Here is a 72,089-nt window from a genome sequence, read left to right as displayed (position 1 = left end):
CAGATTCTACATGTAGAGGCAAAACGTTCTCAGCATCATCTTGTGAATCCTATTCTCGGGAGCAACAAATTTTGCTGTAAAACACATTATCTCATAGCTTTTTAATCCAATGAAAAAGCCATTTCCATGTATCCAAACCTTTTATTATTGGATGTTTTCCAGGTCAGTCAGATAATTAATGCAGTGCTGGATATGCTCTCAACCAACTGGTAGGTTTCCATAATCAAATATATTAATTTAAATCTCCATTGGTCTTTTCATCCTGTCACATAATTTCTTTCAGTTTTCCAAATATTGCTATTTCTCTTTGTTTGTTTCAGAAACAACAAAAATCAATACCAAATACTGGATGTTTTTAAAAAGTTAATTACCTTCTTATTAAGGACAAGATGGATAGTTGTTTCCTATCATTTGCTCAAACAAAAATCCAGGAAAACAAAATATTTTTAATTAAGATTAGGCTACTGTTAAGCATTTATTATATATAAGAATAGATTACCCAAAGCAATATAAACTAATAAGATGGGAGGAGGGTGTATCAGAGTCGGCTTGATGTGCTTCCTTTGTGAACTGGATGCTGAACTGTCTAAATTAGCAACTCAAGAGTGAAAATATTCATAGTTCATCCTAGCAGCCATCTGTTTCAGCTGCAAAGCATGAATTATCAGCCTTATTATATTTGCTGGAAATAGTGGCAACCAGCCTTTTCAGACCTATCTTTGGAAAATTGTTGACCTGTGCCAGGCACATCTTCAGTAAATGGCCATTAACCTACCAACTCCCAAACTCCAATGGCCAAATAGCACTTTAACCTGGTTAATGATTAGGCAAATTCATAATAGCGAACCGTTTTTTTTGTTTTTTGTTTGTTTAAAAAAGCCCTATTCCGAAGCTCTTTGGAACTTTAAGGATCAATGACAAATTTTAAAAGTGATTTGGGAAAGGTGATTATGTAGCCCAGTGTGAACGTATGAATACGGTTATATTCATAACCATAACCATATTGCAAGTTAAGGAATAATTTTGCAATACATTTGGAAGTGATTACAGGTGGTCTTCAACTTACAACCACAATTGAGCCCAAGATTTATGTTGCTAAGTAAGACAGTTGTTAAGTGACTCTTGCCCCATTTTATGACTTTTCTTGCCAGTTAGTAACATGGTTGTTAAGTGAATCTGGCTTCCCCATTGACTTTGCTTGTCAGAAGGTCACAAAAGATGATCACATGACCCCAGAACACTGCAGCTGTCATAAATATGAATCAATTGCCAAGCAGATGAATTTTGATCACATGACAGCCATAGGTGACTAAGTCTGTTTTTTCCTATTGTCGTAACTTCAAACGGCCACTAAACAAATGGCTGTAAGTCGAGGACTGCCTGTATAACAGGAATGGTGGAAAGCCTGGCTTCTAAAAAGAAGATGTGCTGAGCAAAGTTGAGAAAAGGTAGTTTTGGTGACAGCCACGGTTAGTAACCAATGGAATTTGTTTCACACTCTTGCTGCACCCTAAACAGTTCAGAAGTGTAGAATTGCTGTTGTTAAATTAAGACAAAGCAGGTTAAACTCTCAACTCAATTTCAGGAACATGCCGATCTGCTTGGAATAAATCCAGTACAGTTCAGGATTTGGAATCCATGTAGCTCTAGAGCTGTTTTATGCATCTTAGAAGAAAATACAGCTGGAAGAAATCTTGGAGATCTTCTAGTCCAGCCTTCCGCTCAAGCAGGAGAACCTGTACTGTATCAAATAGGTCAGTGTTTCCCAAACTTGACAATTTTAAGGCATGAGGACTTCAACTCCCAGAATTGAATTGTGGAATTCTGGGAGTTGAAGTTCTCATGCCTTAAAATTGTCAAGTTTGGGAAACACTGAAATAGGTCAACGTCTAGTCTCTTCTTAAAAGCCTCCAGTGATGGAGCATCCACGATTTCTGAAGGCAAGGTGTTCCACTGGTTAATTGTCCTCATTATTTAGGAAGTTTCTCTTTAATTCTAGGTTGCTTCTCTCTTTGACCAGTTTCCAACCATTGTTTCTTGTCCTGCCCTCTGGTGCTTTGGAATTTGATGCCCCCTTCTTTGTGGCAGATATTGCAGATCAACTGAATATAGATAGCTTACCTAAACGGTTTTCCTCATACTTTCATTTTCACACTGTGACTTTCCTGGTTCCTGTGGAAGAAATGCTTATCTTAAACCAGAACAGGATAATTTATAATATTCTTGCTGAATAGGAAAGACCCTTCTTCTTAGTATTCAAGTGTGAGACAAAAGATGTCATGTCAGAACCTTACGCAAGTTAGGTCAATAGAGATGACCTACAATTCACATTATTCTTTCTAGAAAATGCCAGTATAATTCAACCATACAATCCAAGCCGGAAGGAGGCAGTATGAAGTGTCAGAAAGGAAGGCACTATTAATTTCATGCTGCATGCAGAAGAAAGAGACTAGTCCCAAGTGAACGTTTGCTCCTTGCATCACTAAAGCAACTGCTCTCTGCTTTGTCTCTTGAGTACTGAGCCTGTTTGACAGGTAATAATAATAATAATAATAATAATAATAATAATAATAATAATAATTACTACAAATACTTGGGTATCCTTCAAGCTGACAACATCAAGCACACTGAAGTCAAGAAAAAGATTAGAGGTGAATACATCAAGAGAGTGAAGAAGATCTTAAAGTCCAAACTCAATGGAGGAAATACCATAAAGGCAATCAACACCTGGGCAATCCCAGTCATTAGGTACACAGCTGGAATAGTGGACTGGACTCAAGCAGAACTAAAAGCAATGGATAGGCAGACCAGAAAAATAATGACAATGAATCATGCCCTTCATCCACGCAGTGACATTGATAGACTTTATCTACCAAGGCAAATAGGTGGGCGTGGAATGCTACAAGTACATCAGATGGTTGAAGAAGAAAAAATGGCTTTGGAAGAATATCTGAAGAACAATGATGAAGATGCACTGAAATTAGTATATCAGGAAGGCTTACTAACTACTGGAGAGACCAAACTGGCCTACAAGAAAGACCAAATGAAGAACAGAATAGAGGCATGGGAAGACAAAGCACTACATGGCCAATACATGAAAAAAATAGCTGGGAAAGCAGATAATAATAAAACCTGGCAATGGCTAAGAGCAGGAAAATTGAAGAAAGAGACCGAGGGACTAATTCTGGCTGCACAAGACCAAGCCTTAAGGACAAATGCATACAAAGTCAAAATTGAGAAGACAGCAACAGACAGTAAGTGCCGCCTATGCAAAGAAGCTGAAGAAACAGTGGACCACTTGGTAAGCTGTTGCAAGAAGATTGCACAAACTGATTACAAGCAGCGGCATGACAAAGTAGCAACAATGGTGCATTGGAAGATCTGCAAAAAATATCATTTGCTTGTAAGCAAAAACTGATGGGATCATAAAATAGAGAAAGTCATAGAAAATGATAAATTAAACTGCTCTGGGACTTCAGAATTCAAACAGACAAGCACCTGCAACATAACACCCCAGACTTAACATTGTCGATAAGAAAGACAAAAAGTCTGGATAGTGGACGTGGCAGTGCCTGGAGATAGCAGAATAGAAGAGAAAGAACTGGAGAAGATAACAAAATACAAAGACCTACAAACAGAAATAGAAAGACTGTGGCAAAAGCAAGCAAGGGTAGTACCAATAGTCATAGGCTCCTTGGGTGCAATCCCAAAACAACTGGAGCACCACTTGAACACCATTGGCATTGACAAATTCGCTATTAGTCAATTGCAAAAGGCGGCCTTACTAGGAACTGCTTCCATCCTGCGACGATATCTGTAATACCATCAAACATCCACATCTGCCTATCCCAGGTCCTGGGTAAGGACTCGATAGGTAGACAAAATGCCAAATCCAGTCTGAACATCTGGCTGACTGTGCGATGATAATAATAATAATAATAATAAACCACTTGAACACCATTGGCATTGACAAATTCGCTATTAGTCAATTGCAAAGGCGGCCTTACTAGAACTGCTTCCATCCTGCTACGATACCTGTAATACCATCAAACATCCACATCTGCCTATCCCAGGTCCTGGGTAAGGGACTCGATAGGTAGACAAAATGCCAAATCCAGTCTGACCATCTGGCTGACTGTGCGATATGATCAATAATAATAATAATAATAATAATATAATAATATAATAATAATAATGAGTTTGGCTTGGACAAATGTGCCACATTTACTATCAAACAAGGAAAAATAGTGAAAACTGAAGGAATCAAGATGCCCCACGAAAATAACATTAAGAGTCTGGATGAGGAAGATACTACAAATACTTGGGTATCCTTCAAGCTGACAACATCAAGCACACTGAAGTCAAGAAAAAGATTAGAGGTAAATACATCAAGAGAGTGAAGAAGATCTTAAAGCCAAACTCAATGGAGGAAATACCATAAAGGCAATCAACACCTGGGCAATCCCAGTCATTAGGTACACAGCTGGAATAGTGGACTGGACTCAAGCAGAACTAAAAGCAATGGATAGGCAGACCAGAAAAATAATGACAATTGAATCATGCCCTTCATCCACGCAGTGACATTGATAGACTTTATCTACCAAGGCAAATAGGTGGGCGTGGAATGCTACAAGTACATCAGATGGTTGAAGAAGAAAAAATGGCTTTGGAAGAATATCTGAAGAACAATGATGAAGATGCACTGAAATTAGTATATCAGGAAGGCTTACTAACTACTGGAGAGACCAAACTGGCCTACAAGAAAGACCAAATGAAGAACAGAATAGAGGCATGGAAGACAAAGCACTACATGGCCAATACATGAAAAAAATAGCTGGGAAAGCAGATAAAATAAAACCTGGCAATGGCTAAGAGCAGGAAAATTGAAGAAAGAGACCGAGGGACTAATTCTGGCTGCACAAGACCAAGCCTTAAGGACAAATGCATACAAAGTCAAAATTGAGAAGACAGCAACAGACAGTAAGTGCCGCCTATGCAAAGAAGCTGAAGAAACAGTGGACCACTTGGTAAGCTGTTGCAAGAAGATTGCACAGACTGATTACAAGCAGCGGCATGACAAAGTAGCAACACTGGTGCATTGGAAGATCTGCAAAAAATATCATTTGCCTGTAAGCAAAAACTGGTGGGATCATAAAATAGAGAAAGTCATAGAAAATGATAAAATTAAACTGCTCTGGGACTTCAGAATTCAAACAGACAAGCACCTGCAACATAACACCCCAGACTTAACAATTGTCGATAAGAAAGACAAAAAAGTCTGGATAGTGGACGTGGCAGTGCCTGGAGATAGCAGAATAGAAGAGAAAGAACTGGAGAAGATAACAAAATACAAAGACCTACAAATAGAAATAGAAAGACTGTGGCAAAAGCAAGCAAGGGTAGTACCAATAGTCATAGGCTCCTTGGGTGCAATCCCAAAACAACTGGAGCACCACTTGAACACCATTGGCATTGACAAATTCGCTATTAGTCAATTGCAAAAGGCGGCCTTACTAGGAACTGCTTCCATCCTGCGACGATATCTGTAATACCATCAAACATCCACATCTGCCTATCCCAGGTCCTGGGTAAGGACTCGATAGGTAGACAAAATGCCAAATCCAGTCTGAACATCTGGCTGACTGTGCGATGATCGATAATAAGTAATAATAAACCACTTGAACACCATTGGCATTGACAAATTCGCTATTAGTCAATTGCAAAAGGCGGCCTTACTAGAACTGCTTCCATCCCTGCGACGATACCTGTAATACCATCAAACATCCACATCTGCCTATCCCAGGTCCTGGGTAAGGACTCGATAGGTAGACAAAATGCCAAATCCAGTCTGAACATCTGGCTGACTGTGCGATGATCCATAATAATCAATAATAATAATAATAATAATAATAATAATAATAATAATAATAATAATGAGTTTGGCTTGGACAAATGTGCCACATTTACTATCAAACAAGGAAAAATAGTGAAAACTGAAGGAATCAAGATGCCCCACGAAAATAACATTAAGGGTCTGGATGAGGAAGAATACTACAAATACTTGGGTATCCTTCAAGCTGACAACATCAAGCACACTGAAGTCAAGAAAAAGATTAGAGGTAAATACATCAAGAGAGTGAAGAAGATCTTAAAGCCAAACTCAATGGAGGAAATACCATAAAGGCAATCAACACCTGGGCAATCCCAGTCATTAGGTACACAGCTGGAATAGTGGACTGGACTCAAGCAGAACTAAAAGCAATGGATAGGCAGACCAGAAAAATAATGACAATGAATCATGCCCTTCATCCACGCAATGACATTGATAGACTTTATCTACCAAGGCAAATAGGTGGGCGTGGAATGCTACAAGTACATCAGATGGTTGAAGAAGAAAAAATGGCTTTGGAAGAATATCTGAAGAACAGTGATGAAGATGCACTGAAATTAGTATATCAGGAAGGCTTACTGACTACTGGAGAGACCAAACTGGCCTACAAGAAAGACCAAATGAAGAACAGAATAGAGGCATGGGAAGACAAAGCACTACATGGCCAATACATGAAAAAAATAGCTGGGAAAGCAGATAATAATAAAACCTGGCAATGGCTAAGAGCAGGAAAATTGAAGAAAGAGACCGAGGGACTAATTCTGGCTGCACAAGACCAAGCCTTAAGGACAAATGCATACAAAGTCAAAATTGAGAAGACAGCAAAAGACAGTAAGTGCCGCCTATGCAAAGAATAGTAAGCTGTTGCAAGAAGATTGGTAAGCTGTTGCAAGAAGATTGCACAGACTGATTACAAGCAGCGGCATGACAAAGTAGCAACAATGGTACATTGGAAGATCTGCAAAAAATATCATTTGCCTGTAAGCAAAAACTGGTGGGATCATAAAATAGAGAAAGTCATAGAAAAATGATAAAATTAAACTGCTCTGGGACTTCAGAATTCAAACAGACAAGCACCTGCAACATAACACCCCAGACTTAACAATTGTCGATAAGAAAGACAAAAAAGTCTGGATAGTGGATGTGGCAGTGCCTGAGATAGCAGAATAGAAGAGAAAGAACTGGAGAAGATAACAAAATACAAAGACCTACAAAGAGAAATAGAAAGACTGTGGCAAAAGCAAGCAAGGGTAGTACCAATAGTCATAGGCTCCTTGGGCGCAATCCCAAAACAACTGGAGCACCACTTGAACACCATTGGCATTGACAAATTTGCTATTAGTCAATTGCAAAAGGCGGCCTTACTAGGAACTGCTTCCATCCTGTGACGATATCTGTAATACCACCAAACATCCACATCTGCCTTTCCCAGGTCCTGGGTAAGGATTCAATAGGTAGACAAAATGCCAAATCCAGTCTGAACATCTGGCTGACTGTGCGATGATCAATAATAATAATAATAAAGTTGGAAGGGACCTTGGAGGTCATCGAGTCCAACCCCTTGCTCAGGCAGGAAACCTACACCATTTCAGACAAATGGCTGTCCAGTCTCTTCTTAAAAACTTCCAGTGTTGAAGCATTCACCGCTTCTGGAGGCAGGTTGTTCCATTGATTAATTGTTCTAACTGTCAGGAAGTTTCTCCTTAGTTCTAAGTTGCTTCTCTCCTTGATCAGTTTCCATCCATTGCTTCTTCTTCAGATGCCTTGGAGAATAGCTTGACTCCCTCTTCTTTGTGGCAGCCCCTGAGATATTGGAACACTGCTATCGTGTCCCCCCTCGTCCTTCTCTTTGTTAAACTAGACACACCCAATTCCAGCAACCGTTCCTTATATGTTTTAGCCTCCAGTCCCCTAATCATCTTTGTTGCTCTTCTCTGCACTCTTTCTAAAGTCTCAGCATCTTTTTTGCATCGTGGTGACCAAAACTGGATGCAATATTCCAAGTGTGGCCTTACCAAGGCATTGTAAAGTGGTATTAATACTTCACGTGATCTTGATTCTATCTCTCTGTTAATGCAGCCCAGCACTGTGTTGGCTTTTTTGGCAGCTGCAGCACACTGCTGGCTCATATTTAAGTGACTGTCCACTAGGACTCCGAGATCCCTCTCACAGTTACTACTATTGAGCAAGGTACCCCCTATACTATACCTGTACATTCAGTTTTTCTTGCCTAAATGTAGAATTTTACTTTTTTCACCATTGTTGTTGAGGGAAACATCAGACCTGGGAATGAGGGGTATGTGCTTCCTGCAAAGAACAAAATAAATTAATAGTCTTTTGTTCCTGATTCATTTTCAGGATGAGAGTCTATTGCTCATTCCCCCCTAATTGTCGAGATCAAGGTAGATGATGTTACGCATGAGTGTTACAAAGAAGTAGTAAAAGAAGAGGATGGGGTCTGGGACAGTGAAATCTAATGAGAGTTCTTTAATACCCAGGTTGTTCGTCCATCGATTTCGATGAAGATCTTGACATGATGGCCCATAATACCCAGGTAAAAAAGTAATGAAATCCTCATTTCTATACCAGATTCTAAATGTATATTATACGAAAAGAGTCATTCTTGATAGATGGAGAAAACTAAAGACTTTAGAAGCAGTGTTCTTCATCTGTTGTTGTTTATGTAATGAAATAAATCTAACAGATGTTTTGGAAACTGTGAAGGATTTGCTGAGATCACGGAGAGCAGTTAGTTAAAATGTACCTGTATTCTTTATGTATATGACGCATATTGTTTGTTAAGAACCGCCAAAATTTGCAGCAAATATTATATAAATGTATGATGCCACAAAGAGTCTGGAACTGAAAATTACAGGTAGTTCTCGACTTACAACAGTTCATTTAGTGATTGCTCAAAGTTACAATGGCACTGAAAAAAGTTACCGTTTTTCACACGATTGTTGCAGCATCTCCGTGGCCCTGTAACAAAAATTCATACATTTGGCAATTTATTTATGATGCTTGCAGTGTCCTGGGGCTACGTGATTACCTTTTGCAACCTTCTATTCTTTACTGCTAATCTAATTACTCTTGATACTCGACTCTGTTTTTGATATTTTGATTCTTAAATTGGTAAAGTTCTCTGACCCCAGTTTGACTATTTGATTTCATCTTCAGTTCCAGACCTTATTTCTTTGCAAGACTTTCTAAATTTCATTCTGTACAGATTTATAAGAGTGTTGTAGTTTGATTCTGTTCCTTTTGTGAATTCCAGAAGGATATTTCAGAGCTCATAGAATAATATAATCCTGAATGAACATCCCCTCAGAGAGAGAATCTCTTCAAACAGAAGATTATGTCCTCTTTGACACATGGTCACCATAACATACGACAGAACATTTGGAAAGGGAAATTCTACTTAGCAATGGCAACAATCTGCATCTAGAGATATCAGTAGTTCTACTAAATGAAGCATAGTGCTAAACATGTCAGGTTTTTGAGCATGTGGAATAATATTAATTCTTTAAAATTAAATGTCAGAAAATATAGACAAAATCAAATATACCATCTCCCCTCCTAAGTATTTATCTGGTCGCATTAAATGCTTCTTTGAAATTTAATTTAACTTCTTGAGGAGTGTTTAAATTGCTTAATAATATTATTTTAAAAGGGGGGTATTCTGGTGGTATAGGCAGTTTTACCTTCTGCTAAATCTCAACATTTGATCGTTTCCTTTCTTCAGGATTATTGTGATCCCAGCTGTTATTCAGCAACCTTTCTAAAAGATTTCAGCCGTCTCTTTTAACTGCATTCCAAACTTAGTTAATTTCTTGCTATCTCACAAACATATGGAGAGATGTTTCCTTTTTGAAGGCAAACAAACAAACAGAATCCTTGCCAGGAGCATTTTATCCCACTACACCAATCAAAAATATTTTTGAAATACTTTCAATTCTGTTGCAATCAATGTAGTATTATTCCTTGCATTTCCTTTTTTTTTTCCTTCCATGTTTTACATAATGCATACATATCCCCAATTCAGTGTAATGTATTGCACGGATATTTTTCACTGTCAACACAACTCTCTCAAGTTCCAGAGGAGTAATGAAGGAGCCTGAAGAAGCAAGCCAAACATCAAAAATGGAAATAGAGATAAAAATAGTTCTAGTTTTGTAGGAGATATTAGAGGCTCTATATACATATCAGAAGATAAAGCTCACTTTCAGCTGAATTTCATATAATATGATGAGATATTTAGCATGACCAGGAAGTCACCATATAACTTTCAAATGATAAGTGTTTTAAGCTCATATATTTATTTGTTTATTGTGGTTTTTTAAATTTGTCAATACCAGGACTTCTATGAATAAGTTGCAACAGGATTTAAAGCAATAACATGATCTGGCAGAAGCTGCCATAATCCAATAAATTGATAAAAAAGAGCAAGAGGAAAATGTATTAAAATAAAAATGTGTTAACACTACTGTTACGGTATATTTCGGGGACTTAAAATAAAACTAGTAAGTTGCTTGAAAAATATGTTAGCTTGTGCTGGGAAGACACTAGGCTACCAGAAGCAGGGGGGCAGGGGGGAAGTGCTTAATTGAGCTGGTTTCAGCCCTTTGAGGTAGGCTAAGTCAGAAAATAGACTACCCAAGGGCTACATTATGGTTGTAGGGTGTAACAGCAGAATCTTGAAAACCTGACAGAAACTCTCTCTCATACTATGCAGAATCAATATGAGATTCTTCTGAGTCTCTTTCTAACCTTTACTTTTTTCTTCAGAGCTGAAATTTCATTTACCACCTTTTTATAGGTGTTCACATTTCTCCATAATTCCACAAAATTGTAACTCCTACTTAACCTCCCTTGACAGAGAGCATTTACCAGATAATTACATAAGTTATACATATGTACTTGGAAACAAAATATCTGAATGGAAGTAATATACTACATTTCTCTCTTAACTCGTAGGATATGGGCAATACTATATTGATCTGCTAGATAATCCCTAAATTAAATATTCTAACCTGCATAGAATGTTTTAGCATGCTTGGGACAAAACTGGGTTTTGATTTCAGTTACAGTACACTGTCCAAAATAAGACCAAAGGTACTGATATTCTCTTGTTAGGAGGAAACACTCCATATGGCACCAATGTGATTAAGGCTGGTAACCTAGGCTACCAGTTCTCTATATTGTTAGAAAGCGTTATGTGAAGACTTTGATGAATCAAAACTATGGTTATCCCATCTATTAGTCTGTCTACTCTTGACCATGGCTTGGAAAGATTGTGATGTGGAATGTCAGAGGAGTAATACCACAAACAAACAGATGGAATATAATAAAGAAAAATATGTTGTGTGTTGAAAGTTGAAAGAATTAATAAATGTGAGTGAAGATGGTCTGATGTTACTGGTTAGATGTAATGAATATTTTCAGGGAAATGAAGAAATAGGTTTAATTTATGAATGAAATAGCAAAAATGTATGTCAGATAGTATGAACTGCTTTCATTTAGACTAGTATGCTTATGAATGAAAGTAGGAATTCATATCTTAGTGATAGTTGTATGCTATGTTCCTGTGACTGATGATAGCAGAAGAAGTGAAAGAATTTAAGTAGATCAGTTGCAGGAAGAGAAAATGTGAGCTCTGTATGAAAAGTATTAGAAAATAAATTAATCTTCTAACAGGATTAATGGAAAGTGAACATAAGGAAGACAATGTATAAAATGATTAGAACAAAAGAAGTATGTTATAAAGTGCCACAAAAGAGTGAGAAGTCTAATATAAAAAGAATGTTTGATGAAAGAATGAAGTAAAAGAGGTAAGGGATAAGGAGAAGATAAATAAAAAATAATGATGAGAGTATAAAACAGTGGTCTCCAATGTTTGCAGCTTGGCAGCCTGGTGGGGGGGACTGGGCCACATGAGTGGCAGGCCAGCATGCACATGCGTGCCCACGCAGCCCTTGCACAAGTGGCAGGCTGGCGCACACACACACACACAGGTCAACTTTCCTGAACATCAGGCCAGCACGCAGGTGTGTGAATGCCCACTAGACTGACACTTGGGCAAATTGAGCTGCATGCACAAGCACGCGTGCACCAGCCAGCCACTCACACAGCCCAGTTCCAAATAGGGCATGACCCGGTAGTGGGCCACAGCCAGGGTTGGGGACCTCTGATATAAAGTTACAAAGAATTATCCCAAGGAAGCAAGGAACAATGAAAACAATTATGAGAAGGATGTTGTATAAACTACTACTGTATGTAGCTTGAACTATGTTTCCTTTTTTGTGGTTAACATTTCTCATTCCTTTTCCCTAGTCTGCATAACAATATTCATCACAAAATGAAGTAATATGATATGTATGAATGCATGTATATACAGTACAATGTTCTTAGAATCAGAAAGCACTTACTTCCAAAAAAGAACATATAGGCTTGCATAAAAATATCCTATTTGGTTATTATTTCTCAAGTATAGCAATAACAGCAATAAAAATGGATTGGGAAAATAATCCACAAAGCAGTAGATGATTCATCTCTAAGCAATTTCAATGGCAGTCTTATTAACTTCATTGTGATTGTCAGTTTAGGATTGTGCGTATTCCTCAACCCTGAATGGAAGCAGTGTATTTAAGCAAACTTTCAAGTGATGTCAAACGGATATGTTAAACCAAAAGTGTCATTTCAGAATAACAGAGTTGGAAGGGACCTTGGAGATCTTCTAGTCCAACCCTTGCTCAAGCAGGAAACCCTATAGCATTTCAGACAAATGGTTGTCTAATCTCCTCTTAAAAACCTCCAGTGCTGGAGCACCCAAACTTCAGGAGGCAAGACATTCTATTGATTAATTGTTATGTCAGAAAATTTCTCCTTAGTTCTAGGTTGGTTGTCTCATTTCAATAATCACTTCATTTACTCACTCATCAAGTTCTATATCAGTGGTTCTCAACCTGTGGGTCGGGACCCCATTTGGGGTTGAACGACCATTTCACGGGGGTCGCCAAACAATGCAGTCTGCCATATTTTTCCCCTTTTCCTTAGCTGTACTACTCCCTTTTATTCTATTGGCTTTTGAAAGCCAATAGAATAGACTCTCTTGAATAGAGTCTAATTCTATTGGCTTTCAAAAGCCCATAGGAATTGTCCAGGCTGTCTCTGCCCTGCTGAGCCCGCCAAAAGTCTCATCCTGCAAACGGTGCTGCACCAGTTGAGTAGTCCTCAACTTACGACCGGTTGAGTAGTCCTCAACTTACGACCGGTTGGGGGTCGCGGCATTAAAAAGGTTGAGAACCACTGTTCTATATGAAGTTGTCCATTTTTCAGATTGTTGGTGGAATAGCTTTTCAATTCCCCTTTTAACCTCCCTTTCTCCTACCCCAATGCTATGTATACCTGCTCAGGACATCTACTGTCCTCTGAAGCACTTATGGAACCTATGCAGGAGAAAATAAAGCAAAGCCTGTTGTGCAAATCCATTGTGTAATATTTGATGTAGTCATCATTTAAATAAATTATTTATGTATTAAATCTTTATAATAAAGCAGGTATTAATGATATGGTGCTTTTTCTTAGGTGAGAAAGAAGGGTATAAAATAGGATGTAATCAGATACCTAAAGCATTTAATACAGATTAACTTTTTTTGAACTTTATAAAAACAAAATATATTTCATATTATTTTATGTCTTTTAAAATCGGAAAATAATAATTTAAGTAAAGCAACTGAATGTATGATCCAGAGAAATTTAGCCCTTTGCAACTGATTCATTTTAAAAGGTACACTTGCTTAACGCTATACCTTGAATGCTCTGTTGAAATCAACAAGCTGTCCAAATGCTGATCAAATTTGATCATCACATAGAAAAAGAGGGGAAAAATGTATTTGCAAAATATAATCTGCTTAAAAATCTATGAAAATGAATAAAAATATAAAGGTGGCTGGGACAGCTTATATTGTTGAAGAACTACTTTACACATCATTGAAATCAATATTAAAATTCATTGATCTGACAAATATTGACCAAGTAAGCTCAAAGTTCATATTTAACCAGGAGAAAAAAAATTTTCTGTAGTCTCAGTAACAAGTTGGTATTCACTGTCTTATCAGATGCTTATAGAGAATGCCGAGCTGTTTTACAAGGATGTTCAGCTTTCAAAGTGACATTAGTTCACTTTTTATTTCTTTTTAATCAAGTGTGCATCCTGCCACAATCACAAGACTCTCAGATGCTCATAAAAATAAGCAAACATAATAAAATGTAATTGTATTTATAAATATTCTTAGTATATTGTGTTTGCTTAACCCCCACAAAAAAATATGTAGTGTCAAGATGCAAAGCCCTCAGAAAAGCTCCATTTTCAACTTTTTCCAGAAGGCAAATTATGTTGGAAATAGACAAACCTGCAATGGGGAGCTATTCCAGAAGAGAGGCTCCATCACTGAAAGACAACAATTCTGGACATCAGCCATCCTAACTACCAGAAATGGGAACAGCCAGCTGCTTCTCCCAGCATGATCAAAATGGCCAGGCCAACTCAAGTGGGAAGTGCAAGAAACCTGCTACAAGCTATAAAAGGTTTAATAGATTAAAATCAGTACTTTCAATTGTATCTGCCAGCTACAGATACAATATATGTCCATCCACTATCACCAGGCCATCTCATTTTGCATCCTGAAGATTCTTGGATGGTCTTTAAAAGTAGCCTATAGAGTTCATTGCAGTAATCTAAATCAGGGTTTGATGAATATTTTTCCTAAATCAGGGTTTGATGAATATTTTTCCTACCACAATCATGGCTGCCAAGTCTGCAGGCCAAAAAGCACAAGTATGTCTTTTTGTCAACAAGGAAGCTGTTAATAGGTTGCCACAGACACCCAGGACACCCATCCTCAATTCCTGCTCTTGGCCCTTGAAGTTTGACTGAAACTAAGGTCTGACTATCTGCCACTCATCCACTCATAGACCATATAATCAGGCAGGCCAGATTTGGTTTTTAGATTGTGATTTTCCAACCCTGATCTAAATGCATGGTGAAAAGACTGTGAGTCGCTATGATTAGATCCTCCTTCCCCCAAATAGCCCACCACTGCCCCACCAATCGAAACTGGGGAAAATCCTCTACCTGCTGATCCACTAAGAGCTGTAAATCCAGCTGAACCTTAAATCATGGGCCTTAAGACAAAATGCAGGACATAGATAAACTGTGATATAGAAACTGCACACATACCTCCTACTGTTCATTTTAAGCCGGTTCTCTCCCATCCAGACTCACACAACCCCTCAGGCACTGGGACAAGACTGCAACAGCATTTCCAATCTGGCTTGGGATGACAGGTAAAGTTAAATATTGTCAGCACATTGATAGTTTCAGCTCTGAACCACCAGATACTTTTCCCAATAGCTTTATGTAGATGTTGAATAACAGGCAAAAAGTTAATGCCTGGTTAATGCTAAACATTTTTCAGTCCAGTTACTTCAATGGGAAAATTAACCCAATAAACAAAATCCTTCCTTTCACATAACAGATCAAGACCAAAATGTTCAAATTAATTTTGTCTGAAGCCTCACAGCTATATCTATAGCAAGGCCAGTGTAATATCAGCAAAACATATCTTTCCATATTGGCAAGCTATTCTGATGTAAATATGCTTATATGCTAATGTGCACCAGTTTCTTCTCCTGTTATTAAAAGATTTATCTGTTCTGAAGTTAGTCCGATGTGAGCTGTTTCATAACCAGCTACTAATTATTACAGTGTTAAAAAAGAAAAGATCTACATTTCACTCCCACTTTCCACTTCTTCACAGCTACTAATGAGATAGAGCTGATTGTCACAACAAAGATAAATGCAAATTAATATATATTCCAAAGGCTCAAAGCTAGCAGTACTTTAAAACTTTCTTCAATGCTGGGAAGATATCCCATAAAACAATGAGCCTATTAAAACCAAATAAAGAGTATTTGAATGTCATGTCACATGAGGATGGCAAATGTTCAACTAACTTTTACCAGGATATTACAGTCAGAGAATCTACAGTTCAATTGATATTCTGGGTGGGGTTTGGGGTGGAGGGTTTTTTGCTCTGTTTTCAGGAGTAATTCAAAAGCATCAAATCTTGTTTGTTTATTTATTTATTTATTTATTTATTTATTAAAATTTATAGATCGCCCCCCTTCCCCAGGACTCCAGGCGGCTAACAATAAAAACATAATATAAATTAACAAAACAAACAATACAATAACATTCATCCAGGGGTCAGATTTTATAAACCCCAGGCCTGCCGGAAAAGCCAGGTCTTAAGCAGCTTGCGGAAAACCAACAGGGTGGGAGTGGTCCTAATCTCCGGGGGGAGCTGGTTCCAAGACGTGGGCGCCATCACAGAGAAAGCCCTCCCCCGCGGCCCTGCCAAATGGCACTGCTTGGCCGACGGGACCTGAAGGAGGCCCAGGGGGATCTAACTGGACGAAGGGAACTATGAGGTAGTAGGCGGTCTCGCAAATATCTCATATTCTCAGACTGTTTATTATATATAAACACATATACTTAAGTAAACATTTGGAATGGAACCTCAGCTGAAGAATTAGTTTTAAAAGGTGTGAGTAATGCTGAATTAATATTATTTGGGAGCTGAGTTAGATAAATTCCAGTAATATACTGATATCCTCAAGCCCTGGATTTTAAAGCTGTACTATTTCTTGTGTTCAAATAATCAGTAAGAAAAAAGGACCAAATCTTCAATAACTTCAAAGCCATCTTTTGAAATAAAACAAAGCCCAATATACTCTAGAATTCAGAACAGAGTTGACTATGCTTTGCAGGTAATGTTCATGTTTAATGGAAAAGCTACAGCATGGTACATTATGTAAAGAAAATTAGATATTTGTGTGTATTTTCGATTAACTTGGAGCTATTTATGTGAAACTATAAATGCAACAGTGGTGGGATTTAGCCAGTTTGCACCAGTTTGACAGAACCAGTAGCTATTTTTTTTGTTGCCCAGGCCCAGAATGGACTTCCGGAAGTGGCATCCACACAGAGAACCGGTAGGTCACATATTTGAATCCCACCACTGAAATGCAACGTATGTGCATTCATTGCACTCAGTTTGCTTCAGCCATTTTCCAGTTTCTTTCCTTCACAGTGGGAAAAGTGACATCCCAGCTTTAATCACTTGCAAGCTTTGTGAGTCCAGTAACTGTCTAAATTTTATTAGGGGACAGTTCTATTTATTGAATGAGCTGATTCTATATAAATGTATTGATTCATTCATTCATTTTTATGTCACTTTTCTGCCAATAGTACTCCTCACAGACTTTAGGCATATAATTAAAAAAAGAATCATCTAAAATGGAAACAGGATACAGAGGAACTAACAGAAAAGCAACACAAGAACAATTTCTTCAACTTAGAGTAGTTTTTATGTTGAGTTGCTACTACCAATTCTGGGAAAGCTAAACCCCAGCAACTTGATCTTCTGCTGCTGTGTCTTCTCTCTGAAAGAATAGTTTTAGTATGATGAAATTAGTAGATGGAGGAACTAAATGGACCTTGGCAGGAAAAAAAAATATTTTTGTAATGACACTTCTGTGTCTGGTAGAAAACTTCAAGCAGTTCAGGAGCACCTCTTTCCCTCCGCTTGAGTAAAGCCTCTTTCCCCCAACTATAATGAAATTAGGAATTTTTAATCATGTGAATTATTAAATACTAAACATTAAGTAGCTATTGATGCATCAGATAAATGCCTTAGGGCAATTTGACAAAGAGTTCTCAACAGTATTCTCTATCAAGTTCTATCATCATATTATAAAGCTGTTTTATCTTAATACTCTGTATTTAAATCTTCGCATTCTAAAATAAAACATAATTATGCTTATAACAATTTATAATAAAACTAATATTCTTAGCTTGCTTTCCACAAGTATAGATAGGTTTTTGGCTTCACTGAACAATTTCCCATCCCTCTCCCTCTCCTCATCAACTTGCCCCAACCTGAGGTAGATTTTGCATTTCCAGGAAGGCAATATATTATCCTTATACTGGTTTTATTACTGTTAACTAGTATATAAAATCAGACTTCATGTTTCAGCTCTTGATAGGATGCTATTATGTTCAGTCTATGTATTTCTCAGTTATCAAGACAATAAAGTTGCTCATATATTTCCCCATTTCAGCTTATTTTCTACTGTGAAAGTATTGTAAGTATCTTAACAAACCCACCAATGAGTTTGTATTATTGTATTTTAATAAATAATGCTAACATTTTCTAAAATTTAAATCTCACTGGAATTCTTTTGTTTCCTGAGCCAACTGCAATCAAATATCCATGGTATATCCTCCTCTGCCTTCATTTTGCTATCCAATGTGAAGATTGTACTATGAATTAATTTTGAGTTGGGTGAGACTAACACTATAGATGTTAAGCACTGAGCGTAAACAGAAGCTTCTTCTAACTTTTTAAAGAGATTTTCTGCATCTGTAGAACCCATTTATTTATTTATTATATTTATCTTGACTTTCCTCCAAGAGTTCAAGGTAGCATAAGTACTTCTGCCTCTAATTTTGTCCCCACAATTTCAATCTGTCAGATAGGTTGGGCTAAGTGAGGCTTGCTCAAAATCACCATATGTTTCCATGGCTAAAAGTGAACATGAACTAGAATCTCCGCCCCCCCAACTCCCTCCCCTGCTGGCCAACAACTTAACCACCCCACCACACTTGAGCAATCAAAGTAAGATGAAGCTGTGTAGTAGCTTTAAAAGAGGGGAGACTTCAAAATGGTGCATTGCTTAAAGCATCATCAAATAACACACAATCCTTATCTCTGGTAGCCATAGTACTTTCCACTCCTATTGGGCCATTGTTGCTTCCTTTGGGTTTCAGAAGCAAATGTATTACCAAATTTCACACTTTGTGTGCAAAGCCTTTCTTTGACAGTGATATTTTGGTAATTGGGCTTCTCCACATGAGAAAACCAAAGAGGAAAGAAGAAAATAGCTGACTCTCAGTTGGGTTAGTTTGCCTGAAGAAGAGATGAAGATATAGATTTTGTCCTTAGAAATCTACTAGTAAAGCTACCTTTAAATCACAAAGTTGTAATCCTTGTAGAAAGGGACTGCTTTAATTAAGAAAAAAAACCAGAATATATATCAGATAGGTCTGAGAAAGAGAGAGAGAGATTCTTGTTTTCATGAGCAGGGCCTGTCTTTTCTACCAGATTTTTTTTTAATACTGAGTGAAAACAGTATCATTCTAGAATTCTCTATCTTGTACTTCTCTTCCATAACAGTTTGCTTTCAATCCAGCTTCTATAATTAAAGAAGGGGCTTACTTGGTAAATAATGTGTATTAGCTATGAAATTCCTGAACAAATCTTTGGAAAAAAATGTTGCTAAGATGGTAAAAATAGCTTAGGTTCCCCTTTGGGCATACATGACTTACTTTACCTAGCCATTCATGTTATGTTGCCAGTTGCAAGAAAGATAATCTTATCATGTTAGATGAAATGTATAGATATTTAACTTTTTTAATAAAATGAATTGTACAAAAAATTCTGATTTGCAATGTTTATGTGGACTGATTTCCTGATCTGGCCTATCTAATGGAGCTGACACAAAAATAATAAAAATGGAACAAAAAATAAATAAGTAAAAGTAAATTTTATAAAAATTCTTTTTGAGATCATAAGACAATATAAATTTCAATCCTTCTAATCATATTTTTACCCATTAACCAAAATTCATTGTATTCTCTTTAACATGTTTTTTCCTGTTTAAAATTTTAACAAAAGTAAAACATTTTAGCAATTGCATGTTCATCATCAATACACAACTATATTTCAAATCCTTTCTTACTTTGCTCAATACCATAAATCTTTTTAGTCATTTAAAATCTTTCAGATAACTATAAATGGAAAAACCATTGACAGCTATATCCTTCTGCTATTAATTACTCTCTTGATTTAATTTTACATTTCCCTTAATAGTTTTCCAATAAAACCCAATATGTTAACCATTTATCTTTGCCAGTTCTCCTCTATGTTTTACTTCTTAAGCTAAGATTCATAAAGGTGTTTTCAAACACAAGTTGAGTTTATATCTATTCCATATTCTCAATATGGCACATCTAGTATTTTTAATTGTTTTTAGTGGATGGATGGATTGCTTGAATATATGATTTATTTTTTACAAACCACCTCGGAATAAGGTAGTATACAAATAGATGTAAGCATTCCCTTTATAAAGGAAGGAGAAATTCTATATTACTACTATATTCTATATTACTACTGTACTATTTCAATTTAGAATATGGCCTCTGATGCTTTCTCCAGAAGTTTTGCAAGATAATGTACTAAAGACAAAATTGTTATCCTTAACATTTACTCTATTCATTTTCATTCTTCAATGCAAAAAGTTAAGTTCTATTAGAATTACAATATGGCATAATGTTTTTGATGATAATCATACTTTCTAAAATTTTCCTTCAAAAACAGCATCCAAAAAAGCCTATTATTGCAGCATCCTAGGGAGTCAAGAATTTGGGGCATCTGCTGTTAAAAGCAACTGTGATGATAAAATCAAATTAAGCTATTCCAGATCCAGAGAGGGCATTATGAATCAGGAAATAAATTTTCAAGAGTGAATTATTAGCAGGGTTTTGCATGCCTAAAATCTTTCTTGATGAAATCCAGCTTTTATGCCAAAGAAAGGAGTTGGATCTTTGAGTTAAATTCAAACCTGGTTGTGTTTCAAGGAGGCTCACTGAAATTAATGCATTTAAATTAGTTATGACTAAATTAAAAGTAATTCCTTTCATGTTGGATAATCTGTACTCAACCTGTTTGGATTCAATCCTATGCAGTTAACACTTTTTCTTTATTTTATCTAATGTATTCTAATTTCCTGATTGTGGTTAAGGAAACATATCATTCAATCAAGGTACATCGCTACAACTTGATTGCTGAAACTCACAAGCTATTTGTTTTGCAAAACCTACAATTCTAGCCCAATCATAATTGCATCACAAAATATCCTGTCCTACCAAGATTTTTTTTTTAAAGAAAACAGCTATTGTATAGGCCTAAGATATAATTTACAGAGCAATCCATTTTGTCTCCAAAGTTCCTCACCCACCCCCACCTCACGATATCTATTTTTATGGAACATGTCAAAGTTCCACTTTGCACGAGGACATCACTAGCTAAAACATGTGCTTTTTCACACACACATAAACAACTTTTTCACACACACAGAAAGTGACCTGGTTGAGCAATATAATGAACCAATAAAAATGTCACAAATTTCACAATCAGAGTATATGTTTTGCCACTGAGATTCATGGCTGCTTTACTAATCAGCAATTCTAAGCATGTTGAATAACTATGAGTAAGGAATGTGGTTTAAAATAGAAGGGAGACTAGCTCAGATAGTTAACCTCATCTCCAAAACTCACTGGAGGGGGGCATGTTTTGAAATACGAGACCTCCTGGCTTCTCTCATATTATTTTTGAAGGGTTTAACTGTTGTTTGCAATGAAACATCTAGCTTTTTTTTTCTTTCAAAGGAATATGAGGACTTTGATCAGCAAAGAAAACTCATCTGTTTTGTCTGTCTTTCTAAAGGCACAAATAGATAGTGTTCAGTGGGGGGGGAGCCAATCCAAATTGGTGAGCTCCTTGCCTCCAGCCTCCACCCTGCTTTTCTTTTTAAGTCTTCAATCTCTATTGTCTGGAGGTTTGTTCAGTTAATCTCCTGTCAATACACGATGAACAATCTGCCTATTGACTGTCTCAGCAGTTTCTAGATCCTCTTCCACCACCCTGTACCAAGATTCCTCACATTTCTTCTGATTGTCCTTTTAGTGGGGAGAGGGATGGAGGGCTGGAAAAGAGGAAAGTTATTTTTCTTCCCATCCCCTAACACAAATTATCACCTGCACCTGAGATCTTCCTTTGCGCCCTTTTTGATCTGGTTCTTTACATGGGTCCATCATTTGGGAATCTAAAACATGCTCTCCACATTATTGCTTCCCCTTGGAAGTTTTTCAAATGACTTTCAGCTGAGCACAGAAGGGATTCTTGTCCTATCATTTCTTGTTTGCTCCAAGGAAAACAAATATTGGTGGAACCTGAATAACCATTTTTAAGGGATCATCCATACATTAATTGAGTTCCTTCTCTAACAGTGATGCTAGTAACACTGCATTGCTCATAAAAAAGGATTTGAGAAGGCTTTTGCCAGAAAAGAACAAGAACCATACAGGAAAAACAAGCCACAGATTTGGTACAAAACAGGAAGCTGGCCATGTTCAATGAACAGACATGATCATTTTAATCCAGCTTGTTTCATTACTGAATCCCTTAGGCACACATAATGTCGAGTTTACAGTATTTCCATTCAACCCCATCTCAAAGCTGCAAAAAGTGTTTCTTCAACTGCTTTGAGCAATTTAGCTTAGCAAAGATTCCCTATTTAAAATTTGCTGAATTTTGTTTTGCCGGCTCAGTATTTGCATTGCTGCTCACTGAATCCTTGTGTCCTGTTTTTAGTTACTTATTTCATATACCTGTCTCCCATTTCCTATATGGAGGCATCTGGCTAGGGTCAGAAAATTCAGGATGGTAACAACAAATATAGAATATCTGCCCCCTTTGTGTTGCAGATAGGTTGCACAAGCCACACATGCAAAAAAGTTGCAAGGCAACAATTACATAGTCATGGCAACTTTTTTGACATATACATACAGATATGTCCCAGTCCCATACAATCTTGTTTCAATACCAGCTGTCCTACACATGATTTAAATAGTATTAAATAGTGTTAAAGACCATGGATTTAAACAACATAAAGGGAGAAGAAGGAAAAACAAAACAAAATTGGTTATGCAATACTCATATAGACAAGACCTGGATGAAGAGAGATGTCTTCAACAGGACACCTATAAGATGGAATAGCAAATGTTTTATGAATTTCAGGATACGTTTTCCAGGGAAGCTCCACTTTTCCTTTCAACTTCAAACCATGTTTGCTTCCTATCATAATCATTGTGACAATGGAAAAACTGGAGGTACGATCCCATTGTTAGTCAAGTCTTTATTCTTTTCAAGTATCAATACTGTTAAGAAAAAAAATAAAAATATGAAGAGTTTTCTTTATATGCACTGTCAATTTTAACAGTTTAAAACACCTTCAGCTTTCTAGCCAGTTTCTATTGAATTGTCTCAGTTTTTATTTGTTTTGGAGAGAGATTAGCCATTGATTAATCTTAAACAGATATTTTTTTAAGAAATTGGGCTTCAAAATGTGACAGATTTTTTTTTCCGAATTATCTCCAGTCAGCTGGCTAAAAGCAAGCATATTTTCCTACATTTCAGTACTCATGCTTTATTCAGTGCCACATTCCCAAGAGATATAAATCCTTGTGGGATTGGTATGGCAGAAATGCGTTCATGTTTCCCTTGGCAAGAGCAAATTATGTTATTTGCTGAAAAGATTTAGCCGTGCACAAACTGACAATTTCCTTTTGTGCAGTGGTTTATGTTTTGAAGTTCTTTGGAACTTTGAACTGGAGCTATTATCTGCAGTTAAATTTTCAGCAAAATGTCTGATATCAAACGCTAGAATAAAATATACTCACTTCACCTCTGCTCATTTTCTTCAGTGAATCTCTTCCAAAAGTTTCCACCAAAGGAAAATTTACTAAAGTAAATTAAAATGCTCTGTATAATTAACTAAAGAATTGCTAATGAAATGGAGCCGCACCAAGGCTGTGTGTGCCTCATCGGTCTCTGTTACACTTCAGAATCTCATTCACACATTCTTAAGATGATGATTAATCAAATGCAAGGTGTTAAATAAGATGCTTTTAATTAACTTGATTTCAAAAGTTTCTCTGAGCCAAAGAAAGGCAAAAGTTGCATTTGCTTTTGTCTGCCTTTCGCTTCCTCTCTTCCCAGTATTGGCATATCAGCACCCATTGTCCTTTGCAATGATGCTAAGTACAGTTTACTAAGGATACTTTAGAATGTATTAGGCCAAAATAGCCTCTATGGCATTGGTTCTTAACCTGTGGGTCGGGACCCCATTTGGGGTCGAACGACCATTTCACGGGGGTCGCCAAACGACGCAGTCCGCCATTTTTTCCCCTTTTCCTTAGCTGTGCTACTCCCTTTTATTCTATTGGCTTTTGAAAGCCAATAGAATAGACTCTCTTGAATAGAGTCTAATTCTATTGGCTTTCAAAAGCCAATAGGAATTGTCCAGGCTGTCTCTGCCCTGCTGAGCCCGCCAAAAGTCCCATTCTGCAAACAGTGCTGCAAGTTGTCTGCAGCGAAGGCGAGCTGTCTGGAAGTTTCCACCCCTCCCTGCTGAGCAACTACTAAAAATGTAAGTAAAAGAGGGCCAGGGGTGGGAGGTGGGAGGCCGGCGGGTGCAGGGAAGGTTGCTGGCGCATGTGGGGCCCGGCGGGTGCCTTACCTCCCTTGGGCTGGGCCAGCTGGTGGCCCAGCTGGTGGTTGGCCTGCGCCATCTCTGCCGCTTGCCAGCTATGCCTCCGCTGGCGCAGGGGGCGGTACCACGCATGCCGGGCGCTCCCGGGCAGGGAAAGTCCTCAACTTACGACCGGTTGGGTAGTCCTCGACTTATGACCGGTTGGGGGTCGCGGCATTAAAAATGTTGAGAACCACTGCTCCATGGCTCCCGAAGGAGGGAGGAAAAGAAAAAGGTGATTTTAACTTTTTTAAAAAAGTAAATGGGAGGCTGAAATGCTTCAGAGCAAAATGCCAGTCTCAAGCATAATCAGAGAATGCTGAGGGACACATATCGCCCCCAGAGGCATTCTTAAGACAATATTTAAAAATGATAGGAGACAATAGCCTAGCGTTCAGTTTGAAAAATGCCACCTCCATAAGCAGGCTGAAGTAACCAAGACCACACCATAAGAACACCATAAGAGGTGGTAGCAAGAAATTGTATCCTGTGCCTTTGTCAAATTAAGCAAATGTCAAGGACACATTCCAAATGTGCCCCCAATGTTGCAAAGCCCTGATGCGGAGACTTGGCAATATCACAATAAATTCACTCTGCAGCTTGCTACTTGCTACTTATCCATTTAAATACCTTGCTATTTACTCCAGTTTCCTATAGATTTGTGGGTATGTGTGGGTTTGCACCTGCCTTCCTAGCAGTTGATTCCTGGCAACTGCCTAAACCTGTTCCTGCTGTTTTCTTGGCAAGATTTCTTGGCAATTGCTTAATTCCTAGGGCTGAGAAAGAGTGACTGGCCCAATGTTACCTGCTGTCTTTGTGCCTAAGTGAGAGTAGAACTCACAGTCTCCTGGTCTCTAGCCTGGTGTTTTAACTACTACTATGTTTCCCTGAAAATAAGCCCTAGCTTGATTTTTTGGGGTGGGCCTAATAAAAGCCCTACCCCAAAAATAAGCCTGGGGGTGGGGGTGGCCAGCACAAGAGACAGCGAGTGGGCAGGGGCCAATGATGTCTGGCAGCAGCCATGGCCCACCAGCCCCTTTATGCAGCACAGGTAAGTCTGAGTGCGAAAGCAGAGGCAGAGGGAGGCAAGCGATCTGGATGTGCTGCATGGCCCCCTGGCTCACAGGAGGCTCATGCAGTGGCACTGGCAGCAGGCAGAGGCAGAGACATGGGGTGGGAGGCAGGCGATCCAGATATGTTGTGCAGCCGCCTGGCTCCAGGCAGGTCTGCGGGAAGCTCATGTGTCGGCACCAGCAGCAGGCGGAGGCAGAGGCATTGGGGGGGAGGCAGGTGATCCTGATGTGCTATGTGGCTACCTGTCCCGGTGTGGCCATGGGCATGCCAAGAGATGGTGGGACAGAGTGGGCAGTGCATCGGGATCATCTGCTCTCCCCCGTGCCTTTGCTGGTGCCATCATGCTAGCCTCCCATGAGCCAGGCAGCTGCGCACCACATTTGGATCACTTGCCTCCTCCCCCCAGTGCCTCTGCCTCTGTCTGGCTGGACCACGCACTTTTCGCCCAGGGGGAGACTGGAAGCTTTGTCTGGTTGCAAAAGGAAAGAGTGTGGCAGGCCAAGGTGGGAGGGGAGGCTTGCACCCCCTGATCCTTTGGTTTTCCCCATCTATTCAGGCTCTCCTCCTCACTGAAGGCACATTCTGCTGGTACTGCCATCACCTCCTGAGCATCTGCCCTGGGAAGTCCTGTAAGCCATTGCAGCCGCGGTTAAGCAGACAATGCAAGGGAGCTGGCGGGCGGCCGCAGAGTCAGATATCTCTTGAAAATAAGCCCTAATGGGTCTTTTGGTCCCAAAAAATAATAAGATCCAGTCTTATTTTCGCGGAAACACAATAGAGCAAAGTGACTATATAAAATCAACAAAGCTTATTTTGTAAAATAAACCTTCTTCCTTATTACAGAGCAAACCAAATCAGGTTCACACCAGTACAAACACTTACCTTTGCTTCTTTACACTTGATTATTATATCATCAGTGACTGGCAGTTGTAAATGATCTAGCTGAAAACCTCTGAGGTGAGAGGAAATGTAACTCAGTCTGTGGCACCAACCACACACATCCCATTTGCACATAAATGCCATTAGTTGACACCAAAACCAAAAAGAAGTGAACATTCAGGGAGAGACATGCATGTGTGAATTAGATAACCTTAATATAGTTTGGGACTGCTTAATACGTTCAAAAGCATAATAAAAGCTCAAACAGCTCACCAACAAGAATAAGCTGCTGGACCCTCAAGGAAATTGCATCAGAAACTGCCTCCACAGGGCCTTTGCCCACCACCCCTATAACTCTTCCCAGGGGATTTCCCATAAATGGGAAAAAAGCAATGTTCTGTTTATTTATCCAATTCTATGACATGACTTAACTTCTTTCTTCTTTTCCTGACTTAGGAAATAACCATTTTGATGATGTCTTTAAGCTTTTGATATTCCAGTGCTGTCCTTTTTGCAGTACGGTTTACAAAGTTGTGCACGAAGCTATGACTGAGTCTGCACTGAGAACTATAAGCTACAGTATATGCTATAAGCTACCCAGAGTCACTTCAAAGTTAGATGGGCAGCAAACACAATAAACAAACAAACAAACAAACAAACTGGTTTCAGTGCAAAGATCAATGAACATAGATCTGAATTTAAAGTATTACTTTATGGTCCCACCTCTCATTATGCCAACCTGAAAGAGTGACCAAGCAGTTTTCTATCTTTCACTCTTTCTCAACCTTAACAATTTTAAGCCATGTGGCGCTCAACTCCCATGTGCTTCTGATGACAAAATAAACATTCTCTGACAATACCTTTTGCCTCCTCTATCCTAAGATTTCTTAGTTTGATTTATTAGTTCTGTGTCACCTTTATCTTGTTTCTCAATGAGGCAGTCTTAAATTGCCCTTAGCAGTACCCATGTTATAGGAAGCTTCCCCCCTTTATTCTGACAGAGGCTAAGGACAATCTTAACACTAGTGCAATCTGTTGGAACTGATTATCTTGGAGAAAAAATGGAAGACTGCAGGGGATGGAAAAAGACAACACGGGACAATAAAATTACCTGCCAATTTGAAGATGGGTGGGAAGTAATTCAACTCAGCAGTGGGGAGTGCCATGACGTGCTGGCAAGGAAGACCAGATTTGTAATGTTGTTGTTGTTTTCATCCTGGTGGGTAGCAAGTATCCTGTGCTATGTCAACTGTGCAGATTAACACAGTTGAGAGGACTGAATCAAGTCCATGTGAGCCAAGGATGCAGCTTTGGATGCAGTTGATTTGGCTGGTTGGTTCATTCATTCACTCATTCTTTCAAAGATTTATAAGGATGCCCAATTCAAACAATATGACTTTATGATGGATGGTACATAACATATAAACAAGCAATAAATAAAAAAAGGAAAAAACGCACAAAAATACAACATATAAATACTAAATATAAATTGGTGATCAAGCACATAACAGTCTTCTCATGTTTACATTTTTAAGTCTTTAGCCAGCTATCACCGGCAGTAATCTTTACCCAGCCAGTTCCATACAGGTGTAGTACGAACATCAATGCCACTGAATTCCTTCCCCTGATTGTCCTATGCCAGCGGTAGGCAACCTTGGCTCTTTTATGACTCATGGACTTCAACTCCCAGAATTCCTGAGCCAGCATGGCTCAGCTTGGAAACCTCTCCCGTTTCCTTTAGCATGGCTGGCTCAGGAATTCTGGAAGTTGAAGTCCACGAGTCATAAAAGAGCCAAGGTTGCCTACCCCTGGCCTATGCTGTAAAAACCAAAAGGGAAGAGTTAGTACTGTGTTATAAATGAAAAATACATGCACGCCCTTTTGTCCATGCTTAAAAGCAAAGATGGGAAGGTAGAATAAACCATACCAATGTTTATGCTGTAATTTTCTGCATATTTCTTGAAATAAATACTTTAGATTCATGGCATCTTATTCCAAATGGACATTTTGTACAAGATTAGTCTCTGAGTGATTTTATACTCACCTTTCAAAAGCCCGACAACATCATTCATGAATGATTAAAGTAAACAGCCTAAACGACAAAAGTCTGCTTGTGGGATTGCAGCTACACTTGTATTATATTTTTACTTTGTCATTAATTTCATTGATAATAAGAAGTTTAGCATTTTTTTTTCTACTACTTTCATTGGGTTATAGCTCTCCCACCACAGAAGCAGATTTCCACTCATGGAATGGAAACTTCTGTTGCACTTCATTCCCTAGGTCTGTCCCTCCGTGGCTATGATATTTTGCTAAACCCATTGGGCATTTAGTAATAGTAATAGTAGTAAAGTTGGAAGGGACCTTGGAGGTCATCTAGTCCAACCCCCTGCTCGGGCAGGAAACCCTACACCATTTCGGACAAGTGGCTGTCCAGTCTCTTCTTAAAAACTTCCAGTGTTGGAGCATTTACTGCTTCTGGAAGCAAGCTGTTCCACTGATTAATTGTTCTCACTGTCAGGAAGTTTCTCCTTAGTTCTAGGTTGCTTCTCTCCTTGATTAGTTTCCACCCGTTGCTTCTTGTCCTGCCTTCAGGTGCTTTGGAAAATAGCTTAATTCCCTCTTCTTTATGGCAGCCCCTGAGATATTGGAATACTGCTATCATGTCCCCCCTTGTCCTTCTCTTCGTTAAACTAGACATACCTCCTCCCCCAGGGCCACCAGAAGGACCAGGAAGCTGATCTGCTGTAATGACCATTCCACTGCTATACAGATGCAACCAGATTTCAACCATGTTCATGATGCAACACAGAACATATGCAGTGGTGATACTGTAAAGTCAACATGTGTTAGGGTCCCTCCCTTTCCCCATTCCATTGAACAGAGCTGGCAATGGGAAGCAGCTAGACCAGTGATGGCGAACCTGAGTGCCCAAACAGCAACCCAAAACCCACTTATGCATCATCGAGTGCCGGGTGGATGTGGCCCATTGGCTGGGTGTGGTGAATTGAGTGGGCGTGGCCAATTGTGTGGGCATGGCTGCAGTGGTAATGGCAGAGTGGGTGGGACTAAAAATTTCAATCAATCAATTCCAACTTTGCAAGATCTTTTTTTCCCCGCGAGAAGTTGAAATTGACTGATTGAACCTCTTTTTTTTTGCACACGGCGGCAGAGGCCTAAAGCGAAAAGGTTTTATAAACCCAGCTGAAGGCCTAGGACTGGGGCGATGGCGCGCGTGCCCACAGAGAGGGCTCTGAGTGCCGCCTCTGGCACCCGTGCCATAGGTTCGTCACCACTGAGCTAGACTGTCCTTGAACAAAGCAAACCTTGTTAAATTGTGTTAGGCTCAGCAGCAGTAACCCAGATTTCCCAAATGAAGTCATGAACAAATTTCTAAACCTTTGCATCAAGTTAATTGTTAATGAGAAGCATATATCAAGGCTTTTGTAATAATCTGTCCCTCTGTAATAGCAGTATAAAAGCAAAACTCAGAGTATTATTAATTTGGAATGTGGCAAGTTTCCTTTAATCTCTTTATAAGACAGAGAGCTTTTAACAACACCAGAGAAATTAATCTGTAAAACCAAGTGCTTAAACACATCTGACTTATGACTTACAGGTCACATTGATACCTTAGATCAGGAAAAGTCCAATAAAGTAATTACACGACTGTGATCTCATTGACAAAGTAAAAAAATGTGAATAAAATGAATAAGTTGCTATGAGGTTTCTCAAGACTTATGATTTAGGCAGTAGACTAGCCAGTTTCATCCAATTTATAAATGGGTGCATAAAGCATAGAGTTACATTTACTGTTACATGACCAGACAACCATTCATAGCAATCTGGAGAAAATGCAGGAATCCATTTAATCAACAGCATCCAATCCACCAGTCAGCCCAGCAGCACTGGGCACAATTCAATATTTTAATTTACCAAAAAAATATCCATCTAAAGTATCCAATAAGTCACAATAAACAGAGGGTTCAGGAGTGGGGCTAGATTTACAGATAAGAGGTTTTGATCTGAGATTTAACATACCCATAATTTCTTCTCTTTCTTTCACATACGATAAAAGAGAAGTCATACTGGGAATAGGATCAAACTATGGAGTGCTCTATGATTAAGGGGTCCTTGATGCTCTCTAAGCTTAGCTGTTTTATTACTGATGTTTTATTACCCAAACTAGGTAACACTGATGATGTTACTAGTTGTAACACTGATGATGTTACCTAGTTTTGGCAATGAAACGTCTGCAAAGAAAATCCTCATTTCAACCCCGATCTACAAATATTCTCCTTTATTGGCTCTTTGATAGACATAATGTTTTTCAAATTTTTTATTCAAAACTTCACCCAAGACCCCAAGTATTTCAGAAGATATGAGATTGAATCTGCACAACTGAAATGGGCACCTCCCCCCCCCTTTTCATAAAAAAAAAACCAACAGCCACAGGAATTGTATATTTTCTTAGAAGTGTTGAAAAAAATCTTTGGATCACAACTGATCCTTAATCATCAAAGACAGGCAAGTAGGAGACAAATTTTTATAAACTTTATCTCAAGCACATTTTGAGAAATACCTTTATATTTTGTGGTGTTTTTGCCAGGTTTTCCCATGGAATTTTACTGCTAATTTACATCTCTCCTGAGTCATAAGATTTCATACCATTAATGGTTACCCTTAGCTTAAAGAAGCTAAAAATACAGTGCCCTTGACTAGTTAGACAATGACGTTTTCAGTGTTCCAGGCATCTATAGCAGTCAGCACTACCATAGAAACCCTTTCAAGGAAGCTCATTAATGTCTGTCAGATTTTCCCACTATGCACTTCCATGCACATATGTTGTTAGTTGAAGTACACACACACACACACACACACACACACACACACACACATCCTTAAGAGCTGGACGAAAAGCTTCTCTTTTGAGCTCAGGCTTAAAATAATTCAAATGCACATCACAGATGCAAGGAAAACAAGCAATCTCTGAAGCACAACAACATTCAAAGGACAAATAAGTTATCCAAGATGTTTCTTTACTTATCAAAGTACAGTTTGCTAACTGAGAGCAGTTCTCTCTTTTCCCTCTGGACTGATTGCCCAACTTACTAAGATTGTAAAGGAACAGACAATTCAGACAGTGGCAGTCCCAGATAGGACGCCAGGAATCCAAATGACTGTATTGTACTATTTATGGCAAGACAGATCTAGTCAATCATTGCATGAGCACCAAAAGCTATTCTCTCTTGAAGTATTTATAGAATATTGATTTCTGCTGTTCTGCTCCAAGGCTTAGAAAAATTAGGATTGCTATATCTGGGCTGCAAAAAATCCAGACCAACAATAGATGGCAGCAAAAAGATAAGCAAAAACATTTCCTGGATTTCTGCAGTCCACATATGGTAGTCCTAAGCAAAATTAATACACAATGAAGGGAACAAAACATAACAAACAGATAATTAAAAAACAGAAATCCATTCAAAACATTGGGGTGAATTTAAATTAGAAATGGGTCAACTCCTCATGTTCTTAGATGTTATCACCTGTTGTTATAACCCTGATTTATAATATTGTGGAGAAAACGCTACCCTTCCCATTCAAGAAGCTAGAGAAGGATGGTGATTTGGATATAACGATTTAAGAATATTGCGCTCCCAGGAGCCAAATGCAGTTAAATCCCATTTTTTTCCACCCAATTAAATGACCATAATGTATAAATTTTGTTTTAGTTTCATCACAGAAAGAAAGAAAGAAAGAAAGAAAGAAAGAAAGAAAGAAAGAAAGAAAGAAAGAAAAAGAAGAAGAAGAGGAGGAGGAGGAGGAGGAGGAAGGAAGGAAGGAAGGAAGGAAGGAAGGAAGGAAGGAAGGAAGGAAGAAAGAAAGAAAGAAAGAAAGAAAGAAAGAAAGAAAGAGGAAGCATTCTTGATTTTGTCCCACAAACCAGCTTTGCCACTAAACAAAGTGCCACACTCTAAGCAAGAAACAAGAAATAAAGAAGCAGAGGAGAAGAGAATTTCTTTTCATCTCCATTCTCCATCCTGCAACTTTTTCTGGGTCAAGGACCATCCTTGGCCTCTGAGTGACATGCCAGATGCCACATTCCAAAACTTAGTAGATAACACAAGGACATGTCATATATATTTAAATGTAATCATAATAAAATGTGATTAATATGTTTGGTGCCCAGTCATGTATTTAATAATCTTCTCTTTTTGTCTCATTAAACATGATTATTTGGTAACAATTCTGAGACTTCCAGTTGTCCTAAGCTGTCAGTCTGTGCTGAGATATAGCCCAGAATATTATCTAAATATTAGCTGAAAATTTAGTCGCCAGTGCAGTTGGCTTTGAAATGATTAGAAAATAAAAACATCCAATAAGAAGAGAACAGAGACCTCCTTGCCTCTGGCAGCAACATGTTTGGGCTAACTCTGTTTCTCTTCTGTATTCTTTTTTGTGCACTTTTTTATAAGATCTGGTAAATATGAAAGGAGATAAATGAAATATTTCCATATTCTTTAATCATCATTCTATGCCAAGCAATTCCCTGGTGGTTGTTTTCTTCCAGCTCATTGTTTTCACAAATTTTAGAAATTCCTCCTTTCTGGAGCACTGAACTCTACAGTCAAAAAAATAATCAAATATCTGAAATTAACTTAAAAGACATGCACAGATTCTACTGATGGCAGTTGAAAGCAAAAATAAATAAATAAATCTTCATATAAATTGCTTTATGGGGAAGAATATATTCTGAAGCAAGGCAAGGTGGTGTCTTTTCAATCATTATATATCAAAAGTAAGCAAAACTTTCCTACTCTGAATATAAAGCTTTACATTTTTTTTTCATTTATGCCATTCGTTTGATGTGTTAATTCTCAGCTGACTGAATTTTCCACCTTTAGAGAAGCTTTCCCCAGCTTCAGCTTTTAAAGTTACTTCGATGTGTTCTTCAGTTCCAACCAATACATTTTATTCCATGAAAATGTCATTGCTTATAAAGTATATGCCCTGGAGCCTTCTTCCTATAGTCACAGTCTATGACAACTCAGATCTCATTTTTTGGGTTTTCATCAAATAGAGAAAATGTTGACATCTTGATCTAGTAACAATGATTTTGTTTGGGTGAACTTTGTCAATTTCAGTCCAAACTTAGTAGGTTTACCTATTTTAAAGAATTGTTTTTAAACCGGTAGCTAATTCTTTGTTGCCCAGGCCCAGAATGGACTTGCAGAAATGGCATCCACACAGAAAACTGGTTGTTCACATATTTGAATCCTACCACTGCGTAGAAGATAATAAATGTCAACTTTTAGTATCAACAACAACAAAAAAAAGAATTGTTTTTAAAGACAAAGGCAGGTCCAGAGTTTGATATATTTTTACCACTGTCGGGAAGCAAACACTTCAAATTGTCCTGCTAGGCTTCGTTAAGGGGTGTTCAGGATACAAAAACAAATCATCCATAAAGAGAAGCAAGATTTAGGCAGTGGCTAGTAAGAGTAAAAGAGGTAAGTGAAATTTTAGCATTTGAATTTTAGATAACATTATCAAAGAGCCTGGAGGGTTTTTCTTCCTTTTCTGTTTAGCCTTCGAAGGGTTGTTTCTTCAATTGGTTGTTTTGTTTCTGGTTCTTAAACATATGCTGTATTGTGTTGAAAATTCTGGTGCTTGTTTTTCTCTTTTGTCCTTTTGGGCACAATTAGTCATGGTCATATGGAGAGATACTTGGGTTAAATCACTCCTCTTCATTAAGATATCAGGGGATTAGAAATGCTGATAGGATGCTGAAACGTAATAATAATAACAACAACAATAATAATAACAACAACTTTATTGTCACTTTGAATGTACAGTAATCAGCATACATTAAAATGAAATTTCATTGCATTCAGTTCTGTATATGTATATCACCTCCGATATACATATACACTACATAAATATGAAAAAATAAATAAATGAATACAGAATTATGCATATACCCACATATATTAACCCACATGTATTAACTAGCGCTCTTAAAACTGTATTGTGAGGATGTGGTTTCTCAGAATGCTAGCATTCTAACACTTTATAATTTGTTCCCAATATTTCGATGCTGCTCAATACCAGACTGGCATACTCATTGGTAGCCATCCAGAATGAGTTTTCCTTTAGCAGGAGTTGACATTTTCCCCCAAGTTAGCTTCTTTTCCTTCTTCGGGTCCCTAATATCCAACATTCTTTTTCTTGTACAGATTCTGCTCAAGGTATTTCAACAAATAGCACTCTTGTATTTTTAGATATTCACAGATTACTAGATATATTGCTTATGTACAGGTAGTCCTTGTCTTATGACCACCCCTGAATCCAAAGTTTATGTTGCTGAGTGAGACATTTGTTAAGTGAGTTCTGCCCCATTTTACAACATTTCTTGTCACAGCTGTTAAGCGAATCATTGCAGTGGTTAAGTTAGCAACATGATTGTTAAGTGAATCGTAATACTGACCTTGCAAAAGGGGATCACATGACTGCAGGACACTGCAACCGTCACAAATATGAGTCAGTTGCCAAGTGTCCAAATAGCTGTTGGGATGCTACAATGGTCATAAGTGTGAAAATAGTCATAAGTCACTTTTTTCAGTCCCGTTGTAACTTTGAATAATCACTAAATGAGCTATTGTAAGCCAAGGGCAACGTGTATAGATATATATTTAATATATAATATATTCCTGGAACCAACCCATTCAATACATTCATGTTGGTAGGGAATTTTGAACATCCCCTTATCATTCATTCATGTGATAAGATGGATGGGAACCCTTTGTGGTGACTCCTACTTTGTGGAATAACCTTTGGCTGGAGGGTAAATTGGCACCAACTTTGGCATCTTTCTGTAAAGCAGTTAAAACAAAAACACAACTTTCCAAGGGCCTTTAAATGGACTGAGTACATGTGATTATTCCACTGCTTTCCTTACATTTTCATTTTAATTACTGGGTAAGTTATGCGGCTTTAACTTTGCTCTTTCACACATACATACATAACCATGCTTTTATTTTGATAAACAGCCATAAAGGTTATGATTTGGTGATCTCTAAATTCAACAAGCATACACGTAGGTAAAAAATATTCAGATATTCTTCTGAATATTTTCACTGTGAAAAAAATGAGGAATTCATGAATCTCAGGGTAAAAAAAAAATATCTTAGCATTACTGTATTGAAAAATGTGAGAGTCATTATTATATTTTAAACCAAGGTTCAGAGAGTCATGCTAGATAGGTTAGAATGATTGAGATAAATGATATCTAATTTTATCATAACTTAATGTCCCACTGGCTTCAATAGATTTTCCCTCAGTATTAACAGGTCTATATATTTTCCATCATATTGGGTCTTTCTAAAGGAAGTATATATGTGCAAAATAATGCTTAAGAACTGGAAATGCTGAAGATTTACAAAAACATTCAATGAGGCATTAAAATCTAGTCTTGCTAAAGCTTAGAGCTAAAATAACTAGGGAGAAAACATTGTTCTCATGTTGTGATTACAGCAAACTATTCCTATGTGTAAATTATCATTTACTGATCTTTCTCAATTGAATACATATGCTTGATATGGATGTGCACTATGCAGGCAGAAGGAGAAAAGACCGATTATTAAACAAGAGATATTGAATCATCACAGTTTATTTGAAGCCCAGTGAAACAAATCTATCATATATTCTTCTTGGAATAACCTTCCAGGCATCTGTGGAACTGTAGCCAATAAAAAAGAAGAGAAAATATCCACTGAAAAATGCTAGACATCTTCGAGTTAATGGCATGGCAAAGCGGAGATAGTGAAGAAGCAAAAGCTTTCTTATGACCGTGAATGCATTAAATATGAAATCAACTCCTGTTAAAAAGGAAGTATGACAGACAGGGCTTAGAAAATTTGCAGGCGGTTATATAGCCATTAATATGAAGGAACAATTCCCTGCTGGAGCAGGGGATAAATGGGACATGGGGATGGTTCTAAGATCTTTTCTTTATTGGTAATTTATAGTGTCACTAAGCCATCAATTAGATGATAATAAAGCCAGCTTTCACTAATGTTTGGATGCTGCCCTAGACAATTAGTAAGGATATGCAGTTATGGAGATTGGTGGGAGATAGGGTTTTATTTTTTTTTCACTGCAGAAACATTACAAATAGTACAAAAGAAAAAATGTATTTTACCTCCAATTGACATATACGCTTGCTTGGCAAAATATACTGGGATTCCTAGAAACAACTGAGTTCCTATTAAGCCTCTATTGCAAAATAGAGGAAATACCTTGGAAAGCTTCTAATTCTTGCCAGATCTAGCTAATGAATTCTTCCTGAGAAATCCATGAGAATTTTGGATGGTGGTGTTGTTCTGACATAACATTTTTCTTGGGCTAGCCTCTATGGGAATGGTTTCAAAAGCATTTCCATTGAAGAGAACAACTTTAGAATATGTCTGTATTCATGTGCACATGTATGTGCACAAGCAACAACACTGATTTGAAGTCATTTGGCAGAGCTGTTGATGTTTTCTCCAATTTCTCAATGTTATGCATTTCTTTATGCAAATATAAGAAGTCTTCTTTGAAAAGAGATTGAAAGATTTTTCTAGTCTACTAAATACTTAATTCATTTCCAAAGAAACACAGTGATAACCAGTGTGCTTTTCCCCTTCAGCAATCATTGTCTAAAAAAAGAAAACCTCCAGGAGCACTTCACTTCTGTCCCTTCCCCTGGCTGGATGCCCAGTCTCAGTATGATGCTTTTAAACCTTCCTCCCACAAGCTACAAGATTTCTTTAACATTATTATCCTGTGTAATGCACAGGGAGGCAAAACAGGATGATATGATATGATATCCAGGCAGTGATCCACCAAAGCAGATCCATTTTGGATGCATATGAAATGCTCAGTGCTGGATGCAAGGCTGTGTACATGGAAAAGGTCACAGGATATTGATTACATGCATATGCAACAGCAAACAAAAGGCTTATCAAGTTATCTCAGTGTATTTTTCCCTCTGATTTATTTCACAGATAAGAGAAAAGCTCTCTGTTGGCTGCTTGGTTGAAATCCAGCAGTCATTTCAATAAGTGGGGAGCAATGGGCTGATAGAGATAATTCATGACCAAATAGCTATTTTCAGTCTGATTCCAATGATCCTATAATTATGAGAAATAAAAGTGAAGAAAAATTAAACTTCCTGCACACTGCACACATCATGACCCTCAGTCAGATGCTATACAACTACGTTCATTCAGGCTCTAGACTGAGGATGTGTGGATGTGGGTGGGTGTGTTTGTGTGTGCACAAAACATCTAAAAAGCATCTGACTAATGTGCTGCACACTTCAGTTTGAAGTTCTCCTGCCATTGTCCAGTTCAGAGGAAGAACAATCGTACAAGCCTCAGCCATGGATCACAGCCATCATCTTGTATAATGTCCTTTATAAGACCACCAATACCATTAAGTAGATTTATTCAATTAATCAATGCTGAATAACAATAACAGGAGTTTTATTCCCCTGAACACTTCTGAAACCTATCCTGCCCTCCCTACACTAGCTTAAATACGGTAAAGCATCAACTGAGCCCTGGTGGCAGAGTGGTTAGAATACAGTATTGCAGGCAAACTCTGCCCATTGCCTGCAGTTCGATACTGATTGGCTCAAGGTTGACTCAGACTTCCATCCTTCCAAGGTTGGTAAAACAAGGGCTCAGATTGTTGGGGGCAATATGCTGACTCTGGAAACCACCTAGAGAGGGCTGTAGAGCACTATGAAATGGTATTATATAAGCCTAAGTGCTATTGCTATTGCTATCAATTCCACTGCAAGCATTGAAGTGAAATTCAAGTCTCAATCCTGCTGACTTTTCTTCATGAACATGGAAGAGTGTTTTCATACCCTTTACTTTGGTTAGCTTACCATAATGGACCAACCTTGTCCTGATCACAGGCCGCTATTATAAAGGAAACCTGAGGTTCATGTCTATCCACATCCTTTGAAGCTCACTTGGTAACCTTAGTCAACTCACCCTCTCTCAGCCCACCCTAATTTACTGGCTTGTTCTTGTAAGGAGGATGCTTGATATTTTGCCTTGAGTTAGGGAAAGATGATATTCACCTAAGAAATAATTATTTTGTCATTATCACAAAATTCATGCCCAAGCTCTATATATATACTGGGTGGAAAATCTTAGAGATCTGATTTGTTGGCAACTTTGGGGGAAGCTAAGCAGATCCTTATTTATTTTTATTTTAGATGCCTTTGAGTCAGTCCCTGCAGTTTTCTTGGAAAAAAATTTAGAAATGGCTTGCCATTGTCTCCTTCCTGGTGCTAAGGGAGAATGACTATCCCAAAGTTACCTAGCTGCCTTAATCATTACACCAAACTGGCTCTCTTGTCCATATACCTGAACTTATTTCTACTGTTAGCAGTAGAAGAGTGCTACTCTTCTGCTACAGGAGTGGCAGCAGAGCTGGGGAAGTCCATTATTCAGGAGATAAGTAAGCAAGTGTCCTGATTGAGAATGGAACACTGAGGATTTTTTTTCACCATATTGCTATATTGCAGTTTGTTGTTTGCTTATTAAATTTACGTGCCGTTTATTTCGACCAGAGATGCCTTTTGTTGGGGCTGCCTTTGGGCTCTTGAGAGCAAGACTTCTATTCTTTACATGGGATTACAAAGAGTAATGTAATTGTAATTTGCAATTTGTCCAGTGTAGGGATGGCCAATTTGAGTTTGAGATTTTTTTTTTATTGAAAATTTATAAGATTTTACAATACAAAAACAAAACAATTTTCCCCACCCCTCCCCAACCCTCCCCTTCCCTCTCCCGACTATCCCAGAGCTGGATATAGGCTTAATTAGAATTTCTTCAAAAAATCTTAAGAAAAATATAAAATATTAATAAATCTAGATACATTACTTAAACAAATTACTAAATAATTAACAACAATATATATGTAAAAAAAAAGAAAAACATAAATACCAGAAAAGAAGAAGAAGAAAAAAAAAAGAAATACATAAAAAATATGAAAAGAAAATTAGCTTTTCAATATAAGTTATAAAACTATAAACAAATCTAAATACATTACTTAAACAAGTTATAAAATAATTAAAGGTAATATATATATATAAAAAGAGAAATAGAAAAGAAGAAAGAAGAAAATAATAATAATAAAAAAATGGAAAAAAAGTTTGGCTTTTCAAGAAAATTGGCTTTTCAATATAAATTATTAAAAAGCTAAATAATATTTTTTAATATCCATCTTGTGTTGTATAAAATCTATCCATTTCCTCCATACCACAACATACTTCTCTTGAGATTGATCCTTCAGGAAAACCGAAATCTTTGCCATTTCCGCCAGGTAAGAAACTTTAAAAAGCCACTCTTGCAAGGTAGGCAGAGATTCCTTCTTCCAACATTGTGCTACTAATAACCTTGCAGCTGTGATTAAATTTAACATCAATGTGATATCTTGAGTATCACAATCTGTAACAATACCTAATAAAAACAATTGTGGGGTAAATTTTACCCTCCTTCTAAAAATTCTTTGAATATTCCACCATATCTTAATCCAAAAAGCTTTTATATTTTTACACGTCCACCAAATATGATAGTATGTAGCATCCAAACTTCCACATCTCCAACATTTAGGCTGTAGATCAGGATACATACGAGACATTTTTTGTGGATCAAGATGCCATCTATAAAACATTTTATAAAAGTTCTCCCTTAAATTTTGGGCTTGCGTAAATTTAACGTTCCTCATCCAAATAATTTCCCAGGTATCTAATAGTACCGGTTCACCAAAGTTTTGTGCCCATTTAATCATACATTCTTTGATTAACTCTGTTTCTGAGTTCAATTCTACTAAGACCCCATAAATTCTCTTAATTTGCGTTCGCCTTTGATCTTTTATTTGTTTAAACAGATTCTCATCTTCTCTAAGCAAACCCACATTCCGATCTATCTTCCACCTATCCATTATTTGTCTATAGTGAAACCATGAATATATAATATTTTCCTGTGCTAAATCTTCCATAGATTTTAACTGCCAATTTTTACCATCCCACCTGAGTAATTGTGCATAAAAAACGCTATCCATCCTGACCCCTCTTCTTATCCCTTCTATCACATGCCATGGAATAGCCCATAGTGGGATTTTAAAATCATTTCTATAATATTTCCTCTAAACCTGAAGTAAGGAGGTCCTCATAATATGAGATTTGAAAGCCCTATCAACCTTTTTATTAAAAATTAGATAGGCATGCCATCCAAAAATTAAATCCCAACCCTCCAAAAGGAGTATTTCCACATTTGTTAAATTAACCCAATCACTTATTAATGTGAGTTTGAGATTATTAGGATTAGGAGCTGGGTTTGACCCTGCTCACATCCAAAAGAGGAAGGAGGCACATTTTGTTTGTTACATCTATTTTCTCTACCATAAGCAAATCTAATGGGTTTTATATATCTTGAGACTCCCTTGGGAGAGTGTTGAAACAAGCAGCCAAACATTAACACCATGTTTATAGCCAGGAAAATTTAGACCTATGTCACTCATGCATTGAAGAAAAGATGAAGGCAATCTTTTGAGAACATGACTGGAAAAAGATATTATCAGAGCATCTTTGGGCCATACTGACTTACAAGAGGGAAAAGACTATTTGGTCCTTCTCACTTCATTTGGATTACAATTGGATTACAGTTAGGAATGATACAAACTGTAGATTTACGCATCTGGAGACTGTTAGGTTGCCAAAAAAAAAAGTGCCCATGTTGCAGCAGACAATAACAAATATTTCAATCTTAGGATCTGTAAATAATCCTAAAATATCACTTAAGCTTCTTCACCAGAATGGAAAAACGAACAGAAGCAGATTGCCACATTAAGGCTATGGATTTGCAAACTTTTGATCAGATTCAGCCAGCAAAATCTTGCCAGAAGGGAGCCGAAAACAGTTGTTTCTTTGGCATGATGCACACTATGTCTTTAAACATCAAGGTTATTTTTGCCTTATTGTTAGCCTCCAGCAAAGGTATCATGCTTGCAATTTCATTGATACTGAATAACTTACTTAAGGGTCTATCATCGATAACCTGAGGAATATGTGCAACTGAACAGCCATGGAATATTACACAGCTCCCATTTTAGCATCCAAAGTATGCCCTCTTATAATTCTCTTTCCCCCATCTTCCTGCTGTAAGAGGTTTTCTGACAAGCAAGCCAAAAAGACAGCAAGAAGGCAAGTAGAACTATTACATGTCTCCTTTTGCACTCCTTGTGTTTGTTTTTCCTCCTCCCCATCTCTAGAGATCCTCTGCCTTAAATTTTCTCCATGATTCTATTAGATTTATTGCTCCAGTAAATCTCCCAAAAAAGCAAAACCATACACCCAGCCACTGCCACTACAGAAAAATAGACAGTCAAGGGTCCTCTGGGAATGACCCCATGAGATCACCTGACTGTTTCCCATTCACATCACAGCAAAAACATTCCAAAAGTTTCTATTGTTTGCCAGCACTAACAAGAGCAGGAGAGCAGCAAAGGCAGGAGGCAAAATGTCTATGTTTAGAAAATAGTCATAGAGGAAGTGTGTAAGTCCACCTTAAGGGAGAAAATAAACTCAGGTAGCTAAGAAAGGAAAGGAACTTGAAGCTGGCAGAGGCAGGTGGTCTACTGTAGTCCAGATGCAATTAGTTTCAGAAGCTGCCACTATAATTGACACTAACTATCTGTTCTTAATAGTACTTATCCAAGTAGGTGTCCTTTTCTGTTTCGTACAACTTCCATAATCTCTGGCATTGATCTTGCTGACCATCTGGAGGATACCACTTTGATCATCCTTCCATTATGTTTACATATGCTCTCAGATAAACATTATGCTAGCTGGATTTTCAAAAGGATCTTATTTCTCCAAGTTGTGACAACATCATCGACTTCTGGGGGGGGGAGGTGGGCAGCCAAGTCCTTAGTGGTGATAAATTTAGTTCAGCATCACAGGTTGCTGCAACATTGTAAGAAAATGGGGTGTTTAGGGTGTTTGTAGAAGAGAAGGCAATTTAGCTGGGATCTAGTCTTTCCCAGTATCCATTTCCCTCTTCGACAAAATAGTAGAAATAAGCATTGTTATTTATCTCATTTATATAGCTACCCATCTCACAGAACATGACTCTGAGTGATATAGAATAAAAACACACCAAAACTAACAATTAAAAACATTCTATCCTTAAAGACATCACTCAAAGCTACCATTGATAGAGTAGTCAAGGGACTATTATGAAAGGCAATGCAACCATCTCACTAATTCACCGCTTTTTGACATCTCCAAGCCTGATGACCAATTATGTTTTAAAGGACCTCTAGAAGGATGTCAGGAATGGAGCCAATGTCACCTTGGGAAGGATGATATTCCACAGAGCAGGACCCATAGCAAAAAGAGACCTATCTCTGAGGTCCTGAGAACTTCTTCGCAGACAAGAACCTGTAGCACATCTCTTCTGCTGAACTTAATGGACCGATGTAGCTGAGTGAAGGCAGTCCCTCAGGTAACTCAGCTCCATGCCATGAAGGGCTTTAACGATCACAACCAACAACTTAAATTGGAAACTAGCAAGCAATGCAGGTTGCAGAATCCAGGTATAACATGTACTAGCATTTTGTACCAGCTGAAACTTCCAAATCCTTTTCAATGACAGCCCCATGCATTGCAACAGTCTATCTGAGAGGTGACCTATGTGTAAGTAATTGTGAGGAAAGCCTCCCAGTCCAGTAATGCACACAACTAGTATACTGAATTCTGCAGAACTCCACAAAAAAGGAGCCAAGACAGAATATCACCTCCCCAACCATCAACAATTGCTATTAACCCCAGAGAAAGGAGGAGAACCAGCATAATACAGTGCTGCTTACCTCAAATCTCAGGACCTAGTCCAAAGGGATACCATGGATGATGGTACTGAAGGCCACTAAGAGGTAAAGTAGAACAAGGAGGGATGCACAACCTTCATCCCATCCCTGCCAAAGATTATTAAAACCCTCTAAGAGTGAAATCTAATCATGAAGTCACTCATTAACATGACCTAAACACTGGAATAAACAGTGCAACAAAGTCATACATGAGAATTCAAATGCCTGAACAACCACCCTTTTCACCTCTAAGTATCTGAATCCAGTTTAAAACATAGTCAAGACTGATCCAAACTGCTTTATTTTGAAACTTTTCAGATATCAGATTGTGAACACTGACATATTTGCATGCATGCAAGTCTAGAGCAAACAGGGACGAATCAACCAATAAGAGCCTGCTCTTTCCTGCCCATAACTAAGCAATAGAGAATTCAGCAATAAATACTTTCTTATCAGACAATTACTTGCTGCTTTGCTACACCCTTCAGTATCATGTCTGAAAGCAAATCCAGTTACTTCTTCATACAAATAAAAAAAATAGATTACTAGTGTTTCCCCACGTTCCCCTGCTTGCTAATCTCCTCTGTTTTCTAATCTCCTAATTCTGGGATATTGGCAGTTCTGCATGTGGGCTTTTTTATCTAATCAAGCCAGTATAATGCTAAGACAGAAACCTGGCAAGTGGGAGGCAGAGTTAAAAATCCCTTCCAATGACAGCACAGATCACTTTTTCAAGCAAAATCAACCATTTGCTGCTATTTTTTGACACAGAGATCATTTCTATCAAACTGCATTTCCCTGTAGAAGGATACCATGCCATTGGTATAGGGTCAAGCCTGTCCTCCTCACCTTTATGACATCATGCTCATCCCATGGACTTCATTTGGAAAGCCTTTAAGCTTGCTTATATTTTGTTCTTCGGTTATATGCTTCCTCTTTGTTGATGATATGTAAATGGTACAGAAAGTAAGCATATTATGTTTTTTCTTCTTTCTTTTCTTTGGATTAATAATTGGGGTCATCAAGTGAGAGATGACTCCAGGAAAGGTACTAATTCAGATATTGATTTAGCTTTGACTTTATAATAGAGTGGGGTTAGGCATGTCATTATCTAAAATTTTACCTGTTTTAGATCAAGTTTATTGCCTTCTTTTTTAGACAGAAATGAAGCAGAACAAATGAACATAAATGCCTAAAAATAGTTCCATGGACCAGTATTAATCCCTGTTCATGCCTCTTTCCAACTTCCACCAAGAGCCCCAGTTGCCAAATTAAGTCACAACTTCCACACTTCTCCCTGTCAGAGAGAAAGTATTTAAGAAGCTTTAATAAATATCATTGAGTAAGCTGATAGACAGCTGATCATCGGGTAGATATTAGAGATTCTGCAACTATATGTAATTGATTAAAAAAAAAGGTATTTCAGAGATTTTAGGTATTTATCCTGCAATGTGTTCCAGACAAATTCCAACTTTAGATCTGGATGAGGTCATATCCCCCCCCCCAATATCAAACTGGCTCATAATTTGGATGTTACTCAGCTGCTGCTCAGAAAGCAGGTGGTTCACACAGACTTATCAAGTATGCCAGGTACAATGCCTCTTGGAACATATTACTGAGGCCTTAGTTACCTCTCAACTGAACAACTGCAAGGTGATCTACATGGGCCTGGCCTCACAGACTATTCAGAAATTGCAGGTGGTATATAGAAAACAGCAGTCTTAAGTATTTATGGGTTAACCTATTAACACTGCTGTTTGCCAATGGCTAGAAAAATGAGGCAGAGAGAAAAGAATTTAACTGGTTGTAGGTTAATTGGTTATCAACTGGCTTCCATGTGCAATTCAAGTTTTGCTCATTTTTTTTAAAAGTCCTTCATGGTTCAGGGCTGAATATCTGTAGATTGTCTTCTTCAAAGGATTGCCAAGAGAGGCCCAGCCTTCTTGATTGAACAGACAGAAACTTCAGCCTTCTCTAGCAGTGTCTCCTTCCTGAGGAACAGAATTCTCTCAGACAAATATCCACTGCCCTTTTCTATTAAACCTTGACTATTTAAACAGAGTCTCTGGTCTAAACGATCTTTTTTCTCCTTCAGCTATTGGAAATTGTTAAGTGTACTTGCTGACTGTGTTTATTCCTGACTGTTATATACATGATTTTATTGATTAGGCTATATGGCATTGTTTGTCATTTGTTATGTTTTTATCTCAGAGGACAACTTTATGCTGCTCAGTGTTTATTCTGACTGAAATAGCCTATAAGCAAGCAAACAAACATCAATTATCCCTATGTACAATAGTATGCTCCTGCGACAGTGCTGAAAATGTGAGAGGATCTAATAAAAACATTCAAAACATTTTATCTATTAAAATGGATGTATCAGTTAATAATCAACGGTTGACTAAAACATTTAAGAATAGAGAAATAATTCTATTAACCAAGCAAAATAATATTCTATTATTCCATTATTTGTAATTTGCTTGCTTTTAAATCTGTTAATCCCATCCCCATATTGTAAATGATTTAAATGTGCCCTGCTGAAGAAAATCAAAGAGAGGAATACGAGGGAGGAAATCCACTAAGATGTATTAACTGGCAAGTCATAAAGCATTAGTCCTCACTGGCAAATTATAAATCTTACACTGAAGACATATAACCCTATCAACCGTGAACACAATTACTGTGCTAAATGCAGAAATTTATTCCCAGAAAGATGGTAATGTGAAACACATACATTGATTGCTGAAGTTATCTAATCAAAATAAAGAGACACCTTTCTTCTTAATCCACAGCACATCTCATACAACCAAAAATTCTATTTTACCTTGTTTAAGTTCAACTTGCATGACTGTAGTCATTTATTAGAGTATTAAACAAAGTCCACCTATTTTGGAAGCTAATCACCATTTTCAATTATTGGCTAAGCTTGAGGGTTTTTTAATAGTTTCTTTTTGCCTCATACATGATGAATAAGGGTCAAAATGTATGTAAAACTGTCTAGATTTATTTTGTTGGTTCCATTTACACTCCAATTTTGCATAAGGAAAAAAAAAACCAAGGACAGATAACAGTTGAAGGGAAACAAGCAAAAGATAAAAACCATAATAAAAAAAATAAACCAGCAAAATTCTGCAGAGAAAACAAACTATTAATAAGAGGCCTGGCCACATTCAACATAACATCTAATAGCATTAGTATTTCATAAATACTAATGCTAAAAGCAAGTCTATGATATACTTTCTGGGAAAAATTCGGGGTGGAAAAATACTTTGTGTCATGATTTAATAAATGTTCCCCAATGCCTCTCTGATATAACAATTTAATATTAGACTAAGATCTGAGAGACCAGGTCCCAGTCCACCCTCAGCCATAGAAGCCACCAAGTGACTTTGTGGCAGTTATTCTGTATGAACCTAACCTACCCTGCAATATTGTTGTGAGGGGAAAAAACTGGAAATAGAGTGTTAGATGTGTTGCCTTGATCTCTGGATCAAAGGTGAGATGTACAAAAAAAATCAATGAAATCAATCTCAGATCTAAATGAGCAACTGATCAGCAAATAAAAGGGGTATACAACCATTGATTTTATATATCAAAATTCCCTTCTCATCCTTGTCTGTTTCCTCCTCAATCTCAGATTGTCTATCAGAGGCCTGGGAGTTTGAGGTATCTGCACAGTATCTTACCTGTTGCTAGTACTGCAGAGATTTAAGCAAAGCCCTGGAGGGCAGAGAGCTCTAGTATTGTTCCTGGAATCTGTTGGAGCCATTCTTCCAGCTTAGGAGTCACAGCCCTGAATTCTCCTACCATTACTAAGACTACTTTAGCCTTTACTTTCCTCTCTAGTTCCTCCTTCAGTCCCTGGTACTTTTTCAGCTTCTCAAACTCCTTTCTGTTGCTATAACTTGGCATGGTTACATCTATCAACCCTGTTGCCTTCTGGTTCCTGTCTACTACTATGATGTCTAGTTAATTGACCAGTGCTATCTGAATCTGGAAATCACACTGAATCTTAATCCTGCTGTGTTTCATGAGCTTCTGTGTAATCTCTCATCTTTGCATAATCTGAGTCTTGTCTAGTGTGGTAGATCCCTGCTTCTATAGATCTGCTACTTAAAGTCAGCTTTTGTGTTGCTATGTTCAGTGTCTCATTGTAGTCTTTTAGTTTAGCCCTTTACATCCAGTGGTAGGATTTCCCAATGTCTGTTACTTCAGCTATCTGTTGATGGTATATCTCGTGTAGGGTCTTGTCTTGCTATGGCATTTCCTCTGCTCAGTCTTCCATGTCTGCTGCTGCCTCAGACATTCTCTCAGCAGCCCACTTTTGAAGTACTCCTGAATGTTCTGGGTTTCATCCAGCTGGTGTACAGTCTCTGGGTATCGGATTTGGGTATCTGGGTATCTGTACATTTTGAGAATCTTCTGGGTCTTCACATCAGCAGCTATCATGTCTTTCTTTGGCCAGCTCACTATATAGGCACAGTATCTAATGATAGTAAGGGCATACATGTTGATGGCATGAATCTTGTTCTTCCCATTGAGTGGGTTCTTCAGACTTATCTTTTGCTGGTATTTATATGTTACATCTTCATTGCCTCCTCATTGTGGTTTCCGTGTGAATGTAAGATACCAATGTACTTGTAGCTGGTCTATATGTCTGCTTTGTGGCCCACTAGTAGTTCCATCCCATATAAGGCTTAACTACTTTCCCTCTCTTGACTACCATCTGATCATAATTTTCCAATGTCCTCACTATAGATCCATATCAGGCAGATGAGCGAATCAACGTCTTTTTCATTCTTAGCATGTTCATGTTGATAAAGTGGCTGATGGTAGTTCAACTCTTGAGCATATTCCATATACAGTTCTTGTGATTATATGATTCATGGAGCTCAAGCTTATGTAGAACAGCATTGAGGACAGTGCATCACCTTGATACGTAGCACTTGATGGCCACTTGTGGGAGCTGCCTTGAATTGATTTCCAGAGTGGTCTTCCACAATCTGATCAATTCTTGAGGAGAGTCCCTAGTATCCTGTTGACTTTGTATAGCACCAGATGTTCACATATCCATGTGTGTGGCACTGAATATTAGGCTTTCTTGTATCAATCCAGACTTGTTCAGATTGATCTGTTTAGACTTTGAGTCTTGGATGACTGTGTCAGACCCAGTGTAAAAGAACCTTGACTAAGCAGGCGACGATGCTGCGGAGAAGGCTCGGCGATGCGGCGAGGCAGATGGGCGGCGCTAGAGATGCCGACGCTCAGCTGATGACGTCTCGCCTGCGGCGCGCGTCTAAAGACGGATTTGGGCTGCCGTGCGTTAGAGGAACAACTGTGATAGGCTGCCGACGCCCAGTTAATGATATTCTACATGCAACGCGCGTCTAAAGAGGATTGAGCTGAATTAACTGCTTAACCGCTTGAATTGAATTAACCGGGATGCTGGGTCTGACAGACATGAGGGTGTGGCGAGGGTGGAGTGGTGACTGGTAATTGGGGCGTACACTATGGGTGTGGTGGCGGGGCTTATTTAATACGCCGGAGGGGGAGGTTTCCCAGGGCTGACTTTCTCTTCAACTGAGCAACATAATAAAGTCTGAAACTCTGTTGAATCCTGCATCGTTCCTAATTCTTGGGATCCGTTGCCTATAGTTAGGACGAGCTTACATTAAGTCAGCCCTCTTCCTAGTTACATTGATTATTCTAACACCTGGTACTCGCCAGGAACAAGGGGCTATGGCAGAGGGAATGCAGGGAGAGGACCCTGTCATGGCCGAAGACTCGGAGGAGTCCGGTGAACAGCTGGAGGGCCTGGCGGTGAACGACACGGGGGAGGAGCCAACGGTGGTTCGACGGAAGGAGAAAATATGTGCCCCCGTAGTTGAGGCTCCAAACACCCGACAGCAACGTCCACTGGATACGGGGGGCGAATGGTGGTTTAGCCCAACGCTGGGGCTCCCCGAGGATGGTCGTGGATGGCGGTTGGCGCCAAGCTTTACTGGTTGGAGGGAACGCCGGGTCACTGGAAATCATGAAGAGGAATGGAGCTGCTCCACAGCCCCGGGGCAGTACACGCTGGATGTCCTTAGAGACCAGTTTGGGGAACGTATATACCCCACTACTATACATAGCCCTGGCAAGGAGAGCCGACCCTACACCTCCCAATTCCGATTGTCCAGCACAGAACTTAACCTGCACCCGGACGACCAGTTCACACTGCGGGAACCTACCACAAGGCAGGTGGGACCGGAGCATACACGTTATGGAATGGGGGTGAGGGGACTAGGGAGCAGGCCGGCAGACCCAGATGACATGGGCGCAGGACCCACGGGGGGAGGAGCAGGAACTCGCCCTAGACCATCCCCGGCGGCTGGTCGGTATGGGGGACAGGTGCCACCTCCATGGCCTCAGAAGATGGTGTGGAACCCTCCCCCTATAACGCTTACATTTGATGGGGACCCAGATCGCCTGGCAGTCTTTCTCAGTCATGTACTGAACCATCTAGACCGCTATTCCATCTTGTATTCATCCAATTGGTCGATGGTGGTCGCAGTTACGTCGAGCCTGCAGGGAGAGGCGGCTGCATGGGCAGCTGATCTTTATAGCGACCAGGCCAGAGAACTAGCTGATGTGGGGCTCTTCCTGGATGCGTTAAGAACTAGGTTTGAAGATCCAACCCGCTTACAGTGGGCGGAGGCCCAACTAGTGGGCCTGCGACAAAGAGGGAGACCGGCAAAAGAATACATCCGTGAGTTCCAGAAATTAGCGGGGAGACTGCGATCGTGGCCGGATCGTTTAATGGTCCACCACTTTCGGAATGGCTTGGATAACGAGATACGCCGGGCATGTATAGTGAGAGGGATAGGGGGGCGTCTGTCCGATTGGTTTAAAGCTGCAATGGAACTGGACATCGGGTTGAGGGAGCATACCGGTGGATGTGAGAACAAACTACCATCCCGCCGGGGCCAGGACCCACTCACAGGCCATATGGTCCAGGCCACACCGGATGCAACGCGCTCAAAGACAACTTTTAGGTGTTTCCGCTGTAACCGACCAGGACACCGAGCAGCAGAGTGCGGACTACCGGCAGTACTAGGGACACCAACGGCGATCGGCAAGCCAGGTTCTACGCCGCAGAAAATGATGGAGAAGTCCCGGATAGCCCACCAAGCGGGACAGACACCGATACAGCCGGCTTCCGATGATCATTCCCCCATGTTACAGAAATACGAAGAAGACGACCCTATAGAAGATTCAATGGTGAGTGAACCAATCGCCCCATTCACCATTCCAGTAACTCTTACGAGCCCAATCACTGGGGAAGCAAGGTCCTTTCAGGCATTGCTTGATACCGGATGTACCCAATGTTTAATTAATAGGGAGGTAGTACAACAGATGGGGATCAGGGTCACTCGGCTAAAATCCCCAATTCGGTTTGAGCAAGTGGATGGTTCACTGCTAGGGGGAGCTCCAACCACGTTGGTGACCGAACCAATCAGGATGGATGTAGGTGGTCATTGGGAGGTTATCCGATTCGTCGTGGTCCCTTCCATGACCGAACCTCTCATTCTCGGTTTGGCCTGGTTGGATAAATGGACACCAATCATCTGGTGGGAGGATGGGTCTCGACGATTGCGGTTGCCCGTGGGTCCTCAGCCACCACCCGCACCTGATTACGATGGAGATAAAGGGCTGGGTGCTGTAGACCCAATACCGGAAGGGGACGGACCCGGATACCCGTCAGTCTACAACGACCTGGCAGCAGTCTTTAGCGAACATGAATGCGATACTCTACCACCCCATAGGGTAACGGATTGCGCCATCGAACTCATTCCCGGGGCAAAGTTGCCTAAGCCCAGAATGTACCCCATGACATTCACTGAGCTAAAGGAAATGAGGGAGTATATCGATAAAAACCTGGCTAGGGGTTTTATAGAGCCGGCTCGCTCTAAAATAGCAGCACCCGTAATATTCCATGAAAAAAAGGACGGAGGACTGCGGCTATGTGTAGATTTCAGAGGACTGAACGCGGTATGTATAGAACCCATTTACCCGTTGCCTCTCATGAAAGACCTCCTTGCCCATTTGGCTACTGGCAAGATTTTCACAAAATTAGATCTTCGGGAGGCATATTATAGAATACGAATACGGGAAGGAGATGAGTGGAAGACCACTTTTAACTGTCCCTTAGGGAGTTATCAGTTCAAGGTGATGCCTTTTGGTCTACAGGGAGCCCCAGCTGTGTTCATGCAGTTAATAAACGAAGTCTTGCATGACCATCTTTATAGGGGTGTACTTGTATACTTGGATGATATACTTATATACTCAAGTACAATGGAGGACCACATACAATTAGTTCGAACGGTGTTGAAAAAATTACTAGATTCCAAACTATACTGTAAAGTGTCAAAATGTGAATTCCACAAAGACCGTATTGATTACTTGGGATTCCGGGTTTCGGCGATGGGAATAGAAATGGATCCCAATAAGATACGCAGTGTACTGGAATGGCAAGCCCCAAGGACTCGTTGCCAATTACAGCAGTTTCTGGGGTTCCCTAATTTTTATCGTCAGTTTATACCATCCTTTGCTGATGTGGCTCTACCATTGACTCAGTTGTTACGTACCAAACACAATACTGGTAAACCCCGACCAAAACAACCGCTGGAATGGACTATGGCCTGCCAACAGGCCTTTGAGACATTAAAAAGCCTGTTTGCGCAGGGGCCGTTATTGGCACATCCTGACCCGGACAAGCCCTTCATCATACAAGCGGACGCTAGCGACGTAGCCATTGGTGCCATTCTATTGCAACGTAGTGAGAAGAATATACTACAACCGTGTGCCTACACGTCCAAAAAATTCACTGAAACGGAACGACGCTGGGCGGTGTGGGAAAAAGAAGCATTTGCAGTGAAATGGGCATTATCCACTTGGCGCCATCTGTTGGAAGGGGCTCAACATCCCTTCGAGGTCTGGACAGATCATCAAAACTTAACAGTGCTTCAAACACCAAGGAAATTAGCGCCTAAACACGTCCGATGGGCGCAGTACTTTCAACGCTTCAAATTCAATTTAAAAGTTGTTCCGGGTGGAAAGAACTTCCTAGCGGACACACTCTCCCGAATGCCCCAATATGACAGCAAACGGGAACAGGTGATCCAGGCTGTCATACCTCAGTGTGATGGGGAGTCCGAAAAGGCAGAAGTTTGTACAAAGTTAGCAACCTTTGAAGAAGAAATAAAGGCAGCTTTAGTGACCGATCCTTGGCTATCAGCGAATCCAGGGATATTGACCCATCGTAATGGCTTGGCCTGGTATGGCGATAAATTGTATATACCTCAGGGAATACGCAACCGGGTATACCATCAATGTCATGATTCCAAAGTAGCAGGTCACTTTGGTTTTGTGAAAACGCTACATCTAGCAAGAAGGCAATTTTGGTGGCCAAGTTTAAGAAAAGACATTGAAACATATGTAAAGGAATGTAAAGTTTGTGCCCAGGCGAAAGTAATACCTAAAAAGCCAATGGGATTGTTACAGTCAGTGTCTGATCCGATACGACCATGGCAAGACATTGGCATGGACTTCCTGGTGGAGTTACCTAATGTAAAAGGTTACACTGTCATATGGACGGTGATAGACTTGTTTTCGAAACAGGCCCATTTTATACCCTGCAAGGGGCTGCCGTCTGCAGCGCAACTAGCGAAGCTATTTGTACAGCACGTTTATCGTATACATGGAGCTCCTCGACGGGTTATATCAGACCGCGGGGTTCAATTCACAGCTCGATTCTGGCGTCAATTTCTGGCCTGTATTGGAACTACTCAAGGATTGAGCTCGGCATACCATCCATGTACCAACGGGGCAGCGGAACGGGCCAATGCGGCAGTGTCACGATACCTACGTTGCTATGTCTCTCATCAACAGACGGATTGGATGGAATATATACCCTTTGCCGAACTAGCTTACAACAATGCAGTGCATAGAAGTACCGGCTTAACCCCCTTTCAGGTGGTATATGGCTACGATCTAAATCTCGTATCAGGTTGTGAATCACTGGCATCCCTGGCCAAGAAGCCAGGGGACTGGATGTCCCGTGCTAACCAAGTATGGCATACAGTAAAGAAAGCGCTGATACAGGCGGGACAAACAGCCAAGGAACAAGCAGATAAAGGCCGTAGAATGTCAACCCTGTTCCGAATAGGTGATCAGGTATATCTCTCGACCAAATACCTTAAGTTACAGGTACCCTGCAAGAAGTTGGCGCCGAAATACGTGGGTCCATTTCGCATAATACGAATCATTAATCCTGTCACAGTACAACTCCAACTGCCGGCCTTCCTTGGTAGAATACATCCGGTTTTCCACGTGAGTCTGTTGAAACTGATAGAGAGGAGTACTCATACAGATCCTCCTGGACCTATCGCTCCGGGACAGTATGAGATACAGGATGTCGTGGACTCACGATGGCGGGGGGGCAAAATATACTACCTGATAGTATGGAAAGGATATCCCCTATCCGATGCTTCATGGGTGCAGAGTAAAAAGGTTTTCGCTCCGGAGCTGCTCCGAAAATACCATAAACTATGGCCACATAAACCAAAACCGAATGAGAGAGGGGGGGGTTAGATGATATGTAAATATCATTAACTAAACGATGCTTTAACCTGTAATATTCTGTTCTAGGGGACCCCGTGGTGAGGGGGGGCCGAATGTCAGACCCAGTGTAAAAGAACCTTGACTAAGCAGGCGGCGACGCTGCGGAGAAGGCTCGGCGATGCGGCGAGGCAGATGGGCGGCGCTAGAGATGCCGACGCTCAGCTGATGACGTCTCGCCTGCGGCGCGCGTCTAAAGACGGATTTGGGCTGCCGTGCTTTAGAGGAACAACTGTGATAGGCTGCCGACGCCCAGTTAATGATATTCTACATGCAACGCGCGTCTAAAGAGGATTGAGCTGAATTAACTGCTTAACCGCTTGAATTGAATTAACCGGGATGCTGGGTCTGACAGACATGAGGGTGTGGCGAGGGTGGAGTGGTGACTGGTAATTGGGGCGTACACTATGGGTGTGGTGGCGGGGCTTATTTAATACGCCGGAGGGGGAGGTTTCCCAGGGCTGACTTTCTCTTCAACTGAGCAACATAATAAAGTCTGAAACTCTGTTGAATCCTGCATCGTTCCTAATTCTTGGGATCCGTTGCCTATAGTTAGGACGAGCTTACAGACTGCTTCTCTATTCAGAGTCTGCAAATCCAGCTCAGGAGGAATCTTCCAAAGGAACAGGCACATCAGGAAAGGTGGATAGTAATTGGGGCTCTAAAACAGATCTACATAACATACGGCTATCCAGCATTTGTTTTTATTTTTTTAAAAAAAATAACCTACAGCTGCCAGATGCTTCTGCCACCAAGAATGATCTGCTGTGGCCACCTAAGTATTCACATTCACTTCTTCCTCAAACGTCATGCCCCCAGTGCTTCCAGACTTCATGGATGCTGCCAGCTCCATCACTATCTCTGTGCTGCTAGCCACCAAACTGTTTATTGGCACATTAACTGTTCCTTTGTGGCCCATGGTTATTTTTTATCAATCTGCCCTTTTTTCCCTACCAGTTGTGCGGTGATGTTCTAAAGGGAAAGTGTTCCAAATAATAGAGAGAGAACAACCAATAGCATCTCTTCCTGAAACTTGTCATAATAAAGTCAGCAATAGACATTTTTAAAAAAATTGAGAGCATCTTCAGAATAAGCTACAAAAACAGAAGCTCCCTTTTTAGTGAAAGAAATATTCAGGATTTCAAAAGAGCTTAGCCAAATATTAACTGACATGTTTGAGGAGAAAGAATTACATGATTAGCTTTTTACAAAATATCATATTCTCAACCCTGCAGTTTCACATTGGTAAGCCTCAAAATTTATGTTGCAACAATCAGGTTGGAGATCTCAAGCTGTTTTCAAGAGCTGTCTCAGAGGATGCTGGGTGCTAAGCACAGTGTAAAAGTCTGAGCAGATGTAAATAAAGTTTGCAATAACAAAATGAAATAACAAAATCAGGTGCTCAAAAAATGATCTGAGAATCAGTTACTGAGCTGATAAACAAGCTTTACTCAGAAGTTAGTAAAAATATCCTTGTCTCAGTTTTTATTTCATCATGCTTATTTTAAACTTCTTCTACAATTGTAAGCTTCATATCTTAGTCATTTCATAACATATGAACTGTTTGTTTTAGTACCTCATTTATGGGAAAGAAAAGAGGATTTAAGACTATAAACTGTTAATCTGGAGCTTCGTGCTGGTAATACATAACAGATCCTAACTATCTCATCAAACTTGCTCAACATTAAGTTTAAACAAAATATTTTAGAAAGCTGCTATGTTATGTAACTGCCTCTTTCTTTCTTTCTTTCTTTCTTTCTTTCTTTCTTTCTTTCTTTCTTTCTTTCCTTTCTTTCCTTTCTTTTTTCTTTCTTTCTTTCCAAAGAATCAACTTCTGATTTTGGTTAGTGTGATCCTATTGTTTGAACAATGATCTCAAAAATCTGGTTTTTACTTTCCTTGTTATTGGATTAAAGCAGTGTTTCCCAAACTTGACAATTTTAAGGCATGAGGACTTCAACTCCCAGAATTCCACTGGATTAAAGGATTAAAATAAAGGACACTTGAGTTTATTAATTTAATGAGCAAGAAAAAGAAGGAAAAGGGACTGCAGAGGTTTCCCTGATTGCTGTGTTGCCCAGCCGATATTTAACTAACTAGCTAATCAGCCGGTCATGTGCTTCTTGTTTGGCTGAAATCAAGATATGTTATGTCAATGGCATTCCTGTAATCTATTAAGGAAATTACCCAATTAAAAAAATGAGATAAGGTTGTTCTAGAGAGATTTTTCTTGAGAAAGCTATGATGACTTGTGGCAATTAGTGCATTATTTTCCAGGTATTTATAAAATGATATGTTTATGAACTGTTCAAGTATCTTTCCAGAAATGGATGTTAGAAGAATCTGTAATTTCCTCAATTTTCCTCCTCATACACAACCCCCTCCCCCACTTTTTTGGAAGAGAGGAATAAAATCTCCTCCTTCTGGTACTTCATTTGTTATCCAAAGCTTTTCAAAAATAACAAAAAAAAAAAAAAAAAGGGTTGGTCAGACCATCAGCTTGTTTCTTCAGTACCTTAGGAAAAATCCATCTGGCTCTAATAGTTTAAACTAGTTCAGAGTAAAGTAATATTCTCTGATCATGATTTTTTTTTCATCATTCCTGTCCCTTCATCTTCTCTTCATAATTATTTTTCAAAGTTGTTATTAATGTGGTATTTTCTGTTCTTCCACATTGGACAAGTAGTTATAAAAAGTTATAAGTAAGAAGTTATAAAGTTTGATCCTATTCTATCTTGGACTTATCCATAAGCACTTAATTAATTAGCTCCTTGGATCTCTTTTACCTGTGGGGCTGTTCCTTCCCTCTTTCATGTACTTACATGATATGACACACTGTACATTTTCACCAATAATATCTGAAATCATATTATTAAAGATTAAGTAAATAATGATCTTTCATTCCCATTTCAGCTTTTAAACCTGAACAGGATTTTACTAAGTCATAATCATTCTCTATTTTTTTAAAAAAAAAAAAAAACCTGAAGCACATGAGCAGAAACATTATCTGTTCTATACTAATCACAACCATTTTTTCTGTACAATATTTAAAAAGTCATTGGAATCAACCATCTCATAGTATATCTATCTGCATCTGTTTGGCTTTTGACATACGTTGTTAGTGTGGCTTTGACTCTATAACCCTAGGTAGATAAATTATTATATGAAATTACTTTCTTCAACCTGTTAAATATTGTTTTTAAAAAACCAGATATCTGGTGATATTTTTGTACTATGGCAGTTTACAACATGATGGAGACGATTATTTCCAAAATACAGTGATTTATTTTATTAAATTGCTCTTTTACTTTACCCCATCATTTTTTTAACTTTGTAAAGGCAAACATTGCTGCATCCAGGGCACAAAATGATTATTTATACTTTATCTGAAGGTAACCCCTCTCTGACTAATCTTAAAATATGTGGACTTGATGACTAGACAATTATGCCACATAGGTAGATGAAGTCCACAAACCTTGAGCAGAGATACATTCCAGATTAAGTGTTTTTATTAAAGGAATATAATCACCAGGATAACTAATCATATCAATAGTGGATAGCTAATTATATCCATTATAGTTACCATTTCCATAGAAAGGAGGTCAAACAAAGTAGCCTGCCCTTTCATTCTGCTATGCAATAAACAATATAGAAATTAAATAAAGTTCAACTGCATTTAACTGTTGTTCAAAAGCAAAAAATATAACAAAAATACACCACTTAAACAAAGACTCTGGGAAGGTAGAGTATGCCTGTACAAGCTTTTATAAGGTTTTCAGACAGTCTCATAATTTACTCTACTGTTTTTCAAATAGAAGAAATAACTGGGAGAAGATCATTTTCCCAACCAATTTGGGGTCGTGGGTATTTCTAAAATAAAAAACTGTGGTTTGGAAATTGTAAATAATGACCACCCATTAACTGATATTCTTAGCAAAATAACTACAAAGTAGCTATTTTGTAGAATTATAAAGAACTTTACACAGCTGATAGATTACAATACAATACAATAGCTATATAGGTTGAGAGAAGTAAATGAACTAAATCTTATGACTAAAATAAACTATACATGTTGTTTGAACCAACGAAGGCAGAACTTTCTTTTAGTCTTTCTTTCCTGTGCTTCTTCTGTAACATTCAGGAACAAATGGTTGAGGTTTCATCAACCTCAATTCAAAGGGGCAAGTCTCATTCTAATCGCACCCTGTTAAAAGAAATAACAGATGCCCTTGGAGAAAAAGCTAGCAGCAGAATATCAAAATATGCAGATAGTTTTAAAGTCCTCTCCATGATACACAACTTCTTTAGATACTTTATGATGTACTTCCTCCTTAATTAGGAATTTTGCTTGATGCAGCCTCTTTCTCTAACATTGTTGCTGACTGGCAATCGGTAGCTTGCATACCCATGGCAGAAGGTCCCAATTTCAACAGTTGGCGTCTCCTATGAAAAAAAAGCTGAGGAAAGAATTCTAGCTGAAGCCCATAGTAATTTCTGTGAGTCAACCTTGATGGCAGATGACCATCTGCATGCCTGGTTCAGTAAAAGCCATTTTTCTTTTGTTTGAAATTAATAATGAGTGGGGAACTCATTCGGAAAATAAAAAATATTTTTTTTATTCAAAAAGTTTTTTTATTTGTAATACAATTAAAACAAAAATGGACAAGCGTGACATTCCAGAGTAAGTATTCCTAACAGTTTGTTTCTCGTGGTACAAAAACATAATACATCATTCTTAACCTCTATATAAGCCTCATCCTTCTATGTAATACAATTAAATATACAATTATATGTACAGTTATATATATATTTCAATCCTATCATTAACTTGAGATCTGAGCAGTTCTTCTTAATTCATACCAACGGTAAAATTTGTCCCAAATTTTGAAGTATTAGAGTTCTGTCTTGTCCTTCATAATCATTGTAAGCCTGTCCATCTCAGCACATGAAAGGATTTTATATAGGACCTCTTCTTCCGTTGGAATTCTTTTATTCCTCCAATCTTGAGCAAAAACCAGTCTGGAAGCTGTTAGAATGCGTAACATTAAATAAAGTACGCCTTTGTCGTACTTTTGCGTGGTTATACCTAATAGGAAAAGTTTTGGTTTCGGCTCTACCACTCGCTCTATAATAAAATAAAATAAAAAATATTGATTGAATATGTTTTCTTCTGTATCTGCCTCTTGCACCATTGTTACATCTCAAAACTGTCCTAAAGCAGATTGGGAGGATCCAAAATGATAGGAGAAACATCCTCCATAAACTCCAAGTAACTTTTCCCAACCTCGGAATTTTCACCCGTGTTGTATTAAAGCTTGACTCATAATTCTGTTCTGACAAATGGTGAACAAAGTGGAATATGATCCAATCTAATCTCTTCCATGTTCTCACTGAGGAAGTCTATACCAGGACAAGACTCAAATGGTCAGAAACATCTGAAATCCAGAAATTTTCCATTCTTTCACTTCTGCTAAAAAAAAGATTCATAAAACTTTTTTATGAATCAGAATCTCACATTTTCCTTTTCTAAAGAAGGCCTGGAATTGCTGTCTCTGATGTAAAGTATTGATATGAAGAATTTTCATCATTACCAAGGCTCTTTTTTCCAACTCTGATGCTGGAGAGGGGGTAGGCACAAGTCAGCAGATTACTGGGAATGTGTTTTTATTCTCCCATCTAAATAGTGCAAGCAAGTCATTGTAAACTCAGACTTTGTTTTCCAGCAGCTTTGAGTGATTTCAGCTGTAATGGAACAGTTTATTCTATTAAGCACACAGCATTCTATAAAGTTGTGTACATGGGGAAAATGCCAATTTTATTCTCTTCGGTTTGGAACAGTTGTTTTGGCAAGCAGGTCCAAAATGTTATGAAGAGAAAAAACAAGAGCCAATTGAAAAAAAAGTTCTGAACAGTGGCTGGAACATATATCATCCTTGAAAACTTTCAATTAAGAAAATTTTAAAAAATGCCTAGAACAGAAAAACAGAGGCAGTATACAAACACAAACACAAAAAATTGGTGTTTTAATTGTGAGTTTTCTATCACACAAAGAGATAAGAATTACATAAGATTCCTAATTTCTGGTATTTTCCAGATACTTCTGGAATTTCAGTTTCAATTCATTTGATTGATGGATTCTTGCACTTCATTTATACCATTATATTGTCATGAAATAGTTTGCAATATACGTTAAATAGCTGACTGCCAAGGCAACAAACTGCTTGAGAAATTCCATAGAAAAGAAGGCTATTCAGATTGGTCTCAGGATCTATATTAACTGCATTTTAAAAACAAACAAACAAACCACTTATATTTATTGAAGTTATACTCTGCCTTTCTATTCCATCCAAAGTATCTTCCTACAATAAAACCAAACACCATACGTAAACAAAATAGTGTTAATGAATTAGAATCTGGATAAAAATTAAACATTAGAATAAATAAATTAATGGCAGAAGAGGTGAGTTACTTATCAGGGGAGTTGTGGGAAAACACATCTTGCATATTCTATGTGCCAAACAAAAGCAAGGATAAATGGTGCTAAATCTGGCTAATTAAGAACATATTAAACCCATAGCCATAAATATCCATCACTATAACTGCAAAGCCAGTCAAACTAGAGATCAATGAATGCTCCTAAACTGAGAACCTGCTCTTTCCCATGATGTATAACTCCATAGCCAATATAGCTAATCTCAGAGTCCATTTTTTTCCCTTATCAGTAGTACTTCTGTCTTGTTTAATTTCAACTTGGTTTCCTTCATTCAGACCACTTAGAAGCAATTAAGATTGAAGTAGCTTTCTGTTTTAGAACTAAGTAAATCCACAAGAGACAATATTAAAGGCTACAAATACCTTCCTTGGTGAGATGAGAAGCAGGAAAAATGGATATCATCAATATATTGATCTCCCTTATCTCCAAAACTGCAGCATAGGAGACAAAATAGAATCCTGAAAGACTTAGGTATCAGCCTGTAGTCCTTTAACATTATCTTCCTGGAATTTCTTGACATGGAGGATTGAAACCACTGTAGAACATTAGCACCAAATCTCAATGCATCCAGGCAACCCAGAAAGATTTCATAATCAAATTTGGGCAAGGAGAGAAGCTGAAAATTCAAGACTACCCTCAAATTGTGCACCAGTTCTATCTGCAGAAGTAGTACAGCCCCATCCTACAGCAAATCCCTGATATAGGGTTATGATTAGAGTTTAAGTTTCTTCCTCCCCATCCAGATCTTCACTGCTTCCAGGCATTGAAATGTCAGCCTAACATTGTTGATCAGCCCAGGATCAAGATGTACAACTGAATATCATCTGCTTACTAATATTAGATCTCATGTTGGTGGATGACATGATACAGTGGTTTCATGAAAATGTTAAATAGAACAGATAAAAATATTGAGCCCCATGGGGCCCCACAAATAAGGAACCAAAGGCTCAACTTTTTCCTCCCATCAGGCTGTTTCTCATGTCATCTCATGAGCAGTCACTGACTTACTAAAAAGTAATTTACTGCATATTTATCATTTTTGGCTGTTCTTCTGTCTTCCTAGAAGTGAAACTTTTGACATCAAAGACTTGGCTAGTCACCTCAAAGTATGGGTCTTAAGAAATGTTGATGATGGAGCTTCCGGTACGGGGCGGCGGCGATGGCGGCTACTTCGTAGCCGTCCAGCTGGGAAGGTGTCAGATCCGCGGAGCACAGCGCGCATCAGCTGGCCCGCGGTTTGGAATCCCCTTCCCGGGCAAAGGGAAGGGGCAGAGAACGCAGGAGTAGAGGTAGAACCCCTGAACCCCCTCTGGATTTTTTCCTAGAGGGGGTGGAAGGAGCGTTCCCTCAGAGCTCCTGCTGATCTCCGCCTCCCAGCTGTTTTTGCTTCCTCGGAAGCAAAAGAAACCGCCGCTTCTATCTCCGCGGTTACAGAGTTTTGGTGAGTAATTTTAAAAGCGGTCAGAGCGGTTTAAAGGATTTTCTTTTAAATAGTTTAGTGTTTTATTTTCTTTTTCTAGTTAGTTTTGATTACTTCTCCTTTGTTTTTTTTCTTTGCTGGCACGGAGAGAGAAAATAAGATGGCGTTTTGACAGTGTTCGGCTTTTTTTTTTTTCCTTTGTCTCCTTGTTTTTATTTTTTCTTGGAAAGTATCGGACTTAAATGAATGCTTTTGATTTTTTTGTTTTTGGCTTTGGATTTCTTTCTTGATTTTTTCCTTTTTTTCTTTCTTGGACCTCTAAGGATTACAGTATTTTGTTTTGTTTTTTTTTTTAACTTCTATTTCCCTCCTCCTTTTTTTTTGGGAGAGAAGGGAAGAGAGAACTGCGTTTAAAAAAAAATGGCTTCAAAGAGACAGCCGCCTTCCATACTACCTAAGGTGGTTTCCTCTCCCATAACTTTAACTGCACGACAACAACAACAACCCAAACATGTACCACCGACCCAGCCACCACCTTCTCCTCCTCCACCAGGCCTGTCTGCACAAGAGATTAAAAATATAATGGGAGATGCTGTATCCCAAATCAGAGATGAAATGAAGCAGCTTGTTGTACAGATTAAATCTGAAATTAAAGAGGAATTGAATGGAATGAAGGACTCACTAGAGGATAATAATACTATTTTGCGGCAAGATATAGTTGCAGCTGTATCAGGTTTGGCTTCGGTGGTGGTGAAGCTGGACTCGAGAGTGGAGGAAGTTGCTGATAAAGTTGATTTTTTTGAGGATAAATTTCAAGATATGGAAAGCAAGATGGAGATCTCACAAGTAGATATTCTTATGTCTCAGTACAGGGAGATGGAGCACGCCCTGAGGATCAGGGGTCTCAAGGAAGATATGAATCAAGATCTGATGGAGAGGGTGTTTAGTGATCTAGCTGTTGCTCTGAACATGGATAAAGGAGAATTACGCAGAGAAGTGGAAAAAATTTATAGAGTTAATTCTTGGATAGCGAAGCAAAAGAATTTGCCTAGAGATGTTGTGATTTATTTTACAAAGAAGTCTCTGCGTAATGAAATTATACAAGCTTTTTATAATAAGAGATTCCAGATTTCTGCCCAAGATGTCATTATTTTAAAGGAAATCCCATCAAAAATCTTAAGAAACAGGAAAGATTTTGCTTTCTTAGCTAATGAGCTTAAAGCAAGACTGATGCCATTCAGATGGGAGATCCCGATGGGCATCACTCTGAGCCATGCGGGGATGCGTTACAGGTTGAACACGGTTGTTAAGGTTAAAGAGTTTTATAATACGGTCCTGGGTGCAGGCTCAGCTTCATTTGTCCAGAAACCCTTGAGTGGTAAAGAGCTGGAACAGCAATCTGAAGCATTAGGTCTGATCTCTGCTGGGAAGTTGCAAGCTGAAGGGCAACGTCAAATAGAGGTTAAAGAGCAGAGGATGACCCGTGCAGCACATAGACGCAAGGAAAAGGAGCAACAAAAGAAAGAGATTAAAGAATCTTCTTCGGAAAGTGTTTCACAGCCAGTGGGAGGAGCAAGACCCAAGAGTTCTGCAATACATACAGCAATGGCAGATCTTCAGGTAGTCTTCTCCAGGCTCCTGGCCAAGGGAGATGGCAAAGTTCCTGACCTGGAATGTTAACGGTCTAAATTCCCCTCAGAAAAGGAAAAAAATCTTTTACTATCTAAAGCAACATAATAATGATATTATTTGCCTACAGGAAACTCATATTTTACTTAAAGATCAAAAATATTTAGCTAACGCCCGTCTGGGATCTCATTTTGTATCTTCTGCTCCTGGGAAAAAGGGGGGAGTGGTCATCTATGTGAAGCAAAACTTACCAGCTTGTCTAGTAGAATCAGATCCCCAAGGAAGATATGTGATGATTGAACTTGGTTTATATGGTAAGAAAATACTTATAGTGGGACTTTATGCACCAAATCAGCAACAGGAACAATTTTATAGACTGTTACATCAAAAAATAACTTTGCTGGACTATAGATCCGTGGTATTAATGGGTGACTGGAATGGTGTCTTAGATATACAAAGGGACAAGAAAGGTTCTTCTCCTCTTTTTAAACAGGCAAAACTACCTAAAGCCTTTTTTGACATGAAAGAGGATTGGGAATTAAGAGACTATTGGCGGGAATGTAATCAAGAGGAGAAAGACTTCACCTTTTTTTCAGATAGACACCAATCCTTTTCAAGAATCGACTTCTTCTTGATTACAACGGATTTATATAATAGAGTAAAGAATGTTAAGATTTTTCCTAGGTCGTTGACGGATCATAGTCCAGTTTGGATGGAGCTGATTCAAGAAAAAGAGGAGAGAAGATCCTGGAGGGTGAATGAGAACTTATTCAGACAAGAAAAGAATGTTCAAAAGTTAAAGGAGTGTTTAAAGGATTATTTTGCTTTAAATATGTATAAGGGGACTTCAATGTCAATGGTATGGGATGCAGGTAAAGCATTTATGCGTGGGATCCTGATAAAAATGAATAACTTTCATAGGCAAAAGCAGACTCAGAAACGTAAAGAATTGGAAGATGAAATTAAATTAAAAGAAAAGTCTTTGATTTTAAATCCTTTAGATGAAAGGATTAAAGAATCTATAAAGCTGTTAAAAACACAATTTAATATGTTGGTGGCGGATCAATCCGCAACTAATTTACTGTTTATGAAACAAAATACATTTTGTAATGCTAATAAACCAGGGAGATGGTTGGCCTATCAATTAAGAAAGAAACAGAGACAAAGAATAATAGACAAAATAAACTATAAGGGTAAATTAGTGTTTCAGAAGGAATTGATTAAGAAATCTTTCTTAGATTACTATCAGAAATTATACAAATCTACAAATGTGCAAATCTTAGATATAAATAAATATTTAAGCGAGACTAGCTTTCCCAAACTGACAGAGGACCAGAAACATGAAATTAATGGTTTAATTACTAAGGAGGAAATTGTGACAGCAATTAAACAATTGAAACCAGGGAAAGCACCGGGTACGGATGGGTTGACATCTGTTTATTATAAAGTTTTAATGGAAGAGATGATCCAACCATTAGGTGATCTTTTTAATGACATTTTACAGGGTTCAGAGATTCCTCCCTCATGGCGTAGTGCTTTTATATCTTTGATTCCAAAAGAGGATCAAGATCTTACTTTACCAAAGAATTATATCTCTTTTAAATGTTGATTACAAGATATTTGCAAAAATTTTAGTAAATAGGCTAATGAGGGTTGTGCATCATCTTGTGCATAAAGATCAATCTGGGTTTATAACTGGTAGATATATGAAAAATAATGCTAGACAAATCATTAATTTATTAGAATATTTAGACAAGAACAACCAAGTTCCTGCAGGGCTGATATTTTTAGATGCTGAAAAAGCTTTTGATCAATTGAATTGGCATTTTATGTTAAGAGTAATTGAAGAGATGAATTTTGGTGAAAAGATATTACAAGCTCTTATGGTAATATACCAAAAACAAACAGCTCAACTTATTGTTAATGGAGGCTTGTCAGAGGTTTTTACAATAGAGAAAGGTACTAGACAGGGATGTCCATTATCACCGTTGTTGTTTGTTTTAACACTGGAAATATTGTTGATCAAAATTCGAGAGTCGCAGGAAATAAAAGGAATAGAAGTTAACAAAAAAGAATATAAGTTAAGAGCTTTTGCGGACGACTTGGTGGTTACTTTGTCGCAACCTACTCATTCTGTAGTAAAGTTATTGCAGTTGATTCATCACTATGGTTTGGTTTCGGGTTTCAAGATTAATGTTAATAAGACTAAAATCCTACCTAAAAATATGACTATTCGGGAGAAGCAGATTCTGGTTAACCTGACGGGTTTTGAAATTGTTAATAAGGTAAAATATTTGGGGGTGTTGTTATCTGTTTCTAATGCAAAATTGTTTAAAAATAATTATGAAAGGTTGTGGGTCAGTGTACAGAAAGACCTGAGGAATTGGGAGAAGTTGCAATTATCCCTCATGGGAAGAATTGCAGTGATAAAAATGAATATTCGACCCAAGTTTCTTTTTTTGTTTCAAATGCTACCGATTTTGAAGAACGAGATTAACTTAAGTGAATGGCAGAAAGGTATTAATAAATTCATTTGGGCAGGGAAAAAGCCAAGGGTTAAGTTTAAAATCATGCAAGACTTCCGTGAGAGAGGTGGACTCAAGGTACCAAATATGAAATTATACTATGATGCAGTGGTTTTAACATTAATCAGTGATTGGGTAAATTTAACAAACCTTGAGATACTTCATTTGGAGGGATGGGATTTACTTTTTGGTTGGCATGCCTATTTAATATTTAATAAAAAAAGTGGATCGGGCTTTTAAATCTCATATTATAAGAATCTCTTTACTTAGGGTTTGGAGAAAATATTATAAAAGTGATTTTAAAGTGCCACTATGGGCTATACCATGGCATGCGATAGAAGGAATAAAAAGAGGTGTTAAAATGGACATGGTGTCTTATACACAGTTACTTAGATGGGATGGACAAAATTGGCAGTTAAAACTACTGGAAGAGTTAGTATATGAAAACATTACTTACTCTTGGTTTCAATATAGGCAATTAGTAGATAGATGGAAGATGGATCATAAGCTGGGTTTTCTCAGAGAAGATGAAAATCTTATTAAGCAAGTGAAGGATCAAAGACAAACTCATATTAAGAGAATTTATGGGGTTTTAGTGGAATTGGACTCAGAAACAGAATTAATTAAAGATTGTATGATCAGATGGGCGCAAAATTTTGGCGAACCAGTCCTACTGGATACCTGGGAAATCATTTGGGTGAGAAATGTTAAATTTGCACAAGCACAGAATTTAAGGGAGAATTTCTACAAAATGTTTTATAGATGGCACCTTGACCCACAAAAAATGTCTTTTATGTACCCTGACCTACAGCCTAAATGTTGGAGATGTGGTTGTTTGGATGCCACCTATTATCATATCTGGTGGTCGTGCAGAAATATAAAAGCCTTTTGGATTAAGATATGGTGGAATATTCAGAGAATTTTTAGAAGGAGGGTAAAATTTACTCCACAATTATTTTTATTAGGTATAGTTACGGATTGTGACATAAAGGAGGTTATATTGATGTTAAATTTGATCACAGCCGCAAGGCTGTTAGTAGCACAATATTGGAAGAAGGAATCTTTGCCTACTTTGCAGGAATGGTTTCTTAAAGTGTCTTATTTGGCGGAAATGGCAAAGATTTCGGCTTTTTTAAAAGAACAATCGCAAGAGAAATTTCTTGCTGTTTGGGATAAATGGATAAAGTTTATACAATTTATATTGGATATAAAAAATACCATTTAGCTTTTTCATAACCTTTATATATATATATATATATATATATATATATATATATATATATATATATATATATATATATATTAGTGTTATATTCTTTCTTTCTTTTTTTTAATATAACTTTTTAAATTTTTCTTAACTAAGCCTATATTCTGCTCTGGGAAGCTCCGGGGGGGGGAGGGAGTGGGTATTTTGGGGGCGGTAGGGGAAGGGTTGTTTTGTTTTGTTTTGTTTAGTTTCTTGTTTATGCTGTTGTTGTATTGTTATTTTTTTGTTTCTCTGTAAAAATTTATAAAAAATTTTCAATAAAAAAAAAAGAAATGTTGATGATGAATGTTTGTAAACGTTCTATTATTTTTACTTATTGTGATTTATTCTGAGATCTACTGGGTACACAGGACTCCATATAACTATTTCAGTAAAGAAATAATTAGGGACTAACATCAGAGTGAGTGCAACAACAAGATAAACTGCTCTAGTGCAACATCTTAACAAGATTACTATGTGTTCTCCAAATGGGGAAGCTGGATAAGATACTGTTTTTATCTGTCCATGCAGGCTACTTAAATGAACATGAAAGATGTTGAGTTCATTAAGTGGCTAGGAACTATCCTTTGATAAATGTTGTCTATATTTAATTAAAGTTATTGCCTGGTAAGACTCACAAGTCTGATCACAATATGTGAACATTTACTGTATTTGACCCAGTTTTGGAAGACGTTAATCTGGCCTGGGAATGATGTGTTTTCAGTGCTTTAGGTGAAACCAGTCTGGCTGTGTGATCATCTCAGCATGCTTTAAAGTTGCCTCTCATGTGAAGTGCTCCTCTGATTGCTCTATCATAGGACCACATGATGGGGGATGTAGGAAAAGTTACTTATCCCATCATGTGCTGAAAATGGTTTCACAAGGCACCTGGGACAATCAGCTTTCACTATACTACATGCTTGCAATGTTTATTATGTTTATACTTGCAAATGGAAATAAATGTTATTCATAAGAAATACCCTTCACACGAAATACAGTTTCTATAAATAGATGAATTAGGCAATCCTTAAGATCATTTGGTGCATCTGTGTCTTTATATAATGCTCCAGACATTATATTTGGTTTAGGCCTCAGCTTGAGAGATTTTTTTTTTATATAGAACAAGTTTTATTAAGTTTTTCAAAGAGCTTAGGAAGCAATGTGGTGATCGGGTAATCAATTATCCAAATAACCAAAACATTTATATATAACTCAGGTTAACTCCTTAAAGAGATTTTGAAGTCACTCATTTTGATGTGAGAATTGATCAGAAACTGACTTTGGACGTCTGAAGCTTCATGTTTCAACAAATAATATATATTTCTTTTTTAAAAAAAGATAAAATTTGATGAAGTGTACCATAATTGATATTTGCTACCTCTGAGAGACAGCATGCCAAAAACTACAGGATTCATAGATATGCGAACCATCTTTAAATTAAGTTTTATTTTAAAAATACATCTTGGCAAGAATGGGTGAAATTTACAGTTTACCCTTCTGAAACTATTACACTTTTCAGTTTAGATTATCCAAAATAGGATTTGTGCATTTGAATCCTGCTTCCTTTGTATTTATTACTAACTAGACAATATTGGATCATTCCCCCCCACACACACTTTTTTTTTGGCCAGCCATAGTTTTTTACCCAATGCAGGACAGACCCATGATTATCTAAGAAGAATATATATCCTAAGTTGAAAAATAATTGTAGTGGAAAATGCACCCATCTAAACAAAGAAACAGAATGACCATGGGCAGGCAAAAAAATAATGGGAACATGATTGACTTCTGATTACCTGCCAGCTTCCCCATTGACTTTATTTGTGGGATCCTGGTATGGTGTGTCAGAAATCACATGACTGTGGGAATGCTGCAATAGCCACAACTTTGCAAATAAAACTAGTCTGAAAGTCACAGAAATTTCAATTCTACGGGAGTATTGGGCCGCAGATTTTGATGCATTCTTTAAGTTAGCAGATTTTTAGGCATCTTGATTTAAGAACTGTTGAGCTAGAATGCACCTTTTGGCCTAACGTGAAGGTACAAACAGATAAGCGCAATGTGAGATTTAGTATATATGTACAGGTAGTACAATTGAGCCCAACATTTCTATTGTTAAACAAGATAGTTGTTATGTAAGATTTGCCATGGTTGTTAACTGAATCACTGTAATTATTAAGTGAATTATGTGGGCATTAATTCTGGCTAGTCCTCAACTTACAGCTGGTTGTTTAGCAACTGGTCAAAGTTCAAATGGACCTGTGAGATACTTACGACCTGGATTTGAAGTTCCAATGGTCGCATCCCCCACCACAGTCACACAACTGCTATTCAGGTGTTCGGCAACTTGATCACATGTATGGCCATTTTCAGTGTCCCTCAGATCCTTAGAAGCAAAGTGGATTATTCTCGATGAAAGAAATAAGAGGTTTACAGTGTGACACTGTAGCATATAGGTATACTTTAAAACATATTATTTTAAAAGAAATTCCCTTCACATGTTCTTTTTGGATTACTGTTTCACATATATACACACCTGCAATATGCAGAAGTGCAAGGTTATAATAACAGATCATAATGAAGTGTTCATAAAACTAAAATTCAGTGGATATCTATTCATTCTATTTAAAAATGGAACGTCATTTTTTTAAGCCATATCTTAGATAAGTTATGGGATATTTTATACTTACTGATATATCTTATAATATGCATATAAAAAAGTAAAAAAATCATACCAGAAGCTTTGAGTTATACATATCAAGTGGATTGATTGATAGTTTGATTTAAAATTCTTATCATAATTTATCTATCCTACAGACAACATAGAGAACCAGTTTAGTGTGATGGTTAAGGCTTAGGCTAGAAAGTGGAAGATCATAAATACTAGCTCCACCTATGCACAAAACAGCTGAGTGACCCTGAGAAGGATCCCTGAAAGACTGAGAATCAGCTCTCTAGATCAGGAATCTAGCCATCAGTCAAAACTTACCTATTCATCCCAACTCAATTCCATATTGTGTGAAGAGTGATTGTTCATTTTCCTACTGTTCATGTTTGGGAGGGTATGATAAACAAAACTACAGAAATCCATTAATCTCCAATCCTTCACTTGCTCTGCACATTGAAAATAGGGGCATCAGGGGCATTGGATGACATTATTATTGAGGCAAGATAAAGATCAGCAATGGGGACATCATATGCTGGTATAATTTTCTTCCTGTTCAGAGATGTGTGAATAGCACTTTAACTTGTCTGTAGAGAACAGGCCAAAGATACACCATTGAAAATGAAGATTCCCCCACTACTGCTTGCTGTCCTCTGCATGAGGACAACAACAAATGCATTGATAGAAAGGACAGAACCATTATGGATTTGCAGTTGAATGTGCTCAATGAACATGAATTTGGGCAAACTCCAGGAGTCAGTGGAGGACGGAAGACCTGGTGTCCTATGGTGATGATGTCATGAACAGTTGAACATGACTTAGCACCTCAACAACAACAATAACAATTGAATGTGCTTCAGTGGAAGATGATCAATGAAAGGTTCACATTTAATTCAGGCTGGAGGCCAGGTTGTGGGTATTTTAATTTATCCCTTCATTTGAGATCATAACTGTTCATAGCATTTTCCTTTGGCTTGTGTTCTTTGTTCATGTTTAAACCTTCAAGTATTTAGGACAAGATTATTTTTCCCTATCTATCAAGCTGCTAGCTACTTCTTAATTTCCCAAAATGATGTGCTTTGTTTATGTTCAAGGATTGCAGCTTCTCAGTAATGCAATCAAAGGCACAAAACAGACAGGTTTCAAAAAGCTCCCTGGCTTCAGCTCTACACTGTTTGTTATTGTCAATATCTAATCCATCCATCACTGTGGCTGACTTGCGTGATCACACATTTCTGAACTGACAGGAGTGGTGAGCACATTGCATGGCTGAAATGTCTTCAAGCATCACTTTGAAGGATGCCAGTTTTTGTGCATTCACAGCACTGAGTCTTCCTCAGAAAGTGATATCAACATATGCATCAGGATAGCTGGAATCAAAAGTAGGATTTATTTCAAAACATTATTTAGGAGAATTGTTATCACTACTGCTATCCACCATTTTACCATAAGACAGTAGCTCTATAAAGGATAATTCTCTACTTTACTAATAGTGAGGTCATTTGAGCTGGACTAAGGGCAGGTTCATGATCTTCAGCTTGGACAAATCTAAACTCTCCCCATCTCTATTGGTGGTTTTTTCCTTAGAATGCTTTACAGCCCTCTCTAAGTGGTTTACAGAGCCAGCATGTTGCCCCCAACAATCTGGGGTCCTCATTTTACCAAACTCAGAAGGATGGAAGGCTGAGTCGACCTTGAGCCATTCAGAATCAAACTCCTAGAGTGAGCAGTGAGTTATATGTGTGTGTGTGTATGTTATGTGTATATATGTATATGTTTGTGTGTGTGTGTGTGTGTGTGTATGTATATATATATATGTGTGTGTGTGTGTGTGTGTGTGTGTGTATGTATATGTGTATATGTAGGTCTTTGGTTGTTCGGGTTTTCTCCCGCGTAAAATTGGAAGTGTCTTGGCGACATTTCGACGAAGTCCCATTCGTCATCTTCAGGCTGGTGTTTTCAGCTTCGTGCTTTGAGCAGCAAATATATATATATTTGTTTTCTGAGGGTTTCGCGGGTGTTTGTATGTAGGTCTTTGGTTATTCGGGTTTTCTCCCACGTAAAATTGGAAGTGTCTTGGCGACGTTTCGACGAAGTCTCATTCGTCATCTTCAGGCTGGTGCTTTTGGCTTCGTGCTTCTAGGAGCAATGTGTGATTGTAGCTGTTTCCTCCTTTTAACTG

Source organism: Crotalus tigris, unplaced genomic scaffold (genome assembly GCF_016545835.1).
Source record: "Crotalus tigris isolate CLP2741 ecotype Arizona unplaced genomic scaffold, ASM1654583v1 scf7180000018030.5226217, whole genome shotgun sequence".
Taxonomy (NCBI): domain Eukaryota; kingdom Metazoa; phylum Chordata; class Lepidosauria; order Squamata; family Viperidae; genus Crotalus; species Crotalus tigris.
The sequence above is the reverse complement of the archived record's forward strand: the minus strand, read 5'-3'. Positions refer to the sequence as shown.